Raw genomic sequence first — 59,458 nt, forward strand, 5'->3', positions numbered from 1 at the left:
TTTTGAAACGACTTCCACATACTTCAAGGTGGAGATTGTTAAATAATTGAAGTATAACGACGTCGTTTTAACCAGGAAACAAAACGCTGCCGTTTTGTCTAACATCCCAAATGAATCTCAGCATCAACAATAAAGAGAATCCAACGGCTCAAATGCGTTCAGAAGTCAACAGTATAAAAAGGGGGACTATTCACGCATTAAGGGTAATCGAGTTTTTAGGTTATTCGTTCTTCTTCTCTGAATAATTGGTGGGGGTCTGTGGTTAGGGTTTACATACTCATTCTGGTTATTCTTCTCTGTGTGAATCCTCTAGAGTTGTGTTTGAGGGCAGGGGTCTTGAAGGTTATAGGGCACTCTAGAGTTGTTAGGATTTGCGGGATACAAGAGAGTGAGTGAGTGATTGTTTCTGAGATTGTTAGTGAAGAAGATTCTTCTGTAAAGTGAATCTTTGAGGATATCAATACTAGTGCAGCGAGCTCCATATTCTGGAGTTCAACGTGGATGTAACTTTTCTATCTTGAACAAGCGAACCACGGTATATCTTGTGTTGTGTGTGTGTGCCTTGATTTTGCAGATCTTGGTTTGCTTTGTGGTTAATCTTGCAGGTTGAAGATTGTTCGTGTTTTACAACAGCCAGAATCAATCGAGATTAATCTTGTCCGTGCAGATACTTCCAACTCTATCTCTAATGACAAAGTTGATTATCTTATATCAGGAAACATCAAGCAGAAGGGAGAGAAGTTTTGTCAGTGACTTCGCCACCGCAAGATGTTACAATTTACCACAAAGATTCAAACTAACGGGGGAGAAATCCTTTGTTAAGGACTTTGAACCAAGACCTGATGTCACAATTTATCACAACGATATCAAACCAGCAGAAGAAAAATCCTTTTTTAAGGATTTTTAGCCGAGTGATGTCACAATTTATGTCAACGATATCAAATCAACCCAAGACAAATCCTTTTCTAAGGTTTTGAGCCGAGACCCTTGTCACCATTTACCAAAAAATATCAAACCAACCCAAGACAAATCCTTTTCCAAGGATTTTGAACCGAGACCCGATGTCACCATTTACCGCAACGATATAAGCCAACCCAGGAGAAAGCCAAGACCTGATATCACAATTTACACACGATATTAAACCAACCCACGACAAGTCCTTTTTAAATATTTCGAGTCGAGACCCGATGTCACCATTTACCGCAATGATATCAAGCCAACCCGAGACAAATCCTTTTTTGAGGATTTTGAGCGAGCCCTGATGTCACAATTTATCACAATGATATCAAACCTACTGAACAAAATCTCTTTTGAAGGATTTCGAACCTAGACCCGATGTTACAATTTATCATAATAATGTTAAACCGACCACAAATAAACTCTTTGTCAAGGACTTCGAACCAAGACCTGATGTTACAATTTACCTTGATGACGTTAAACCAAACAGAAAGAAATCCTTGGCTATGGATGTTTAGTCGAGTCCTAACGTTAAACCAACCAGGTCGACCGCCTTACCATATCTAATGCTCAGAATTCTAGAAGACCGATCAGTTACGTTTTCTGGCGTTTGTAATAATCGAGCATGTAGTGTGTTGTTTGTGGGAGCTAGCAGGGCTCAGCGTGTAAAATTAGCTATGTAAGAATAATGTCGCTCACTTTGCTGTATTCTATATGAAATGCAGGAAGTTACCATTGAGCATTGTAAGATATGATCATGAAATAAAGTCCTGCCAGTTAATCTTCTTGAATTCGAATCAAATTTATTAATTTCTACCTGTTAGAATGTAATGAAAGAACATAATGAAGAAGTAAAGAAGTTGAGGTAAAGAAGTGTGGACGTTTTGTTGATGAAGGGATGTTAGGAAGTAATGAAATCTGACCGTTGATTGTAGATGACGTGTCAGGGAGTTAGTTTTATTTCTGTTATAGTGCACATGCAAAATACATGCAGTGCGCATGTATATATAAAACACTTTACTCATGTATCATTAATAATCATCATCAGTAATATAGATCTGAATTTTCTCTCTTTTGCTCTGTTTTTTTCTGCGTTTTCTGTTAGTGTTCTAAGTTGATATCAAAGCCATTGACAAACGTCAAGAATGGCTGATATCTCTCAAATCCTTCACCCTTTCACAAAACAGATAATAGTTCGAGCTCCAAACACACTTTTGTTTCAAGTAATCCTGTCAATTCTGCTCAAGTGTCATCTTCAACATGCCTGTAATTTCACCGAAACTAGCGAGAGATAACCACCGCTTCTGGAAATCGTAGATTCTTTTTGCAGTAGGAGCTCACAACCTTGAAGAACATCTCATGGTTTAATATCGTGTCCAGCTCCTTTGTGAAAGCTTTATTAGACGGTACCATCAGAGGTAATAAAAAACCTAATCCAGAATTCTTACTTTGGAAGAAAACTGACAAAATGTTAGTTAGCTGGCTGTTGTCATCAATTTCAGAATCTATATTTGCCGTGATCTCTAAGTGTCATTTGCTACTGATATTTGGCTGACATTAGAAAAAGAATTCTTGACTGAGTCTAGAGCTAAGACACATCATGTTAAAACCTCTTACAAACCACAAAGAAAGATGATATGAGTATACATGATTACTTCTTAAAAATGAAGAACTATGCAGAAAACTTGTCATCGAGTAGAGTTGTTATTACTGATGAAGAGCTATTAAACTATATTCTGGATGGTTTGGATTCAGAGTATGATGTTGCCGTGGTAATATAACAACTAGACTGGAATCTAAGGTTGATCCAATATCTGTTTAGGAAGCTCAAATGTTTTTACAAAAACTTGAACTCAGGTTGGAGAAATCACATGTTGTAGAAAACAATGATTATAATGAGTTTCATAGTAGTTCAACTAATGTTGCTAGTGTTTTAGTGGTGATGAGAACAAGAAAAGTTTCGATCAATCACCACATCTTTCTGGAAATCAGTATACACAGTTACCTCAGCTATACCACAATTTACTAGATTTAATTCCTCCTATACCTACCGGTCAGAATTACTTGTCATGGTACATCTCAGCCTCAACCTTATTTTAGTAATCAATTTTCTGGAGGATGGTTGTGGCCGAGGTAGAGGTCGTACAGGAGGTAGAAACATAATTTTTTGTCAAGTTTGTGGAAAATCTGGACATCTTGCCTTTCACTGTTCATCATCGTTGATGTAAATTTTACTGGACATAATTCTTATGTCAGAGGCAACTTTAATCCACCTGGTTTTATGAGATCATCTGCATCCTTAACAGAAGGACAATACACTTCTGCTCCTTCTCCTCCTCCTCCTCATTACACACAAGGCAGTGTCTTTGGACCATTACCATCGTATCAACCTAGATATCACACTTAATTCTTGCCAAATGCTGGTCCACTTTCTACACCTACTGCAAATCAGCCAACAACTCATAATGCCAGTCAATCTAATCAAGTGTTCATGGCACAATCTCGATCTTCTAATCAAACACCTGCTGCTATCAATTATGTTGCTTCACCAACTTTTGTTCAAGATGTAGCCTGGTATATGGATTCAGGAGCCACGGATCATGTTACTTCAGATTTTTCATAGCTTACAACAAGCTCTCCCTACACCGGAAATGAACAACTCCAGGTTGGCAATGGTGAGTTGTTATCAATCTCTCATACTGGTTCTGGTACATTACTCTGCCCTGTTAAAACTTTGAACCTCAAACATATTTTATTTGTTCCTCATATCAAAAAGAAGTTACTTAGTGTATCCGAGCTCACTAGAGATAATGATGTTCTTGTGGAATTCTTTACTGATCACTGTGTGGTTAAGGACAAAATGTCTCAGGTCATTCTTCTTCATGGGGTACTTAGAGCTGGACTTTATCACATTCAAGTCCTAGTTCATTCACCGTGTTCTTCATCTAGTGCAGTTTTGGATCCCTTAATCTCCTTAAAGTCCATCAGTAGCAGTCTTGTTCCCCATGTCAGAGTCTCTAATAAGAATGTTGATATCCTGTCTACAACTCAAAAATTGTATTCCACTTTCAATAAGTGTACACCTTTGAATGTTTCTGTCAATAATCAGTCTTGTATTGGTCATGTTATTCCGTCTACTTCAACTTCAGTTGTAACTGACACCTCTATTGGCAATAAATTGAATGCTTTTCCAACCTGCAAAATTGATTTTATGCTATGGCATAAACGTCTTGGTCATCCTAATATTTCAGTACTCACAAACATTCTTAAAACTCTAAAATTACCTCATCCTGCGAAACCAGACATCAAATTTTGCCAAGCCTGTCAATATGGTGAACTACATCAGTCTACCTACCCCAAGTCTGGTTCTTATGCATCCAAGCCACTTGAACTTATTCATTCAGATCTTTGGGGACCCTCACCAATCACCTCCCTTGAAGGCTTGTTAGACCGATCGTCACAGTCTAAAAATTAAACCTAAATACCATAGTAGCGGTAAGCAGGATCGAATCCACAGGGAGCAAGACTAACAACCTAATGTATTTTAAGTAGCGGAAATGAAATTGGCAATGGATTAATGAAACTAAATAGACAAAATGCAAATAATGAAAAAGTGAAATTAAACAAATAAAACTTTATAATAAAAAATGTTGCCGTTACGGTTTTGGTTCGACACGAGACCGACTCACACAATTCTCCTTCACCCTCTACATCCCCTAAACCTACAGGCAAGGTATCAATGAAATGGTTTCTCGACACTCTAGGTATAATCTATCCTGTCTCACCCGATCACTCAGTTCGATTGGTTAAAGACTATCATTGAACGTTGATAAACGCTACAAGGCAATACCACTAGGTGGTACGCGATTAACAAATACAATTTGTCAACACTAATATCCAATCAACCAACTTCACAATAAACGCAACAATGTAGAAATAAACTAACAACACACTCAATTACAATCGATGCGAAGTAATGAAAAGCAATATTCATCATTTAATTATTTCAAACCAACGTTTACCACTCAGCAAGTTCTATGAAAACATTAAATCATAATGGACAACATATTCATCACAATTATGCTTAAATCATATTAAAGTACGAAATCAATCATGAAACGAAAACAAATATAATCCGAGCACAATACTACCAAATGTCCTATAATCGGGCTCTCCAACTAGTCGAGAGCTGTGATGAGAGTCGTGGAGTCATCCCGATCTCGCCTATGCCGTAACAGACACCGGAGCTTAGCAGCTCATGATGGTGATGATGGAGGTCGAAACGGTGGAAATGGAGCTGACCATGGCGGAGAGGAGGTAACCGACAGCGATATGATACGAAGAAGGGCCGAAATGACCACGGACAGCCCGGAATACGAACAGCCGCGGTTCGCCGGAAAACGTAATTTTTCGCGGGTCTCCGAAAAACAGTGGCGGAAATGGATCCGAAGTACCGATGAGCTATGGTGATGGGGAGTTCAGATCCCTGGGGAGTGAGAAGTCGTCGGAAATGAGCAAGATCGTGCCTGGAAGACAAGAGGAGCGACAGCAAAACCGCGAATTCCGACGGTTTTCGCGGCGGCTGAAGCTTGGAAATGCTAGATCCGGCTTGGGGAATGAAGATCTACCCTTGGGGAGCTGGAACCTCACCGGAAAACGGCCAAAAATGGCCAGGAGACGAAACGACTCGGTGGAAGACGAAGCTCGCGGCGTGGTGGTTCTCGGTGGTGGTTTGCCGTGATTGATATCTGTGGTCGAGGAAGCCGAAGAGTCGCCGGAGGTGGAAGACGAGGGGTCGCCGGAAAACTTTATGGATGGCAGCCTCCTGTTCACGCGATCTGAATTTTGTTTTATAGAACAATGTGCAAAATTTCAGTTTAGTCCCTGCACAATTGAAAAGTGACCAGAAAACAGCCCTTTAAAACATGACATTTTACCCCCTAAACAGCATAAATGAGACAAAATCACCCTTAATCCATAAACCACAACCTAATATCAACTCATATACTTTCCAAAATCATTCCAAACATGTTAAATTCATAAGAAAAATATTAGGAAACGATTTTCATGAATAAATTCATAGATTCTTTAATTGTCTCAATATACTTCAATTTAATCACAAATGGGGTATTTTTATCACCAAAATAGAGTCACTTTCATGACACTAACAAGGCTTCAGATACTACATACAATTTTTGGATGACCACACTAGATTTACTTGGATCTTTCCCCTAAAGAACAAATCTGACACTTACACCATTTTTACTCAGTTCCATAAACTAGTAGAAAAAAAATTTAATGCCTCTGTCAAATGTGTCCAAACTGATTGGGAAGGGGAGTATAGGAGTTTGGTCTCTCATGTTAAGGATCATGGCATACTCTTTAGGCATCCTTGTCCTTTACCCATCAATAAAATGGGAGAGTAGAGAGGAAACATTGTCAGATTGTGGAACAAGGTTTAACTCTTCTTGCACAAGCTGGTATGCCACTGAAGTATTGGTGGTTTGCGTTTCAAACCTCAGTTTATCTTACAAATAGACTTCCGTCCCCTGTCCTTGATAATCTCTGTTCTTTCCGGAAACTCTTTTATAGTATTCCAAACTATTCTGCTCTCAAGATTTTTCGTTGTGCAGTCTATCCATTTCTTCGACCCTATAGTGCTTATAAGTTTAATTTCCATACTGTTAAATGTACGTTTGTTGGGTATAGTCTTCAACATAAAGGTTATTTGTGTTTAGATCCTTCTGGTCGAGTTTATACATGTCAGAGTGTTCATTTTGATGAGTCTGACTTCCCATTTCATACTTCCTCCAACTAGGCTTCAACATCTACAACCGCGTCGTCTGAATCTTTGCCATCTGAGTCCTTGCCAGTTGTTCCTATCTCTTTTTCTTGGTCTATTCCCACTTTAGTACCTTTAACCAATGTGTCTAGTAATGTTAGTCCTACTACATGTGATCAGTCAGAATTTCTAGCAAACTCTCATGTTTGTCCCACTACACATGCTCATTCCAACTCTCCAAGCTTATCTCCAAGTAACCTGTTTTTGTCATCGTCACAACTGTCTCCTACTCTAACTTCTTTCAAACAAATTAGTACTTCCTCTACAAATCCTTTTCTTCATTCAGACTCTATTCTATCTCCTATAACACTTTCTTCTAATGAGTCATATGATACCTTTCCTCTGGAAGTCAGCTTACCTATACCTGCTACTACAGCTCATCATGCACAAGATAAGCCCTTAAACACTCATCCCATGCAAACCAGATCCAAGACAAAATCTCTCCAAACTGCTCTTGTGTCCACTTCATCTTGTAATGTTACAGAAGCAATTGCTAATGTTACAGAACCAGTTATTGTATCCGAGGCTCTCTCTCATCCTTCATAGAAGGCAGCCATGCAGGTTGAATTTGATGCACTGCAGTCTAATCACACTTGGGAGTTAGTTCCCGTTACTTCTGATATGCATCCAGTGGGTTGTAAGTGGGTGTTCAAAGTTAAAACCAATCCTGATGGTTCCATTCAACGGCTTAAAGCAAGGTTAGTGGCGAAAGGATTTCAGTAGACTCCTGGGATTGATTATCTAGAGACTTTTAGTCCTATGGTAAAATCTCCAACAATTAGAGTTATCTTGAGCCTTGCAGTTAGCTACGGGTGGGACATCCAACAAGTGGATATTAATAATGTATTTTTGAATGGGGAGCTCACTGAGACAGTTCACATGGTGCAACCGGAAGGTTTTGTCAGTCCACAATATCCTCATCATGTTTGCAAATTAACCAAAGCACTTTATGGTCTCAAGCAGGCACCAAGGGCCTAGTTTAATAAGCTCAAGAAGGCCTTTCTATCATGGGGTTTCTCACATTCTTTAGCTGATCCTAGCCTCTTTATCTATCAACACCAAGAAGTGCAAGTCTATATTCTGGTTTATGTTGATGATATTCTCCTCAATGGCAATGATTCAAGTCTGGTTCATAAGATTGTTGCTAACCTTAACACTCAGTTTGCTCTGAAAACTCTAGGTTCACTACACTACTTTCTCGGGTTTGAAATTACAAGAGATAAGTCTCATCTGCACATAAACCAGGCAAAGTACAGGAAAGACTTACGGGTTAAAACCAAAATGCTGGATTGTAATCCCTGCATTACTCCCATGGCTGTTGGCACTAAATTAGCTCTTGAAGACAGTTAACCATTTGACAATCCAACTCTGTATCGGAGTACCGTTGGTGCACTTCAGTATCTCATGTTGTCCAGGCCTGATATCTCCTTCTCAGTTAACAAATTGAGTCAGTTTTTGAAGGCTCCAACACAGTTGCAATGGCAAGCCTGTAAAAGGCTTCTTTGGTATATCAAAGGAACCTTAAACTATGGAGTATTATACGGTCCTAGATTTAATCTAATCTGTAATACAGATGCTAACTAGGCTTGCAATCCTTCAGACAGACGTTCTACCAGTGGGTGCTATGTGTATCTTAGATCTAATCTGATTCAATGGAATTCCAAGAAGCAAAAGGTAGTAGCGTTATCCTCCACTAAAGCAGAATATAGAGCCTTAGCTCAAGGTTCCACTGAGTTAGCATGGTTTTGTAGTCTATTTTCTGAAATTGGGCTGCCACTACCAGAGGTTCCTATCATCTGGTGTGATAATCAAAGTGCCGAATCGTTGGCTTCAAAACCTATCTTTCACGGTAGAACAAAACATATTGAGCTGGATGCTCATTATATCCGGGAGCAAGTTACCTCCAGCAAGCTCAAAGTGCAGTTTGTTCCTATGGAACATCAAATTGCTGATATATTTACTAAAGCCCTATCAGCTTCCAGATTTGAACTACTTCGTGAAAAGCTCAATGTTAAACCACCTCTTGCTATGCATGGAACTTATTGCTCAGTGACTTTTATGTCTGATGCTTAATTGAATTATCCAATTATCTTGAGCAGTTTGTGAAGTGCAGTGAACAGTGTGTTCGTGAAGTGCAGCGAACAGCAAGCAATAAGTGTTCGTGTGTTGTGTTCGTAGCGAGCAGCGAGTTTTAGTGTGTTCATGAAATGGAGTGAGTTTTCATGTGTTCGTGAAGTGTAGCGACTAGTGTGTTTGTGAAGTACAGCGAACAGCGAGCAATAAGTGTTCGTGTGTTTGTAGCGAGCAGCGTGTTTTTCATGTGTTCGTGAAGTGCAGTGAACAGCGAGCAATAAGTGTGTTCGTGTGTTTGTTAATCAGTTGAGAAGGTTTTGTTGAAGAAGGGATGTTAGAATGTAATGAACGAACATAATGAAGAAGTAAAGAAGTGTAAGGTAAAGAAGTGTGGATGTTTTGTTGATGAAGGGATGTTAGGAAGTAATGAAATCTGACCGTTGATTGTAGATGATGTGTCAGGGAGTTAGTTTTATTTCTGTTACAGTGCACATGCAAAATACATGCGGTGTGCATGTATATATAAAACACTTTACGCATATATCATTAATAATCATCATCAATAATACAGATCTGAATTTTCTCTCTCTTTTGCTCTGTTTTTTTTCTGCGTTTTCTATTAGTATTTTTTATATTAAATTAGGCTTGAATTAATCTTGTTTTGACATTTCTAATGGCTTCTAATAAAATTAATCTAATTTTATAATTATAATTAAATAGTTGTGATAATTTCTAAAGAAATTATATGAATCGTGGGATCCATTATTCTTCAAACACATTCTCGAGTGTTCCAATTTTTTTCAACAATTTTTATTTTTAGTCGACTGACTTATTAAGTTTATCATCTCATTTTCTACAAGAACGTATCGTATTAAAAATAGATTATAATAATAAATTAATGACCAAATAATAAATATGAATATGAATCTGAGTTGATATAGTCCAACCTCCTCTTTCCATGGTTTAAGAAAAGAGTAAACAAACTTTTTTCCACCCAAATAATGGTTTAATGACACGTTTTCACCTACAAAATTTTAGAATATCATTTTATTACCTAAATTCATATTCTGTTTTCGATTCCGATATCGTTGCGACCTCACACCACCACCATTCTCTTCCTTGATTATCATTCATAAAAACCCCTCAAACTATATTTCCATCAACCTTGTCAATTGCTGGTAATCTAGCGATTATGGTTCACGCAACCACCACTCTTAAGTCAAATTCTGATCAATCTTCTGCCACCAAAATCCAATCTTCCGCCACCAAAAAGATTTATCGGTTTCCCCTCTTTAAAAGTCCAAACAGCTTAAATCGAGTTTATTTTTTGTTTACTGTCAGAATATAAATTTAGATAATAAAGTAGTATTTTAAAAGTCTCTGGATAGGAAAGTGTCATTAAGCCATTATTTGGGTGGGAAAAAGTCGTTAACTCTTAAAAGTAATAAAAAACACATTCTATTTCTCTTCACATTTTATAAAATCATCGTTTGCCTTATCTGATCATGTTAATTATGATAATTTTATTTGAACCTAGGAAAAGATTATAATCAAAAGTTAACCAATTAATGACGTAATTAATAATTAATTAATTACCTAATACACAAGCATCGCATGATTGGCACTGCCAACCAAGCACGGGTCTCCACAAAGGTTATTAGGTGAAAGCTTAATAAATCTCCAGGCAATTGATTCTTGCCAAAAACATTTCGTTGGAGTTCTTTCTTGCTTTTGCATTTTTCGGATTTTAAGTTTAGCATATATAGATTCTCTGGGATCTATTAACCATATTACTAATGGATTGATGTGAAAGTTGTAAGATACAATTATACGACTATGGAAGCTGAGTTTGTGGCTTGCTTTGAGGCCACAATTCAAGGGAATTGGTTGCGGAACTTTATTTCAGGACTTAGAACAGTCGACAGTATATGGAACTTATTGAATAACATTCATATCCAGTAATAACATTAATTACCATTAAAACAAGTACACAAGAACAGTAGCTTTAGGACTTGAAACATCACTATAATTACAAAGACATTACTAGTTTACAAGGTGGATTTTTGAACGAATACTAGATTATCCGTTGGGAAGAAATGACAGACGTGGGAATCAAATCCTGGCTTAGTCCCAAGCAAACGAAATGATATATGATCAGGACTCCAATGAGAAGTATCCATGTGGCAAACTGCAACAGCTTCAACTCTATCTCCATTTTCAGCACCCAGTTAAACTTTGAATAATTTGTTATCAGTTCGGCCATGGCAGTAGAAAATTGCATAAGGGTAAGGCATGGTATGTCAGGCCACCATTTTGGGAGAAGATATCTGTTGTAAAGTGAATGCTGAAACGGCGTCGTATTATGTTAAATGGAACGGCGTCGTTTTTGGGACAGCCCATGAGTGATCCTGACCGCAAATTCAGAAGGGGAGCCAACGGCTGAGATCTTGCCTGAAGTCAACACTATAAAAGGTTTAGGGTTTCATATGGTAACAGTAGATCGAATAACGATTTTGTGAGAGCAGTCTTCGTTTTCTTGTAAAACCTAGGGTTCGTTCTTTGGGTCTGATTCTTCTGTGTAATCTGTGGGTTCTTGAGTGATTTGGGGTTAATCAGTCAAAGGAAAGAACTGCTGTGTTCTTGGTATAGGATTTCCAGGTTAGAGGAGTCCTAGGGCAGATTACGGGTTCAGAAAGTGTTATTCGATCAGGGTTTCTTGGAGTGTCTTTCTCTTGTAATTGAGACTGTAAATCTGGTGTTCTTTAATCATAGTGCAGCGAACTCTATTTCCAGAGTTCAACGTGGATGTAGCTTGCTCTAATCGGGCAAGTGAACCACGGTAAAAGTTTCTGTGTTGTTGATTGTTGTTTTCTTCTTGATTTCTTGTTTGGTTTAGTTTGCTTTATAAGTTGTTTGCATAACAATATCTCTTTAGGCTCTTCCAGGATAGTATAATTTTGGAAAGTGGCAGCTGATTTTATGAGGTGGGTAGTGCTTAAAACTTCAAAATCTGTCTTCAAACCGAAGACACTGCGTGCAAAATCAAGCATGGATTCTAAAGAGGTTGCACAAAATTTGAGCTCTTCATTCAAGTGATCATTAGTTTCACACATTCTAAGTGCATCTTCCATGGCCTTGGCTTGGGGTGAATCATGTGTGTAAGAGAACGAGTCAAGAAGATAAGGGAGATCTTTCAATGAAAATGGAATTGTATCAGCTTCTTCTCTGGAGAACAAGTGAGGAGAATTTGAAGGATCTGTCTCGGGAAGATAGGTGGGAATGATATTTGCTAGTTTTAGATCATTCATCTTGAAGAACAGTCTCACTGAAGGGTCTATGTGATCCGTGTGGGATGATGGATCAATGGCTTCCTTTGGATGAATCTTGTGATGATCAACCACTGGATAATCTGATTCATCAGGCACCTTTCTGTTCTGTTGATGATTATCACCTAACTCTTTCCAGGATTCTTCTTTCATTTTCCTGGCACCACTTCTGCAAACGCACTGTAAAACAATTAACCAATTCAGCAGGTTTAAAATTGGTCATTAAGATCATAACTGAGCCAATTAAAGTTTAAAGAAGATTACCACAAGGAGTAGAAGTAGGACTTTCCAAGAAGCCGAACATAAGCCCATCTTCATTCTGTTATTAAAAGTCTTTTCTGTTTCGGTTTTATATTTATGCTTTGAGAAAGAGCGAACAGAGATCAAAAGCTAACTTTCACAAGCATAAACTGATCTGCATAACTATTAACAAGCAGGGACTAGTCTTTCTCAAGACAATGAAATTGTTTCTGCTAGTCAACTTATAACCTACCCGCTAATACTTATTCCATTGTTAATCAATGGAAATCCCTGTCACTTTATCAATTTAATATTCGATCTATTAGTTAACCCTCACAGTGCTTTTCTGATCCCTCTGAAAACTGATATTAATAAAAAAATTCATTGCCCCTCAACTGTAAAATGATTCCAATTAGTGGGGGTGAAATGAGCAAAAGATAACATTTCTTTTGACAAGTACACCTAGAACGATGCTCGTTTCAAGTTGACTTCTGCAAATAGAGCCAAAAGTTGTCTGTTGTGGCCCTCCCCTCCATATTCTAATCCAGTCCTGGAAATTATTTGGCCCCTTCATGATTTTGACTCTCAGCAACTCCACTGATGATTTCAATTTTTGCTGGTGTTTACTTTATAAGTCAGCTGATAATTGCTAGAATTGTCGACCACTTCAATAATAATGGGCCACGCAAACGCATTCAAGGGTCACTGGTGAGCGGATGGGGGTCGCAGGGGCAATGCCCCTGAGTCCGTAGGTGATTTTGGGCTTTTTTCATGTATAACCGCTGAATGATTTCTGTAAGTTATTAATTCCTTATTGGGGTTGGGTTTAGGAGTAAGAATCCTTGTAATATTAGGTTTAGTCTTTTAAATTTAATATATAAACACGCTTTTCTCTTGTAATGCATGATAGCAATCACATGACAAATTATTTTATTATAAACGAGAGAAGTGAGACAGCATTGAAATAATATTGACTCGACTAGATATAGTTTATTAATTGGTGACCAGGATAAATCACACATTTTCTTCTTTCTTTTTACTGTTTGTATTTGCGTGTTTTCTGTTTACTTTGTTTTCGTATTACTCTCAATTTCATTCAATATTCAACAGGGAAATCATGCATGTCTATTTGTCTTCGACAGTAGACCCATCTATAAAATTTAAATAGCAAATTCATTAAAGTCTTCTCAAGCTCTGAGTTTGACTAATGAGCTTGCTTTTTCTTCATGGAGATATTGCGATAGAAGTATTTTAATCTTCGCATTATTGAAGTTTCTGGGTAGTGCATGCATTACTCACTAGTGGTAGCTGAGCAGCTTGGCCCTCTAGGTTCAATTGGATTATTTCTTTCTTTCTTCTGGCATCTTCTCCTACTCATAGTCAACTTTCCAGCTAACTTTTTTTTTTTTTTTTTTTTTTCCTCTTGTATTTTGATGCAGAGTTTGGTAATGGCGTCAGCTGATAAGTACTCCTTATCATCAATATCAATCTTCTATAATTTGAACAAAGCTTTTAATTTCTCAAGCATAAGTCAATGGCATTTACCTCTGAATTTTTTTAATTAAAATTTTAGTTTAGTATGAGTTGTACGTTAGTTAGATGTGTCTCTCTATCCATAATAGAACTCAGTGGTACTAATTAATTTGTTGGTGTTGCTAGAGGCCTAGAGCTTCATTTATTATTATTTTTTTTAATGAGCAAACAACTTTTTCCCACCTAAAAATGGCTTAATGACATATTCCACCTACGGACTTTTAAAATATCACTTTACTACTTAAATTTGTATTTCGACGATGAACAGAGAGCAAACTTGCTTCAGACTGTTGGGGCTTTTGAAGAGGGGAGACCCATAAGTCTTTTGGTAGTGAAAGGTTGGGTTTTGGTGGTTGAGATTGATCAAAGTTTGACTTGAAAGGGGCGATTTCACAAACCCTAATCACTCAATTATCGGTGATTTGTAGGGTCGACAAGAATAGAGTTTGAGGGGTTTTTGTGAGTGATGATCGGAGAAGAGAATAGTGGTAGTGTGGGATTGCATTGATGCCAAAATCGGAAACGTAATATAAATTTGGATAATAAAATATTATTTTAAAAATCTATGGATAAAAAAGTGCCATTAAACCATTATTTGGGTGGGAAAAAAGTGGTTTACCCTTTTTTTAATTAATAAGTGGCCTCAATTGTGCAAGAAAGGAGCCGAAAGCAATTAATAGTTCACAGCCATTCTGAGCCCAAGAGAGAAGCAAGAAGAGATCAGAAAACCCAAATCCTTGTTAAACAAGCAAAAGCAGCTGGGCTGGGTCTGGAAAGCAGCAAGGAGCAACGGATGAACCGTAGAACTCATCTTGTACAATTTATCAAGTAGTCTGTTCATTGTATTAATATGGGTGTAAACTGTAAAGTATTGTTTTATGTTTATGCTGTTGGAAGCTTTCATTTGATCTTTATATTATTTTTTCAGATTTTCTTGTGGTCTGTTCATGGTACAATTAGTATAGTGTAAGCTAACAAAACTAGAAATCAATATGCAGCAATGTTTTCACTGAGAAGCAGAACAACTCTGTTACTGAAAACATTGCGCCATGATCGTTGTGGGAAACTGTTTTGGCCTAAAATTATAAGAGTTCAACAGCTTTGAACGGACATTTAGAAACTGGGAAATTGGGGGCCAAAGCAAATCTAATTTTGAACCTAAATATATAGTAACTGGTGAATATTGGTTCTTTTTGTGAATTTGAGCCCCTGTCGGTAGAATTTATGAAACCATAGTTTTAAAAAAGTACTAGCATTGTTATTGTAGAATGATGTCTCGTACTAAAAGAAAGATCGATTTTTTGGGATCCTTCTTTTCTTCAAACGGAATAAATAGAGAGTGAATCAGACCAATTTCCTAAATGCCTTTCTAGATATTCCTCAATGTCTCGACTATTCACAGAATGTGAAAGATAGATGAATAAGCATTTGCTTTTGGAATTAAGATTAATGGAAGGTTCCATTCACAATATTATTTCCTCCCATCGCACACTACATGATACACAACATATTGAACAACTTTCAGAACATCAAGTAACATTAATTAATTACCAGCAAACCAAGCACCCCAGGATCAGCAACATAAAGAGTAATTGAATAATCCTGGTCTAGTGGGTAGATTTTGGAACGAATACTAAATTATCTGTTGCAAATAAATGGCACACATGGGAACTTCCTGGTTTGATTCCAAGCATACGAAATGAAATATGATCAGGACTCCAGTGAGAAGTATCCATGTGGCAAGCTGCAACAGCTTCCACTCTATCTCCATCTTCAGCTCCTAGGGGAACACTGAAAATCTTGGTCTCAGTCTCTTGGCTATGGCAGTAGAAAATTGCATAAGGATAAGGCACAGTATGGCAAGCTACCATCTTAGGAGAATATATCTCTTTAGGCACTTTTAGGATAGTATAATTTTGGTAAGTGGCAATTGATTTTGTGAGGTGGGTTGTGCTTAAAACTTGAAAATCCATCTCCAACCCGAAGATACTGCGGACAAAATCAAACATGGATTGTAAAGATGTAGCACAAAATTTGGTTTCTCCTTTGATGGGATTGGTTTCACACCTTTTAACTGCATCTTCAATGGCCTTGGCTTGGGTTGAGTCATGTGAGAAGGAGAAGTAGTCAAGAATTTGAGGAAGTTCTTGGGATGAAAATGGGATTAAATCAGCTTCTTCTCTGGGCAACAAAGGAGGAGAAGTTGAAGGATCGTTCATAGGAAGAGAGGTGGGAAAAAATTTCCCTGCCTTCAATTCATTCATGGTGAAGAAGATCTTCAAAGAGTGGTTCATTTGATCCTTGTGGGATGCTGAATGAGCTGCTAGTTCAGTCATCTCCCTGGCATTGACACCACTTCCATAAGCGCCCTGTTAGATATTCAAGAATTCAGTAGCTTAAACTTCAAATGAGCATATCAAAACCTTCATCTAAATTACAGGGTGAACCAACCAGAGTTTGAAGATTAATTACCACAAGGAGGAATAGCAGTTGGAGGAAGTTCAAGGAAGCCAACCCTGAGACCATCATTATATAAGGCCTTGTTTCAGTTTTATATCTCATCTTTCAGAAAGGGGGACTCAGATAATAATAGCAGAGATATTCCAGAGACGGTGTAAAACCATGAAAAATTGAAGCAAAATTTCACAAACTAAATCTGCATGACCATTAACAAGACAGGGAAAAATCTCTCAGAATGACATGATTTCTGCTACCTGAACATGATTTATAACCTGCCGCTACTCTTACTCAATAGTTAATTAATTTCCAATCAATGGTTCTGTCAATTATGAATTAATCTAATGCCCGTTTGATAGCCGCATATGATATTTTTAAAACCATGAAAGTTTGTAGCATAGACAATAGTTAAGGTTTAAAATTTGTTGTTGATTAAGAGCATTGTTTTAAAACTTGGACCGGACCACTGGTTCGACTAGGAACTAGACCCTTTTCTGATCCGGGTACATTCTAAACTTGGTTATAGCAACTGGACTAGATTGATCTAGAGTTGAACCAACGGAATAGTGTTGAATCGCCAGTTTACCTACCTGGTTAGAGAACCAGACCGATGACATCAACATGTCATAATTAAAATTTTAAATTCTAATAAATTTCCAAAATAATTCCATCCAATTCCAAAATCCAAATAACAATATAACATAAACAAAATAAACCGAAAATCCAAATCTAAAGATGAAATGATAAATAAAATAAATTCAAAATCTAAATCCAAATAACAATATGTCATGCTAACGTCACCGGTTCGACCGATCCAACCAGTTGGACCAACCAACCCGGGAACTGGCCCCTTGACTAGGTCAAGGCCCGGTCTAGGTTTTACAACATTGATTAAGAGTGTGCTTAGAATATGAATATATATGTAAAGTAAATTATTAGGTGCATATAACTTCATCCTATTAGTTGTCTAATCTTTTAATTTGTTTGTTTTTGGGTTCAAGCTTGCGTAAACCCTAGCTCCCTTACAAAGTGATTAGATATTTTTTGTGATGATACCCTTTTTAATTTCATCTCTATGCCTTAGAATTTATTGTCTAATTTGGAGCATTGGTTAATACAACAAATAAAACATTATCCACATTCCTTGACATATATACATGAAAGCTATCTCTTTGAAATCTTCCCAACTTCTAATAAACCTATTGTTGATCAATGGCTTAAGCCATACAAGCACAAACTGTTGAATCTCACAACCAACCATCGTCAAACATTGCATGAATTCTTGAAAAATCAAAATGGTTTAGAGCAACTTGAGAATATTTTTCATAAATATTAATATAAGTAGTCCCCATTGGATCTAGTAAAACAGAAGGGAAAAAACCTGAAAAAATAAATAAATAAATAAATAAAGCAATATAACAAACAACTTGATGTTAGTTAATTTTTTGAGATTCTCCATGGATAAACTGGATTAGCTTGCTGCCATTGTGTCAACATTCTTATAACAATACAAAAAAAAAAGAAAGAATCTATCTCATGCATTGATTACTACGTCGTAGCTACCACATCCCTTTCAATCTTTTTCACAAATTCTTTTATCTTCTAACTTACTATTTAGAGGATAATTGCAGTAATTAAGTAACACTGTAATGCAAAATTAGTGCTAATCTTTTATATGTGAAAGAGACCAATAAGAGAGTAGGAGAGTTTCTTTGATAAATATATATATAATTTTAATTTGTTTCCATTTATAAACCTTTGAATGGTGATCAATTTTTTTTTTTTTTAATGACCGGGATGTTTGGGTCAGTTTCTGCGCACCTCAACTAATCCTCAGAGTCTATTACACATGCTACAAGCCCAATGTTCTAAGGTAAGCCATAGATAGGTGGCCCCAAGGTAGTTCGAACCCAAAAAATCAATAAAAAGAGTAAACATTTTTTACCGTCAGGCCAACCCCTTAGGGTTAACTGATGATCATTATTAACTCAAGAAATTACTCAATTTCACGAGCTAGCCTTTGAAATTCGAGTACTGATTATCAGAAACTACTTATGATTGAATATATAGCTGATGATCATGAGGTGACGAAGAGTATTTTTGAAATTAACATCCAACAAGCACGAAATTAAAATCTTCCCAACCTGTCGAAGAAGCTCACAACCAACCCAAGCAACGCCAAACATGAATTAAGTCCTGAAAAATCAAGATGGTTTAGAGCAACTTGAGAATAGTTTTCATAAATGTTTTTGTTAGCTTCCATTCGGATCTAGCAGAGCAGAACGAATAAACTGAAACAATTATATAAAATAAAGCAATACATTAACATGCAACTTGATGTTAGTTTATTTCTTGATTCTCCATGGATAACTTGATTAGCTTGCTGTCAAACTGTCAACATTTTAATAACATTTGAAAAACAGAAAGAATATATCTTACAGTAAATAAGAACAAAAGTATAATGCATATTGTACATATTACTTAGTAGAAGAAAGTAAATTTAATTATATGCTCTACATCTAGCTCTACACAAAAACAATCATAAAAGATGATGTATATTACCTATCTCCTTGATTACTACCTCGTAGCTACCACATCCCTTTCAATCTATTTTCACAAATTCTTTATCTTCAGAAACCTATAATTTATAGGATAATAGCAGTAAGTAACATTTGTAGATTCAAAATTAGCAAATCTGCCTATATATGAAAGAGATATCAGTAAGAGATCATGACATATTTCTTTGATAAATATATAATTAACAAAATCAATGTACTTAATTAATGAGATAATTAGTTTTAAATTGTTTCCATTTGTAAACCTTGGAATGGTGATCACTAACTAGCGTTTGAAATTTGAGTACCGTAACCAACCTCTGAGTGGTTGAGTGGTTAAGTGTTTTTTATGAGTGAAAACTTAATTGAGAGAAATATTCCATAGTTCAAAGCAAAAGATTAAGTGTTTGATTTTGAATTTGGTGTGATGTCAATCTCGTAAAACAACTCAAAAATACAAAAAAACAAAGAGAAAAATAAGTTTAAGAAGACATCTAGTATATATAGTGAAATTAATATTACCAGAGGAATCCTTCATATAGAACAAGACATTATATATGATACATAAGAACCGACCGCTTTCATCACCAATATTCTATGTTCTTTTTGAAATTCTTGTATAATATAATTGTAATAAGAATATAGCCCCCGGTTAACTACCCCTAGATAGTCGGGTGGTACATACGATAGAGACTCTTAAATGTATTATTCAAGAGATTTTAGTTTGATTTCTCTTAGTTGTTAATAGAAGTGACCACTAGAGGGTTTACCTACTTATAACTTCAGACCTGGAGATTAGTTGAGAGCATGTAGACTAGCCTGACACTATGATCACCAAAAAATAATGAGCCTGGTTTTATAATTATAATGTCTTGACAGCTTCCACCCCTTACCCAAAAAAAAAAAAAAAAAAAAAAATTTAAAAAGACTTCAGTACACACCACGAGGTTGAAATGTTGAATCGATCCTCTTGTATTTTTATCTATATATAGTAAGAAGAATTTGGCCTTCAATGCAAAACTTAGAGGTGATATCTTGGACTCTTGGTATCATTTGAATTTAAAAAAAAAACATGAAAACTTTCTTCACTCTCTTTACACTCTCATTTCTCTTGGTACGTTTTCTTGAACTGGACTGAAAATGAAAAAGTTAATAATGGGGACTGAGTTCAAAGTTTATACAGTATCTAGAAATTCAAAGAGTTAGAAATAAATATATATGTGACGATTAGTATATTGATTTCTTTCTAATCTTAAGATTAATTTTTTTTCCCTTCTTGTGCAGTTTGCTAGCTCTGCAGAGGCAAGGAAAGACCTGGGGGAGTATTGGAAAGATGTCATGAAAGATAAACCCATGCCACAATCAATCCAAAACCTTGTTCATGTGCATTCTGCAATGTCTGCAGCCTCTAATCAGAAGGCTAATATAGTGGGTCAGGAAGAAGGGAAGCCTTTGGTTAAGGATTTAAACCACCAGCCTGAGTCAACAGATGATCAGAAATCCTTTGTTAAAAACTTTAAGGCTAATCCCATATTCTACCCTGCCTATTCTAATGCCAAACCAACTGATAAAGAATCCTTTGTTAAGAACTTCAAGCCCAATCCCATATTTTACCCTGCGTATGCTAAAGCAGCTGCAGATAAGAAATCTTTTGCTAAGAACTTTGAGGCTAGTCCAATATTTTACCCTGTGTATGCTAAACCAGCTGCAGATAAGAAATCTTTTGCTAAGAACTTTGAGGCTAGTCCAATATTTTACCCTGTGTATGCTAAACCAGCTGTAGATAAGAAATCTTTTGCTAAGAACTTTGTGGCTAGTCCCGTATTTTACCCTGCTTATGCTGCCTATTCTAAATCCACCAATGACAATTCCTTTGTTAAGGATTCCGAACTGAAGCCCACTACTAAAAATACTAAAGAGAAACCCTTTGTTAAGGACTCCGAGACACAAACTTGATGTCCCGGGGTTGATCATCAGCAATGAAACTCCTGCAAGATAGAGAGCCCTTTATTATTTAGTTTACTGTTGTATTATAGAAGACTCAGTTTGGTTCTCTCTTATCCAATAAACATTTGTGTAATTAATGTGTCTGTTCGATTATGTCATGGGGGACTCAATGTGCAAGCTATGTAAGAAGTGTGTGCCTCACCTTAATGTGCTGTATGTATCATGCTGTGGGTAAGAAATTTAAAGTTTATCAGGATCAATATTTTAAAAAAGAAAAGGAAAATAAACCATTTATTTCCGAACTTGGGCGAATAACATTTATTAGCTCCAAAGCCAGCACACAGGAACAGCAACGTTAAGACTTCAATAATCACATAACAATTACTTCTCTAGTACATAGATTTTGGAACAAAAACTAGATTATCTGTTGGGAAGAAGTGACACACATCGGAACCTGGCCTCGTTGCAATGAAAACGAAATGCGAAATTCTGGAAATATTGTTAAAAATGGGAGGAGTAAAAACATAAATAAAGAACATCAATAACAACACACAAAGACACACGATATTTTATATAGTTCGATATAACTTGTTTACATTTACAGATGAAAGAAATTCACTATAATTCTATGAGTACGATACAACTGTTCATCACACCGTCAACCTAGTACCTTTATATAGGCGGACATCTTATTCCTATGATGTTTAATACCCTGTGGTATTTTCTCGATACCCATGATACTCTACATCAAAACCCCTTGTATCCTACATTCTTTTTTTTTTCTTATTCCCTCTTTCATAACCTTGAATTAATTCCAACCCCTCTATATATAAATAAAATAGGACATTCTTCTTATACTAGGATTCATATTTCAAATCCTAATAGGACTTTTCTAATAACTCTAAATACAATCTTAAATCAATTCTTCTTTTCTAATACAACTCAAAGTAAAGGAAAACAAATATTCTCAATTACAAATTCGTAAAATAAAAATTTGCCTAAAATTAATTTTTTTTTTTTTCTTGCTTGTCTTTTCTTCATCGATTACTAAAAAGTGTTCCCATTCCACAAATATAGAGAGAAAATGATTGTTTTTTATTAACCAAATCGGATTACAAGTGATGTTTATATATATACACTGGATGATTGATGTTTTGTTTTTTGTTTTTTGTTTTTTTTTTTAATCAAGTCACGGGGGGTTCAGTTTGTTTCAGCAATGTCAGAATTGTGTGGCTCGATCTTACAGTATGAGCTTGAACATGATTTCTGTAAGGAGGTATGATTGAAATATAAAAGGCTTAATTTGCTTCCATTCAAAAGCCATTTTAATTGCACAAGCATACACATATCCCTGGGATCCTCATTTTATATGATAGTTCTTATCAAGTTAATTTGTATGCACATGCTTTCAATACAATGGCATATAACATAGGTGCCCTTCATTCTAAAGGACATAGCATATAATTATTATAAGGTAGAATACACATCAATAAAATTAATGTAGAGTAAGAGGTAGATTGCTTCCTCGCAAAACAGAGGTGGATATGTAGGACTCTTTAGTGCACTTGAATCTGCATGAAAGCTCTCTCTGCTATCGATTTCTGGACTCTCCTTTAATTAGTATCTTTCAGTCATTTGTGGCAACTAATTTGTCTAAGTTGTTCTTTTTAATTTCTTGAGCTGAATCATGAAAGAGCATTCCATTTACAACACATCTTAAAAAATTAATTTTGAGCAAAAGCAAAAGATCTGCCATCCTTTTGTTAGTGTCTTGGAGTTTATCTAGGAATAAAAAGGAAGATGGACAATAATTAATGTAAAGACAAGGCAACATAATTAATATCGCTGGCAACGTCTTTTGGCCAAAAATCTTTCGACGAAATCTTTTAATTTATATATTGTATTGGAGAGTGGTAGTTGTTAGGTGTTCTTTACGATCATCTTTAGCATGCATGGATGTCTGCCACTCACAGTAGTGTAATTTTCAATAATGAAGAGATCCTCCATTAAAACTACAGATGTATTATGCTTTATGCATGAGTTATACTGGTCCAATTTGAATCCATTAACTATTAAAGGTAAGACCTTCTATGCAAATTCGATCTTCAGGTAGACTGTCTATAATTTTCTTTTATTCACTGAATGCAAACTCGAACGCACGTTTTATTAAATTTCAAACATTAAAAGTGTTTTTTATCCAAATATGATATTCCTGAAATTCGTTAATTATGCAAGTTGTATTGAATTTCAACCATTAAAGCTGTTTTGATCCAATGTCTTACAAATCATGTATCTCGTTTATTATTAACAAAAATGTTTATCTCTTCTATTATTGAACAAAATAAATTATCACTAGATAGGCTAGTTTACCATTCTCTTTTCTCAATCTGTCGTTTCATGTCAGTTTATCGTTCTTGTCACAAATTTCCGACCAGGCCAGTTTACCATTCTCTATCAAAGTTTTCCGGTTGCTGTCTATTTGTTAGTTTCTTCAACCATTTGTTTTATGGCTAGATCTATATTAGGATTTTTAAACGCATGAAACTAAACCCTTTGTTTTTATTTTGACCGGAGGTGTTCGAACTAGTTTACGTGTATCTCAACTAATTTTTTAGGATCTTAAAACTATCAACTGTTAGCATCTAGGAGGGATTCATACTCCCAAGAATCCTTATGAAACTACTCCACCACCTAGAGATAGTTCATGAAACTAAACTCAATACTCACAACACTTAATCAATTCCAACATAAGGCTGCGAAAATTGACTGATGACGGAGAATTGTCAGACAACGGTGACTTAGATGGAAAACGGTGAATTGGGCAATATGAAATAGATGACAGAGAGGAATTAGGAAGAAAACGGAGATAGATGATTGGAAAACTGTTTGATTGATTAAAAAGTAGAGTTTAATTCTGCTTTCACCATCACTAACGAACCTTAACCTTTTCTAACAAAATCTTGAATAAAAGATATTTAAGTGGCACCTCGAGTTTCATATGCATCCACCAACCCTGAATAAATTATTAAAGGTTCAGAAATGGCAAGTTGTATAAAACTCATCAGCAAACAACTCAACCAATAATCTTCTTACAATGCATGGTACTGGAATCATGGTCAAATTTTTGGCTTAATTTTACAAATCTTGATCATGGCCTACATGAAGGTATGGAATTTGAAATTCTTCCCATTTTTTCCCCTATATATAGGGAGATATGTATAAGGCTTCCAAGCAAATCATAACAGTTGAACTATCTTTTCTCACAGCAGAGATGAAAGCTTTATTTCTTTCTTTCTCTACACTCTCCTTACTTCTCTTGGTAATGCAATTCTGTTTGAAACTTTAAAGTTCAAGTAAAACATTTTGTTATTCTCGATTATTGATCTTTCTTTTATCAAGTTTCAATGATTTGCCAGGTCTAAATTTTGTGTTTATTTTGTGCAGTTGGCTAACACTATAGATGGAAGGAAAGACATGGGAGAATACTGGAGAGATGCCGTAAAAGATCAGTCGATAGAAGAATCAATCCGAATTAGCCTTGGTCGTGCTGATCCTACCAGGTCCCTCTCTAATGAGAAAGCTGATTGTCATGAAGAAGAGAAGTCTTTTGTTAAAGACTTTGAACCGAGACCTGATATCTCCATCTATGGTAATGACGTCAATCCAACAGAAAAGAAATCTTTTGTGAAGGATTTTGAGTCGAGGCCTGATATCTCCATTTATATTAACGATCTTAAACCTGCACAAGAGAAATCCTTTGTTAAGGATTTTGAGCCTAGGCCGGATATCTCCATTTACAGTAATGATTTTAACCCAACACAAGAGAAATCCTTCGTTAAGGATTTTGAGCCTAGGCCTGATATCTCCATTTACGATAACGATCTCAAACCAACCGAAGACAAATCCTTTCTCAAGGATTTTGAGCCTAGACCTGATCTCACAATTTACCACAATGATATCAAGCCAACCCAAGACAAATCCTTCTTAAAAGATTTCGAGTCGAGACCCGATATCAGCATTTACCACAATGATATCAAACCTACTGAAAAGAAATCTCTTTTAAAGGATTTCGAACCTAGACCCGATCTTACAATTTATCATAATGATGTTAAACCAACCCCGAATAAACTCTTTGTCAAGGACTTAGAACCAAGACCCAGGGCCGTCTCTAGAACATTTATGACCCTAGACATGAGTTATTTTGGGGTCCTCTAATAATATAAGCATATATTAATATTATTATTATTATTATTATTTTTCCTTTTGAGATGAAAAATCACTAGGAGAGGTGGACAACAATCGACAGGCTAACAAGGTTAGGTTGGTGGGGGGGTTTTGGAGAGTAGATGTTGGAGAAGTGATGGGTAATTTCTAATGCCAAGATTGATAAGAAAAGACTTGAGAAGTCATAGCCCAAAAGGTATTAATGGCCAGCGATTGGCAGAGTAAACGGATAAGGTATGATAGGGGTTTTGGTGAGAGGGCTGAGGGGAGGAAGATGGTGGTGTTGGAGAAGGCCAACAATGCTAGGTACATGCCAAAAAGGCTGGAAATGGCTGTCGTGAGGTGGAGTTGGGTTGCGAGATTCATCAAAAATTAGTCAAATCGAGGGCTATCAAGGTTGGGAAATGATAAAATGATGATTTCGGTCGATTTTGGTAAGAAAATCAACCGAAACCAAAATTGACCGAAATCAACTGCAACCACTAGTTGCAGAAGAGGGTTGGAGATGATTTATGTGAATGTCAAATTTTGGGATTAAATTAGGGTGAGTAATTTGAGATATGTAAATGACTATTTTAATCTCCATTGTTAAAGAGATTCAATGTGTTAATTTAAGGGTATAAACTAGAATTATAAAACTAGAGGTATAAACTTGCTATTTTGTTAAACTTTGGGTGGAGATATATGTAAAAAGTTTATGATAAATTTGGGCTTTTTTAGTTTTTTTTTTGGGGCCCCTTGGCTTAGATAAGAAAATATAAGCCATTTTCATTTTTGTAAGATATTCAAAAAAAAAAAAAAAAAAATTTAAAAATTTGGGCCCCCATTTTTTTGGGGCCTAGGCAGGTGCCTCACCTGCCTACCCTTAAGCCGGCCCTGCTCACAAGGCATAGAAATCTTATTCATCCTTCATACATGCATATTACATGACATCACATACATACATCAAGTCTATCAAAACCCTAATCAAGAAATTTCATAAATCTCAACTTGGGTGGGTTTTATACCCTGTTATGGAGAGACTTCACAACTTTTCCTTTCACTTGTTTAGCTTGACTTTCCTCATAATACCAAAAGAATGAAACCTCAAATACCAAAGAACTAAAACTCACATCAACACAACTTAAGGAGAAATCCTTACCTTAGGAAGCCTTAGGTTATTTTCCACCCCAAATCACTTCAAAACCCCTTGGAAAACCTTGATCAAAAGAAGAGAGAAGTTGAGAGGAGTAAGGAGGGAAGTTGCGTTTGAGAAGAGAAAAATGAGGGGTTTCTTGATTCTAATTCCTTTTAATGAAATTAAACACACTCATTCCCATTTTGCCTTATTCTTCTTTGGGAATTCCATCATATCCTTTGATTCATTACAAACTCACCCCTAAATCAACATATTCTCCATGAAAATTCCTTACAATTAACCCCCACTTTTCCTGCTAATTAGGGGTTAAAGGTCAAATTGTTAGGGAGAAAATATTTAAAATTCAACAAACAAAAATTTTAAACGGCCTGTCGCCGCGGCGAAGAAACTTCTGTCGCTGCGGCGAAACTGTCCAGCAGCTTCCCCGTGGCTTCAACACCTCTTCGCCGCGGCGAAGATTCTTCTTCGCCCCGGCGAAGACTGAAATACTAAACTTCTTCTATTTTCAACCAATTTCAGGGCAAACATTCAACACAACACTAAATCAAACGATAACAAAAACCAACTCGATTAAGGGTGAAAGAGGAAACAATAACAACGTACCTCAAGTGGGGCGTTACACTCCAGAAAGCAACTACATGCAAAACCTAGGGCTGTAAGCGAGCCAGGTTCAGCTCGACTTTTGTCGAGTCGAGCTTGAGTCGAACCACTCACTACTCGGTTTGATAGGCTCGTGAATGGCTCGAAAGGGTATAAGTGCTATTTTTTAAGTATCAGGGGGTTATATGTAATTTACTCTATCCAATATAAATCATCCCACTTCCTAAACCCTATCTTCTTTCTCCAGCACCAACACTTTCTCCTTCCCTTTTCTTCATCTTTTTTCTCCTTCGTCTTTCTTCTCCTCATTTTTCCTTCTTCTTCACCTTTCTTCTTACTTCTCCTTTGCTCTTCCATCTCTTTCCTTCTCCCTCTTTGCTTTTCTTTTCTCTCATCTTCTTTTTTCTTCTATCTCTCATAGTCGATGGAATTTTGAGTCATATATTTGTGGCATTTGGCTTTGGATCTGTTGATGGTTGGTGATGATTAGTGGGTTAGCTTTGGATTGGGGCTATTTTGAAGGATTATTGGTGGATTGCTTTGGATTGAGGACTCATAAACGAGCGGTTCGCGAGCTGAATTCGAGCTCAAAATATTTAACGAACTCAAGCTTCAAGCCTGGTTTTCAAAGCTCGTCGAACCCAAGCTCGAGCTCGAGCTTGTTAAATTTTCACAAGCCAAGCTTCGAACACCGTAGTGTTCGGCTCGGCTCGGATAGTATACAGCACTAGTGCCAAAACCGGTTTGACCGAAAACAGAAACAGCACGAGGGTAGTCAGATTATTACTTGCATGGGTGCATTAGCTTGTGGTAGTGGTACTTCCAAAATATAATACTAGAGTTTGATAGGTGGCTATTTGACTTGATTTTTGCAATGGCATCAATTTGAAATTTCAAACCAAAAAAGAGTTCATCACAGTCCACTAGAAGACCTGAATAGAAAATACAAAACAAAAAAAATCAAAATGTAGCATGTACCACCCACATCAAGGTACGTAATTTTACTTATGCCCTAATCCCTTAGTTGGATTTCTTTGAAGTTATCTTAGACAAATGTGAAGAAAATTCCTTAAAACTTCATTAGGGGTAAAATAGTCTTTTCACTCCTAATTAGTTGAAAAAGTGGGAAGTGAAAGGAAGCAAAATAATGTGAAGAAGATAATAAAAATAAGAGTATTTAGTAATTGATTAAAGGACATAAATAGAATTTCATAGAAAGTTGATACAACACGCGAAGTGCTGGTGTATAACAGGAAGCGTGGGAAGAAGCACCAGGGGATCAACCGCGATAAAGGAAGCAACTAAAGTGTGAAGAGTGTGAAGTGAAGAAAAAGGTAGAGTGGATAGGTGTCAAAAGATAAGTGGTGGAGGTTAAATTCTGTTAAGGGAAGAAATGAATAAAAGGAGCAGCAGAGGATGAAAAAGGGAATCGAGAAAGAAGTTAGTAAAAGGGGAGGTAATTGGCCCTCGAAGTCCAGCATATCAGTTTCCATTGTTTCCATTGTTTTGTTATTTGAATTCTTGTAGATCTGAGGTTGAGATATAGTCCATAGTTGAGTGTAATTCTGAACTTCTCAATACAATACATACTCTGTGATTCTGAATGTTACTGGGTGATTATATTGAACTGTGGAATACATCTAGTGTTAGTGTTTGTGTGTGTGATTGAGTAAGAAATCTGGGTAGGTTTGCAACAAATTGGTATCAAAGCAGGTGTGTGGGTTATGATAGCAACGAGAATGGAATCTAGACTTGATAATGTGGAACGGGAGGTGACGAAATTAGGTGTGGATATGGGGACTGTTCGCGAATGCATGGTAGAGATATAGAGTTGGATTAGGAGAAAGGATGAAGAAGAAGCTGGACGTGGGGAATAGAATTCATCCAGAAACTTGAGAAATCAGGAGGGGGAAAATCAAAACAGAGCAAGTGGATCAAGGAGTTTGGGACAAAGTCAGAGTGACTTGGGAGGAAGGAAACTGGAATTACCCATTTTCGTGGGTGAGGATCCTTACGGGTGGATCTTTAAAATTGAAAGGTATTTCACTCTGAATGAAATTCCTGATGAAGGTAAGCTAACAGTTGCGGCAGTGTGTATGGAAGGGGAAGCCATTAACTGGTATCAATGGATGGAAGTCAGGGCCCCGGTAACGTCGTGGCCATCGTTCAAACTTGCTCTAATTCAGAGATTTAGCGGATCTCAAGAGAGTAACCCTTATGAAACTCTCATGGCCATGAAACAAAATAGTACAGTTGCGGATTACAGACGAAGATTCAAAGCTGTAGCTGCTTTGCTGGTGAAAGAGAAAGAAGAGATCCTAAACGCTGCGTTTTTTAATGGTCTGAAGGCAGAAATTCGGGCTGAATTGAGGTTGATCCAGCCCACTTCTCTTCTCCAAACAATAGAGAGAGCCCACAGAGTAGAGGAACGTAATTGGGCCTTAGAGGAGATTAAGGCTGGTCCAGCAAAAACCAATAGGTGAATGGCCTGGATTAAATGTCGGGTCAAGCAATTTTGGACCCAAGAGCTTTAACCCAATATCAACCCGACCCGGAGATTCACTAAAAGCCCCAATTTCGACTGAATCCCTAAAATCAAATTCCTTCTCAAACTCATTCTCACATTCGGGGCGACGAAACGCAGAGGGTGCTGCCGTGGGTTCATCGGTGAATTCCTCTCCTTGTGATTACACATCTACAACCTTCAGATCCTTCGATAGAACTCACCCACCGCGACGCGAATATCCTTTTCGAAAAATGACAGAGGTCGAAATACAACGAAAAAGAGAAAAAGGGTTATGCTTCAAGTGTGATGGGAAGTATTTCTTTGGCCATAAGTGTGGTGAGAAGCAGTTTCAAGTAATCCTAGTTAATGAAGAAGAAGAAGATTTGGATCCAGGTGACGTGGAAATCAGTTAAAGAGCGACGAAAGAACAAAGCCAAGGTAATGTTGAACTTTCCCTTAGCTCGGTTATGGGAATCAATGGCCCAAAAACGATGAAGTTGAAGGGAAGTATTATGGGTCAAGAGGTTATTATCTTGATTGACAGTGGGGCTTCCCACAATTTCATTAACAGAGAGATTGTAGAGAAGTTGGGTATTGCTGTAGAGCGAACATAGGCGTTTGGGGTGAGAGTTGGAGATGGGTATAAAGTACGGAGTGAGGGAGAGTGTAAGGCAGTGTGTTTGGAAGTCTAGAGTGTGCGAATAATTCAAGATTTTTTTCCTTTTGACATGAGTAGTGCAGATGTGGTGCTAGGCATGACATGGTTAGAAACATTAGGGGAGACTACGATGAATTGGAGTAAGCAGGTGATAAAGTTTAAATTAGGTGAGGAAAAGGTGACACTTATAGAGGACCCCGCACTTAGTAAAACAATGGTCTCCTTGAAAGCCATGATCATAACGTTGAGGAGTGAAGGCACTGGATACATGGTGGAATTTGGGCAATTGCAAAAACAGTCAGATGAGGAGGCCAATGTCAGTAGTAGGCTGATTCTAATGTTAGAAAAATTCCGATCTGTATTTGAGCCTCTGCCAGAATTGCCCCTAGTAGACCCCAGGATCATGCCATTCGTTTAATACCCAATGCCCAACCCCCAAACCTTAGGCCTTATAGATATCCGTATTACCAAAAAAAAAAAACAAAATTGAGACGATCATTGGGGAGATGTTAGCTTCGGGGATTATTAAGCCTAGTATCAGCCCTTTCTCCAGTCCTGTGTTGTTGGTTAAGAAAAAGGATGGTGGCTGGCGGTTTTGTGTAGATTATAAGGCACTCAACAAACTGACCATTCCTGACAGATTTCCCATTCTAGCCATTGATGAATTGTTCGACGAACTCGGGGGAGCTGAGGTATTCTCCAAGCTGGACTTAAGCAACCTCAGATCTATAAGAATACAAATAACAAAACAATGGAAACTAATATGCTGGACTTCGAGGGCCAGCTACCTCCCCTTTTACTAACTTCTTTCTCAATTCCCTTTTTCATCCTCTACTGCTCCTTTTATTCATTTCTTCCCTTAACAGAATTTAATCCTCCACCACTTATCTTTTGCCACCTGTCCACTTAACCTTTTTCTTCACTTCACACTCTTCACATTTTAGTTGCTTCCTTTATCACGGTTGATTCCTTGGTGCTTCTTCCCACGCTTCCTGTTATACACCAGCACTTCGCGTGTTGTATCAATACCCTCCCGAAGGAGAGCCACCTTATCCTCAAGGTGGAATGAAGGGAATTGCAGATTCAGGGTGTCATATTCTTCCCAAGTATTCTCATGGTGGGATAACCCCTTCCACTTAACAAGAACTTCCCTTTGACCGTTGAGTAACCTGCGAAGTTTAAGCAATTCCTCCGGTTCAACAACCAAGACCAGGTCCTTATTCAGTGAATCCGAGAGGGGCTGAATATGTGGTGATGGAAAATTGGCCTTCTTGAGTTGAGACACATGAAATACATTATGGATACGGGCAGTTTCTAGTAGATCTAACTTGTAAGCGGCTAATCCAATTTTCTCAAGGACTTGGAAATGACCATAAAACCTGGGACTTAGCTTTTCATTGCAGCATGCAGCTAGAGATTTCAGACGGTAGGGTTGTAGCTTCAGGTAGGCAGATTCTCCCACTTCAAACTGGACATCCCTTCTCTTCTCATTGGCAAAACTTTTCATGCGGTTTTGAGCTTTGTGCAAATTCTCCTTAAGCTCAAGTAAAATGTTGTTGCGGGTCTGTATTTGTTAATTAACTTCATCCACCGAGGAACTGTGGTCTGTGTATTTCAGTAATGCTGGAGGGTCTCTTCCGTATAAAGCTTTGAAGGGACTCATACCCGTGGAACTGCTATATGTAGTGTTGAACCAGAATTCAGCCCACGGAATCTAGTGAGGCCACTGCCAAGGCTGATTTCCCACAAAACAGCGGAGGTAAGTTTCCAAACACCTGTTAACAACCTCCGCTTATCCATCCATCTGCGGATGATAAGCCGAGCTCATATGAAGCTTAGTTCCAGCCTGCTTGAACAATTCGTCCCAAAAATGGCTCATGAACACACAATCGCGATCCAACACAATCGTTCTTGGAAACCCGTGGAGCTTTACTACATCTTTAATGAATGTTGTTGCTTCCTCCTTTGCTATAAAAGGGTGCTTGAGTGTGAGGAAATGGCTATATTTAGTGAGTCTGTCAACTACCACCAGGATAGTATCCACATTATGTACTTTTGGGAGTCCCACTATAAAATCCATAGAAATGTCTTCTCAAACCTGAATTGGAATCGGGGGAGGCTGTAATAATCCAGCTGGTCGTAATGTTTCATATTTATTCTGTTGACACACACTGCAAGAGTTCACATATGTCTGGATGTCCCTCTTCATTCCATCCCAATAAAACACATTCATCAGCCTTTTGTAAGTTTTGAAAAATCCAGAGTGACCTCCAATCGGGGATGAGTGGAAGTCATGCAAGAGTGTTTGAATATGTAAAAAGGGAGGTAGCTGGCCCTCGAAGTCCAGCATATCAGTTTCCATTGCTTCCATTGTTTTGTTATTTGAATTCTTGTAGATCTGAGGTTGAGATATAGTCCATAGTTGAGTGTAATTTTGAACTTCTCAATACAATACATACTCTGTGATTCTGAATGTTACTGGGTGATTATATTGAACTGTGGAATACATCTAGTGTTAATGTTTGTGTGTGTGATTGAGTAAGAAATCTGGGTAGGTTCGCAACAAATGTGTAAGGGCAAAATGGGAATACATGCTTATATTATTTGATATAAGGTTTAATTTGAAGAAACCCTAACCAAATGCAGCCCTTGTTCACTCCATGTTCTCCTCCTCATTTTCTCTCAATTTTTTTCACTAAATTTCAAAGGGAAATCATAGGATTTGGCTTGAATTTTTATAGATTTTCAATCCTAAAGCATCCTAAGATAAGATTCTAGCAAAAGGAGTGTGATTAAACTTTAAAGTTTTAAATTCTTATGGTTTTTATATGATCTAAGTCCTAGAGGAAGAGATTTAGAGCAAAAGGGAAGTGATCTCATATATTCAAGGTAAGTAAACCTAATTTTGAACTTGATTTGAACAAGACTTGTGTTGAATGAATTTTTGCATGTTTCGATATGATGCTATGTGAGAGTTATTGGCTGTTTTTTATGTTTAATGATGTGTAATTTCCAGCCATGAGAAATAGTGTATGGTTATGTGATGATTTAGTAAAGTTATGAAAAAATTAGTGTTGAAATTTTTGAAGTGTAGAGAATTGTTGAAAATGGACAGGTTTGATACTAAATTTAGTGAGTTTTTGGCTCACAATTTGGTTGAATTAGAGAGTTTTGGAAGTGTAGCCAATATGGTAGTTTCATTTGTATATGAAGTGTTTGATGAAAATCCAAAGAGAAATTGCATGCATGAGTTGGCTAAACCCTAATGAAGAAAGAGTTAGAGAAAGGCAATAATTGAAGTTTGATGATAATCAATGGAATTAGTTGTGTCATGGATTTTTAACATATTATATGTTTTCACAGGGGAGAATGATTAGGAATTAGTAAGTGGAGGTAAATAAGTATGGAAAAACCTTAAAGTAGGCATGTTAACATGGTTACTCTGTCAAATTTGTGGCCTTCCAAGTGATTTTTGGGTATCTTACCTATCGAACTAAGTTGAGAACTAAACATAAAAGTTGTAACGCTTTCTCTAAGCTTTAAAATGAGACCAAGACCATAGCAATCCGATGTGTATAACTCAAGATATGCCTTCTTGAATATGATGTGTGCAGAATGACTACATCAAAAGTGCTTCTACTTTATTAGTTTATTTTTAGTCTAATAATCTATGATTAATTCCAAGTATAAAAATGATGCTTAAAGGGTTAGGAAGCATATTTGAATGAGTGGTTTTTGTGATTATTTAATGATTGTATGAACATATATATTTGATGTGATGAATGACCATTAAGGCTATGTGTAATATGTTATATATTACCTAAGTATGAGCTTGTGTATGTATAAACAAGCCTAAGGATGATATGTTTCTATGAATTTGTTATGCATCACCGAAATGGTCATGATGAAATAATATGTTCATATATGGAAAGTGTATGTTTTTAAAGAATGCAAGTGCAGAATTTCCATAGCTTGGAAATTCATGTTAAAATGTGTATAGTATCTCTTTCTATTCTCTTTCTATAGCATGCTATAATATAAGGTTTTTGCCATGCGAAACCCATGAGTGACAGAGATGCCCACATACACGCCACCACGAGCGAGCTGCATCAGCAGAGAGATATAGTATTTGTACAGTCTGTGAGTAATGTATGTAGATGAGGACTGTACCCAACAGAGCATACCTACATGCACGCCGCCACGAGCAAGCGGCCACAGCAGAGAGTTACCGTACTTGTACAGTCCGTGAGTAGTGTATGTAGATAAGGACTGCACCCACTCACATGGCCAGAGTTCCAAATCCATGCATCAACCCAGTCCGATCGGCAAATCAGAAAGAAGAAAGAAAAGAAAGAGATACAACATAAGAGATAGAGAAATAGAAAAGAAAAGAAAAGAAATTTCTTTTCTCAGGAAAGTTTATTATTCTGCATATGTATTGTGCTACTTACATGATTCTGTATTTTTATGTGCTCGACAATGTATAGTTTTATTCATTGTCTTTGCACGTTAGTAAGTAGCAAATCAGAGTATCAAAAAAGAACGCAGAATATCAGAAAAGAACGCAGAATACCAGAAAGAAATGAAGAATATTAGCAAAGAATAAATTGAGAAAAGGAAAATCAGAACATGAGTAACGGAGGAAGAACAGTCATGCAGTTTGGTTTACTTACTGAGCAATTAGTGCTCACTCCTTTATTTTACTATTTTGCAGGTACTAGATGATTTACGACCAGGTGGGACGTCAAGAAGCGGAGGAGTTTGGCGACACTTAGAAGCACTTTTGAGGAGTCATTCTGCACACATCATATTCAAGAAGGCATTTCTCAAGTTATACAGATCGGATTGCTATGGTCTTGGTCTCATTTTAAAGCTTAGAGAAAGCGCTACAACTTTTATGTTTAGTTCCCAACCCAGTTTGATAGGTAAGATGCCAAAAAACCACTCAGAAGGCCACGGATTTGACAGGGCAACCATGGTAACATGCCTACTTTAAGGCTTTTCCATACCTATTTACCTCCACTTACTCCCTAACCTTTCTTAATCATTCTCCCCTGTGAAAACATGTAATATGTTAAAAACCCATGACACAACTAATTCCATTGATTATCATCAAACTTCAATTCTTGCCTTTCTCTAACCATTTCTTCATTAGGATTTAACTAACTCATGCATGCAATTTCTCTTTGGATTTTCATCAAACATTTCATATGCACATACAACTACCATGTTGGCTATACTTCCACAACTCTCTAATTCAACCAAATTGTGAGCCAAAAACTCACTAAATTTAGTATCAAACCTATCCATTTTCAACAATTCTCTATACTTCAAAAATTTCAACACTAATTCTTCAATAACTTCACTAAATCATCACATAACCATACACTACTTCTCATGGCTGGAAATTACACATCATTAAACATCAAAAACAGCCAATAACTCTCTCATACCATCATATCCAAATATGCAAAAATTCATTCAACACAAGTCTTACTCAAATCAAGTTCAAAATTAGGTTTACTTACCTTGAATATATGAGATCACTTCCCTTTTGCTCTAAATCTTTTCCTCTTGGACCTAGATCATATAAAAACCATAAGAATTTAAAACTTTAAAGTTTAATCACACTCTTTTTGTTAGAATCTTACCTTAGGATACTTTAGGATTGAAAATCTATAAAAATCCAAGCCAAATCCTATGATTTCCCTTTGAAATTTAGTGAAGAAAATTGAGAGAAAATGAGGAGAAGATGGCGTGAACAAGGGCTGCACTTTAGTTAAGGTCTCTTCAAATTAAACCTTCTATCAAATAATATAAGCATGTATTCCCATTTTGCCCTTACACTTTCTATGAAATTTCATCTATGTCCTTTAGTCAATTACTAAAATACCCTCATTTTTATTATCTTCTGCACATTATTTTGCTTCCTTTCACTTCTCACTTTTTCAACTAATTAGGAGTGAAAATACCATTTTACCTCTAATGAAGTTTTAAGGAATTTTCTTCACATTTGTGTAAAGCAACTTCAAAGAAATCCAGCTAAGGGTATTAAGGCATAAGTAAAATTATGTACCTTGATGTGGGTGTTACAAGTCTCCCCCCTTTAAAAGAATTTCGTCCTCGAAATTCAAATGAACAACTCAGGATAGCGGTTACGTACATCTTGCTCCACTTCCCATGTAGCTTCTTCCACTGTATGATTCCTTCATAGAACTTTTACTAAGGGAATACTCTTATTTCGGAGCTCTTTAACTTTTCTGTCTAGTATCTGAACTAGGCGCTCCTCGTAAACAAGATTCTCCTCTAATTCCACTTTTTCTGCTTTCAATATATGGAAGGGATCACTGACATATCTTCAAAGCATTGATACATGAAAAACATTGTGCACTCTATCCATATTTGGTGGTAGCGCTAATTTGTAAGCTACCTTTCCCACTCGTTTTAACACTTCAAAGGGGCCAATGTATCTAGGGGCAAGTTTTCCTTTACCACCAAACCACATTACCCGCTTGTAGGGGGAAATCTTAATAAACACTCTTATCACCCACTTCAAATTCTACATTCTTTCTTTTTAAATCCGCATAACTCTTTTGTCTGTCTTGAGCTTGCTTCATTCTGTTCTTGATCACCTTAATATCTTCCATCATTTTCTGAGTTATCTCCAGTCCAAGAGTTGCATTCAAAACTTCTTTCTCTCCCACTTCGTCCTAGTATACTGGAGATCTACATTGTCTACCATATAGAGCTTCATAAGGAGTCATCCTAATTGTAGATTGATAACTGTTATTATAAGCAAACTCTATCAATGATAGCATCTCATGCCAGATCGTTTTACAATCCATACAACACACTCTTAGCATGTCCTCAAACACCTGATTGGTCTCTCAGTTTGGCCATCTGTCTGTGGGTGGTAAGTTGTACTAAATGCTAACCTGGTACCCAAGTTTCTCTGTAGATTAGTCTAGAAAGCTAAAATAAATCTGAAATCTCTATCTGATACTATTGTCTTAGGCACCCCATGCAATCTAACTATCTCTCTGATGTAGATCTGAGCCAACTGATCTAAGGTGGTACTGTCTTTTACTGGAAGAAAATGCACTGATTTGGTTAATCTGTCTACTATCACCACTCGTCGATAGCTTGCTTTTCTTTAATCTCTTCCAATATAGTAGATTGAATTTCTAACCTGACAATTCTTCTTGGTACCACCTCTATCTGTTCCTTGAGAAATTCTTTCAGTAGTTCTTTCTGCACTGTGAGCTGAGACAAAAAGGCTTTTCTACTCAAGGCATCAGCTATCACATTGGCTTTTCCAAACTGATACTTAATTTCACAATCATAATCTTTTACTAGCTTCAACCATCTCCTTTGTCTCATATTCAACTCCTTTTGGGTGAAGAAATACTTTAAACTTTTATGATCAGTATAAATATTACTCTTTGCCCCATACAAGTAATGTCTCCATATCTTTAATGCAAAGACTAAGACTGCTAATTCTAAATCATATGTAGGGTATCTTGTCTCATACTCTTTCAACTGTTGGGAAGCATAAGCTATTACCCTACCCAACTGCATTAACATAGCACCAAGTCCCTAAAATGAGGCATTTGTATAAATATCATAGTCTATACCCCCCTATGGTAATGTTAGAATAGGAGCTGTGGTGAGTCTTTCTTTTAACTCTTGAAATCTCTCTTCACACACATCTAACCATATGAAAGGAGTTATCTATTTGGTAAGAGCTGTAAGCGGCTTAGCCAATTGGGCAAATCCTGCTACAAACCGCTTGTAATAACCTGCAAGCCCTAAGAAACTTCTAACCTCTTTCACTGTCTTCGGCCTTTGCCACTTTAAGATTGCCTTTATCTTGCTGAGATCTACTAACACACCTTCTTTTGAGACAATGTAGCCCAAAAAGATAACTTGATCCAACCATGACTCACATTTAGAAAATTTGGCAAACAACTTCTTATCTCTCAATCGCTACAGCATAAATCTCAGATGCTCTTCATGCTCTTCTCTTGTCTTAGAATAAACCAGGATGTCATCAATAAACACCACTATAAATCGATCAAGACAGTCATGAAACACCCGGTTCATCAAGTCCATAAAGACTATTAGGGCATTGGTTAACCCAAAAGGCATCACCACAAACTCATAATGCCCATATCTGGTCCGAAATGCAGTCTTGGCGGTATCTTGTTGTGCAACTCTTGATGATGACCCGACCTCAGATCAATCTTTGAAAACACTACGACTCCTTTAAGCTGATCAAATAAATCATCTATGTGAGGTAACATGTATTTATTCTTCACTGTCATTTTATTCAACTCTCTGTAATCTATACATATTCGTAGCGACCCATCTTTCTTCTTTACAAATAGAATCGGAGCACCCTAGGGAGAATGGCTAGGTCAAATAAAACTCTTGTCTAGGAGTTCTTGGACTTGCTTTTTCAAATCCTGGAGTTCGGCTACGGCCATACGATAAGGGGCTTTAGAAATTGGTGCTATCCCTAGTGCCAACTCAATGCTAAACTTCGTTTCTCTTTCTGGAGGTAAACCTGACAAATCATCCGAAAATACATCTGGGAACTCCCGGACTACTGGCACATTCTGGATCTTTGATCGAGGGAACTCACTACTTTGCACCACCTGGGCAATATACCCGGAGCACACTTTTCTTAAAATCTTTCTGGCTTTTACACTACTAATTAACATACTAAGTTAATGGCTCTCTCTGAAACTAAACTTATCGCCGTCATCAAGATCAAATCTTGCTTTCTTCTTTCGACAATCAATTTCTACTTTATATCTCCCTAGGAAATCCATGCCCAAAATAACATCAAAGTCGAGCATGTCAAACACAATAAAATATACTGGCAACATTCTTCCATGGATCACTATAGACTCCCCTAGAAGCATCTCCCGAGTTACCACACTATCACCATCTAGCAATTCTATCTTAATGGGTTGATCTACTGTAATAGGTTTCAAACTCAAATCTCTCTACAATCCCATGTGTAATAAATGAGTGTGTTTTTCTAAAATTGGGGAAACTCAATAGTCCTTGGCCGTTTATTCTTCCTGTCCCTCATGTTTCTCTTTGACTAAAATCTTTTCTTATTCTTCCCTTCTCTATTGCTGAAGGTATCAAACCTGTCTCTTTGTGGAGCAAGAGGTGGACTACTAGGCATTGCTGCTAATGGAGTCAATGGAGTTAACTTATTCACAAATACTTTCGCTCGTAAAGCTCGTTCCAAAGCCTCACTATAAGTTTGAGGAGGCTGGGCACCTACCATCACATCTCGAGCTATTTCTGGATTCAGCCCATGCACAAACTTGTTCATCCTCAATTCTGGAGTGCTCACTATACCTGGTGCAAACCTTGCCAAGGAATTAAATCTAATAGAGTATTCTTTCACTAAACTGATTCCCTGACGTAGGCTAATAAATTCCTGTATCTTTTCATGCATTCTGTCAGTTGTCCTATATTTTGCCTCAAAAAGTCGTCTGAAATCTCCCCAAGTCACAGTGGGTACATCATAAGTCTCCTTCATCAGCTTCCACCATATTCGGGCATCACTCTTAAACAAGAAACTCGCATACCGGATCTTCTCCCAATCTGTCATAGGAAAAAGTGTTATCATATGCTCCACAGATCTAATCCATTCTTCTGCCATTATTGGGTCAGTCGTACCTCTAAATTCTGACGGCTGATGTTGACTAGGTAACCCATAAATGGGCTCAAGACGACTCTGTACTATCAGAGGTACCGACCTTTCTCTCTCCCCTCTAGTGATCAGTACAACAACTAAGGTCTCAACTCTCTCCGATATAGGTCTCCCTTGGCTCTCTGCCAATACCTGCTGAATAATGGTACGAATCCTCGCCTTATCGAGGATAGGGGAGTAGATTCGAACGGGTTGGATGGCTCACCCATACTCGATGCATTCTTCTTACCGGATCGAGTCGTCCGTCTCATCTTAAAACACATATCACCAATACTATTAGTCAGCTGATAAACATATATATTTGATGTAATGAATGACTGTGGAGGCTATGTGTAATATGTTATATATTACCTAAGTATGAGCTTGTGTATGTATAAATAAGCCTAAAGATGATATGTTTCTATGAATTTGTTATGCATCCGCAAAATGGTCATAATGAAATGATATGTTCATATATGGAAAGTGTATGTTTTTAAAGAATGCAAGTGTAGAATTTCCATAGCTTAGAAATTCATGTTAAAATGTGTATAGTACAGTATCTCTTTCTATTCTCTTTCTATAGCATGCTATGATATAAGGTTTTTGCGATGCGGAACCCATGAGTGACAGAGATGCCCACATACACGCCACCACGAGCAAGCGGCACAAGCATAGAGATATTGTATTTGTACAGTCTATGAATAGTGTATGTGGATGAAGACTGTACCCAGCAGAGCATACCTACATGCACGCCGCCACGAGCGAGCGGCCACAACAGAGAGATACCGTACTTGTATAGTCCGTGAGTAATGCATGTAGATGAAGACTATACTCACTCACATGACCAGGGTTCTAAATCCATGCATCAACTTAGTCCGATCGGCAAATCAGAAAGAAGAAAGAAAAGAAAGAGATACAACATAAGAGAAACATAAACAGAAAAGAAAAGAAAGTTCTTTTCTTAGGAAAGTTTATTATTCTGTATATGTATTATGCTACTTACATGATTCAGTATTTTTATGTGCTCGACGATATACAGTTTTATTCATTGTCTTTGCACATTGGTAAGTAGCAAATCAAAGTATTAAAAAAGAATGTAGAATATCATAAAAGAACGCAGAATACCAGAAAGGAATGAAGAATATTAGCAAAGCATAAAGTGAGAAAAATAAAATAAGAATATGAGTAACGGAGGAAGAACAGTCATACAGTTTGGTTTACTTACTGAGCAATTAGTGCTCACTCCGTTATTTTACTGTTTTGCAGGTACTAGATGATTTACGACTAGGTGGGGCGTCAAGAAGCGGAGGAGTTTAACGGCATTGTTCAAGATTACCTTATACTTACTAAAGTATATTAGTATTTTGTATATATATTTATATGAATTAAAAATTAGAATTTTCGGATTTTGCATTATTTATATATGTTTATAAAAGTTATTTAATGGATTTTATCTTATATTTCTCAAAGAATTACTAGTTATACAGTATATTACATAGCATAAGTGATTGCATATCAACTAGCAGTCCTACCATCAGTATTTCATAATTTCAGCCAAACAATGAGATTCCCAACAAAGTTGTAGCATGTGTCCATGAAAGATCCAATAGTAAAACATCAACTATAATACATTGAAGTGCAAATTGCAGAACAAATATAAGCCAAATATGGTGCATAACATGCAATCAATTAAAACAAATTCAAATTAACCAATTTCCTTCTTGAAAAATGGTCTTGTTACAAGCAGCTCTGAATGCAGAAATTTTTTACTGTCAAAGGAAGAATAATCCGATTCAAAAACGTGATTTTTCATTTTTATTTTTTTGTAGCTTTTGAGATTTAATTTAATATGATATTTGTCCACTTCAATCCCATATAACTTTAGTTCTTTACAAAGGGCATTCAACCGTGATATGATTAGATCTTTTCATCTTTTTTTCAAATGCGCTTTCCATTAATACACTAATAAAAGAATAAGACCAAGGATATAACTATTACAAGTTCATATTAATTCTAGCCTAAAATTTTAATACAATACTATTCAGCTCCATCCAACAAAGGTATCAGAGAAGCAAATTATGATATTTTTAATATGGCCATAACTTCATGCTTGAATGATTGTTCAACTTCAAGATCAAAACGAATCAGAGTTCAATTTTGTCCCCCAACAAATACGAGAAAAAGAAATTGGACGACAAACAAAAAACACAAGAATTAAAAAAGAGAGAAAGAGAGAGAGAGAGAAGGGTCTTACTTACCTAAGCAGGCGGCGGCGACGAAGAATAAGGAGCTTTTTTAAACGAACAGAGGACAGATGCAGAATTGCAGATGGAGAGAGAGAGATGTTAGGAAGGGTCGAAGTGGAACGTCGAACGGTCGAAGGTGGATTAGGTTTAGGGCTTCAGGCTTGTGCATTTTGTTTTTGGGCAATTTTTTTTTTTTTTTAATTTCCACGGGTACCCGCAGTATACCCGGCCCTGCAAAAATATGGGTCAGACCGGGTTCGGTGAATAAAAAAGGGTCCAAAATGATGGATCCATACTCTGTATTATTATTTTGACGGATACGGATACCGCGGGTATAGACCCGTTTTACCAGACCTGACTCAGAAGGGATTTGTTCCTTTAGTAACATAAATCGATACATAAACGAAACCCTTGTTTAGGATCACTGTCTTCTTCTATCTCTAAAATATGCGGTCACCGTCAAGAACATCAGGTATAAGCGATTAATGAGTGATTAACTATTCTTGTGACTTTTTATGTCATGAGTTTAGACTATTTACTTAATGGTTCTTAAGGGTTTTAGATAACAATGCTTATGATACTTGTTTTCTGTAATTGCTTATGCATCGATGGTTACACAAGTTAGTTTTCAGAGGTACCAAAAATCTAGGGCTAATGTCTCTTTTGTTTTTGATTAAATGGATCTTAATTTGATCATCTTTTTATATTAATTTTACGAAATTTCAACGTGTTTCTTTTTGATGGTTGATTCTGCAAGAACAATTTTGGGTAGAATATTGGATAATGGTTTTGAGCTTAGTAATTGAATAAGACAATAGGTTTGGGTTTTAATAAATGAATAATATTTTCAGCTGATTATGTTATAACTCTACAACTATGAAAAATATTGCAGGCACATTGGTGGAAATAGAGAATAATAGAAGATCCAATCAGGCAAGAAGGCTCCACTTTAAGAGATCATCATCATGGGCTGATCTTCCGCAAGAACTTCTTGAGATTATTTCTAGAAGTCTGAATATAGTAGACTATCAAAACCTTGGTCAAGTTTGCAGAAGCTGGAGATTGTTTTATTCAGAATTTAAGCAGAGTTTTTTGACATCTCATTCACCACTTATTGTTTATTCATCAGCACGAGCTAAGAAGTATTGCCATTTCTTTGACATAGCTACTCGAATGAAATACAAGACTAAGCTGCCTCGATATCTTTGCAACTTCAAGTTCTGTCTTGGTGTTTCAAGTGGATACTTAATCATGCTCTCTCTCAAGAAAAAAGATGTTTCAAGGGCTTTATGGGTTATAAATCCTTGTACAGGACATCAAATCCAATTCCCTTGCATGCCTCGGCCTCCTCATATTAATGATTGTCGTGACTCTGGCATCTTCCGTAGCATCTTTGCTTCCTTCGGATCTCAAGGTCAAGAATTTCTTATTATGATTCTTTATAAGCATGGCTCAAGCTTGCAGTTCTGTACTTCTAGAGATAACAAGTGGAAAGAATGCCATTATATTAACAAGGGTTGGAGTCTATTGGATATAGTTGTTTTTGATGGTAGGATATATGCTCTAGACAGTAACTTTCAGATTGGGATATTCAACCTGAGATCTTGTGATCTAAGGTTTTTGGAACTGAAATTTGCAGCTCGTTTGTGCAGTTATTATGATAAGTGGATTAGGTTGGTGACTTCAAATGATCAGCTATTTGTAGTTGATCCTCCTGTAGTTTACAGAATTGACTTGTCAAGGATGGAATGGGTGAAGGTGTATAATTTAGGTGATCAAGCTTTGTTTCATGGCTACGATGACATGATGTGTTCCAAGGTAATTAACCCATCAAAGTGGGGAGGACAAACCAATTACACATATGGTCTCTTTTTCGACTCCAAAAGATGTAGTTTATACTCATTTAATCGTGAGGAGCCACAAAATGCTATTGCTATTGATGTGTTACGGAATGGGGATTATAGTTGTTTTGCTTCTCCCAAAATATATTCTTGGTATTTTCTACACCAATCAAACGTTATTGATAATGTCAGGGATGATTAGTGGGGTGGTATGTGGAAGATTTTTAACTCAGACGAGGTAAGTGTGTGAACTTCTTTTTGAGTTATATGTTGTTTCTTCTTACTTTTATATGAATGTTTGCTGACTCTTTTGTATTTCCATTATCAGGTTTTTGTTGTTTCTCTGAATCTAGAAATCACAATATAATTTAGAGTATAGCTCTACTATTTTGCTTTGTTATCGATCATGAAACCTTGTTAAAATATTTAATAGGGAATCCAAAGAGGGAGACATTTACAATACTGGAAAAGAAGATTTCAGGGCAGTACACTTATCAGCAATATTCTTAATTCTTGCTGAGGTCAGTTTCCTGGAAATTCCGTTTTGGGCAATTAGATGTGTCAAAGTCAAACTGCCTCTATCTTATATATGCGTTGTAGGATAAAATCTTGCTATATCGTGCATTAATTCTCCTTGGTTGTAAACTTGGGAAACAGTCTCAGTGTCCAGAGACTTTGTTAATTATGTTATTTTTCTATTTGTTTTACTTCGTTGTGACTAATCATATTAGCATGATAGCTAGCCAGATCATGAAATTCTTTTTCATTTGTTAGTCTTCAGGTCTGTGTGCAACACTGCAACTTACATGCACAAAAGATAATCTAAAACTAATTACTTCACTGAGAGTCAGTATCTCTGAGGCCGTTCTTTCCAGAAAGTTTATGATGCATAAGATGAAGCTTATCATAACCTCATGTGGTACCTCTGTGGTCAACTATTTTGATATATGACATCAGATAGATAAAAGAAGTAAAAACCATTCTGTGCCTTGTGTTCAGATTGACACAAAGTTAATAAAGGCTAATACTAATAACTAAATTAGGATTAAGATATATTAGTCATACCTGATGGACAATGTAAGGTAGATATCCTTTATGTGCAAAGATAATTTTTAGTCATACGTGTGCTCGTTATATGAGCAGAGCAATAATTATAATTGGTTGGTTATACATACAGTACAAAATGAAATTGGCCCAGTTATGTTAGCTTTACTCCCTTTTTCACGAATAATGTTAGTCTTACTCTCTTTTCTTACTCTCTTACCTAGTTAGTAAATACGCGTTTTATACGCGAATTATACGGTCATCCATATAATTCACGTATAAAACGCATATTTACGCACTTTTTAAATGACTATCGAATTATTCGCGACTTATTGGAACATCCGTATAATTCCTGTATAATTCGCGAATTATTGCAAAAGAAAAAAACCCTGATTGAAACGACGTAGTTTTGGTGGGGGAAGAAGAAATCAGTGGGTAAGGGAAGAGATTATTCACGAATTAACCACCATCTCACACCTCCGGCCTCCCCACTTCCAGCGTAGCCCCTCACCGAGTACAGCCCCCAATGATTAACATCCCCGCTATTGAATTTCAGGATTTCTTTCATACTTTTTTCATTTGTTGGTTCTGATTTCGGTGGCTGATGATTCATGATTTTAGTTTAAAGTGTTATTTTGGAAAGGAGGGTAGGCTGGGTGGCCATTGGGGATTCGCTGGAAGGTGGAGGTGCTGGGAAGGAAGGGGTGAGGGTCCATGAGGTGGTTGGGCTTTGCGGAACTAGGAAGGGTTGATGACGGTTTGCTGCTCTGCGGCAGCTGTGTGGTGTGACTTGTGAGACAGTGAGAGTGAGTTGGTGGGTCATGGGTGCTGGTGAAGAATAAGCATTAAGCGGTGGCGTTTTATGTAGAAAAAGATTAATAAATCCTTTTATTGAATTATTTTATTTATTGAATAATCTTATATTTCGGGTTGCATTGTAACACTAATCTTTTATATAAATTTGTGAGGCAAAATTTTAGTTCTTGATTTAATATAATTTAATGGATTAATGGGAAGTTAAAATTGGTTACATTTAATATCAAACTTATCAAGCTTTAAATTAGTAAAGAATCATGGCTAAATATTGTGTTTGAGTTTGGAGACTATAATTTGAATATCAGTTATATATTGTCTATTTGTGTTATTGGTTAATTGAATACTTTGCATTTGAAATTTTATATTGATTTTAACTAGATAATCCATAAAACTGTTAAAACTAAGATTGATATTGTCGTATTTTTTAAAACGTATTATTGACAAGGCACCGTATTAAACTCGTATATACTTATATTGTATTTTTCTCGTATCCGAATTTTATGGCCAAATTTTTATAAACGTATTTTTCACCATTTGTCGTATTATACCTGTAAAATTTCCGTACCTTTTTTTTGTCGTACTCGTATTTACTAACTAGGCTCTCTTATATGGCAATTGAGGTGACAAATGTCATCTCATATGTCACATCACCTAATTGTCATGTAGGATCTCTAAAAATTTTAAAAATAAAATTTCTGCTTCTCTAAATTTGCAATTCCTAATTTTCTAAAAAATAAAAGTTTATTCCAATTTAAAAAAAAAAAAAAAAATCTGCTTCTTGAATTTGCAATTCTCTAATTTTTAAATCCAAAATCATTAGAAGAATCCTAAAATTCGAAATCTCTCCTTCTCCAAAATCATTTGAACACTAAAATTGAAATTGGGTTTGGAAAATGATTTTGGGGGAAGGAGAGATTTCACGTTTTAGGGTTTTTCACCACTACTAATGTACCCAACTGTAAAATCATATCGTTTCCCAAGTCAGTCTTCTTCCAACTTTCGCTGAACTACCAAAGGAGTATCATCTCTGAACTGGTGCTAACCTGAGTGAAAGAGATGGGAAGCTTTGCGATGTGAGGCTACCAAAAGGAGCAGATAGAGGAGCTGCTATATGGATTCCCATCTCTCCACAACACTGTTAATTCCCTCACTTTCTTCCCCACCGAGGCATTTTCATCTCCGACTCCAACTGCATTTAGCAACAATCAGCGTTCTACTTCTTTGATTCTAGCTCTTCCTTTCACGTTTTCCTCTTTACTTTCAGCATTCTAGAACTTAAAATTATATATCAATTACTCAATCAGAAACCATAGGGGTACCTGACAGGAAGAGAAACAAAATAAATTTGTTTTCCTAACATCAATTCTGATTATTTTTCCAGCAAATAGAACATAATTCAGAGGTTGTCTTTTTCCCAATTCCGCTCAGTTTCAATTACAATGCACAGTATAATAACAAACACAGCAATTATTGTGACTAAAATTGAAATTGGGTTTGGAAAAATTCTGGGTTCAAATGATTTTGGGGAAGGGGAGATTTCGAATTTTAGGGTTCTTCAAATGATTTTGGGGAAGATGAGATATTGATTTTTAGGGTTCATCAAATGATTTTGTGTTAAAAAATTTGGGAATTGCAAATTCAGGAAGCAGAAATTTTATTTTTTTTTAAATTGGGATAAACTTTTATTTAAAAAAAAAAATTGGGAATTACAAATTTAGGAAAGCAGAAATTTTATTTTTAAAATTTTTGGGATCCTACGTGGCAGTTAAGGGAGTAAGAGAAATGAGTAAAAAAATGGGAAGTAAGGCTAGCATTACTCCCTCTTTTTACTCCCCCTTTTTACTCCCTTACGTGGCAGCTAACATGGCAGATATCACCTCATATGCCATCTCATTTAACTACCACATAAAAATAATTTTTTTGAATAATGAACTATTTACTTGTAACTGAACAAAATAATGAACTGTTGCTAAGAAACCACCAGACTCACCCCACTGGTTCCCAATTGTTCGCCAAAGTGAACACAATAACTAGCAATAATAATCGTGGGCGTGGACAGGGTCCAGGTCGAGGTTATGGGCGAAACAATTAGCGACCTAGAGGTGGTCATAACAAGAAATTTCAATCGCACCACCCGAAGTGGAGCAAGACTGAATCAAAAAATGAAAGAAACCACTCACAGAATGAGGATAATGAAAACAAGTGCTATATATGTGGAGGAAATGGCCATTGGTCACGTACCTGTCGTATGCCCAAGCACTTGTTGGAATTGTATCAAGCATCGATTAAGAACTAAAAGATAGAAACAAATCTCACTAATGCCCCTGAGTCAAATCATATTAATAATTCAAATCCGACTGGCCTTAATGTCTTAGATTTCTTTGGAGATGTCGATATGGAATATTAGAGTAGTTATGAAAATGCCTGTGATTTCTAAGATTTATGTAACTTTTGTTATGTTTTGAAATGATGTATTTTTTATGAATATTTTTGTCTTGTTTATACCTCTTTAAGTTATGTAAACATCTTCACTAATGTAAAAAAAAAAATCTTTAAAGGATGAATTTAAAAAATGAAACATCGATTTACAGTAATGATGGAGACATTTGTATAGTAAACAGTGCAACGACGCACACCATCCTTCAAGATAGAAAATATTATTCAAATTTGACATTTACTGAAGCTAAAGTAAATACCATATCAGGGTCTATAAACATAATTGAAGGCTTTGGAAGAGCAACACTCTTGTTACCAAGCAGAACTAAATTAAGTATTCATGATTCTTTATATTCTAGTAAATCCAGAAGAAAATTATTTAGTTTCAAAGATATACAACTCAATAGATACCACATTGAAACTTCAAGTGAAAATGATGGAGAGTTTCTATGCATCATTGCTAATATTTCATGTCAGAAACATGTAGTGGAGAAACTCTTTGCTTTCTCATCAGGGTTTTATTACACATTCCTGAAGAATGTCGAAGTCTATGCAGTTATGAACCAAAAGTTCACTGATTCATAACTTTTTAAGATTTGGCATGACCGTCTTGGTCAACCAAGATCTACTATGATGCGTAGAATCATAGATAAGGCACCCATTAAAGAACTTGAAGATTCTATCACCTAATTAGAGCACTTGCATTGCTTGCTCACAAGGCAAATTGGCACTTAAGCCATCTATCATAAAAGTTGGTCTAGAACCCCCATCATTTTTACAAAGAATTCATGGGGACATTTGTGGACCTATTCATCCACCAAGTGGACATTTTCGTTACTTTATGGTACTGATTGACGCGTCTGCACTATGGTCACATGTTTGTCTACTATCAACCCGTAATATTGCAGATTACCCAATTAAAGCAATACGTTTGGACAATGCTAGTGAGTTTACCTCAAAGGCATTTAATGACTATTGTACAATTATGGGAATTGATGTTAAGCATCCACTATCACATGTACATACCTAGAATGGTATGACAAAGTCATTTATAAAGCGTATTCAATTAATTGCAGGAATTTTGCTACTACATACGCAATTATCGATTTCTGTTTAGGCTCATGCTGTTTTACATGCTGCAGTGTTAATTCGCCTAAGACCCACTGCATATCATCAATACTCTCCAATACAACTTGTATTTGGACACCAACCTAATATATTTCATTTAAGAACTTTTGGTTGTGTTGTGCAAGTTCCAATTGCACCCCCTCAATGCACCAAAGTGGGACCCCAACGTCGTTTGGGAATATATGTTGATTATGACTCACCATTCATCATCAGATATCTTGAGCCCCTGACAGGTGATCTGTTTACCACACGTTTTGCAGATTTCCATTTTGATGGAACAATATTTCCTCCTTTAGGGGGAAAGGTAAAGCCCACTGAAATTTCTTGGAAAGTAAATTATATGTCTTATTTAGATCCTTGCACATTTCAATCTAAAATTGAAGTGCAAAAAATAACACACTTGCAAAATATTGTCAACCAAATGCCTGATGCATTTACAGATACAGCAAAAATAACGAGATCATACATTCTTATTGTCAATACACCAGCAAGGATTGATGTTACCAATGAACAATCCATACAAGCAGCGATCGATTCATCTATTACACGACGAAGCGTGGCAGGCCGGTTGGAGCCAAGGATATTGTTCCTAGGAAATGAAAGGCACAAAATCCAATAGGTGCCAATATTGACAATACTGGAACAATTGACGATTCCACACCTTTTAAACCAACTCCAGAAGAGTTAACAATCTCTAAACGGATACAAACCCCTGAAGAGGAACAAATCCTTGAAGGAATGCAAGAACATAGAAATGAATAAATTTCTATAAACTATGCTCATAGTAAAGAAATGTCGAATCGTGAAACATTTATTGTTGATAACATATTTTCATACGGAGTAACTACTAAAATTATGAATGATGAGTTTGAGCCACGTTCTGTTGATGAATGTCGAATGAAACATGATTGGCCAAAATGGGAAGAAGCAATTCAAGTAGAATTAACCTCCTTAGCAAAACATAATATATTTAGACCTATAGTCCAAAGCCTGAAAACGTGAAACCCGTAAGATACAAGTGGGTATTCATAAGGAAACGAAATGAGAAAAATGATATTGCTAGGTATAAGGCCAGACTAGTGGCTCAAGGTTTCCTATAGAGACCCGGAATTAACTTTGATGAGACGTATTCACCAGTGATAGATGCTATCACATTTCAATACTTGATTAGTTTATCAGTCTCAGAAGGACTCGATATGCGTCTCATGGATGTTGTCACAGCGTATTTGTATAGTACTAGATCCTAATAGGGGTGAGCGGTTTCGGGTACCCTCCATTTTCTGGGGGAACCAGAACCGGAATTGCATAGTACAGGTTCCCAAAAAAAGGAACTGAAACCGAAACCGCACAGTGCAGGTTCTTCAATTCAAGGAACCGGAACCTAAAATGCAGGTTCCGGGGTACCCTATAAAAAATCAATTACCCCCTATTAGTTTAAAAAATGACAAAAGTACCTTAAAAGTTTACAAATACACCCCTAACAAATATACTATTTGGGTTTCGGGTTTAATTATAATGTAATATTATAATTAATTAAATTGTTAATCATTTAATTAAGTATTATAATATTATTTATAATAGAATGTTATAATTAATTAAGTAATCATACCATAAATTTATAATGTAATGTTATAATTAATAAAATTCTAATCATTTAATTAAGTATTGTGTAAATTAGTAAATTAATTACTAATGTTTATAATATAATGTCATAATCAATTAAGTAATCATTTAATTATGTAATGTTATATTAATTATATGATCATACTATAATAGTATAATGTAATGTTATAATGAATTAAGTAATCATACTATAAATCTATAATTTAATATTATAATTAATTAAATTTCAAATCATTTAATTAATATACTAATGTTTATAATGGAATGTTATAATTGATTAAGTAATCATATTATAAATATATAAGGTAATGTTATAATTAATTAAATTTTTAATCGTTTAATTAAGTAATGTAATAATATAGTAAATTAGTAAATTACTAATGTTTATAATGTAATGTTATAAATTCATAACTAATTATGTAATTATGTAATCATTTAACTATATAATGCTATAATTAAGTAAGTGATCATAATATATAATGTAATATAATAATATTATAATTTAATTGAGTAATTATTTAACTATAATGTAATGCTTAATTAATGTTTATAATGAAATGTTTATAAGGTAATGTTATAATTAATTAAATTTCTTATCATTTAATTAAGTATTATGCTAATGTTTATGTAGTAAATTAGTAATTACTAATATTTATAATATAATGACATAATTAATTAAGTAATTATTTAATTATGTAATGTTATAATTAATTATATAATCATACTATAATATAATGTTATAGTGAATTAACTATTAAGTAATCATACTATAAATTTTTAATGTAATATTATAATTAATTAAATTTTTAATCATTTAATTAAGTTTGTATTAATGTTTATAATAAAATGTTATAATTGATTAAGTAATTATACTATAAATCTATAACGTAATGCTATAATTAATTAAATTTCTAATTATAAGTCAATTAATTAACTATTTAATTATGTTATAACTTATAAGTCAATTAATTAAGTAGTAATCAATTAATGTAATGCTATAATTAATTATACTATAAATCAATTAAGTAATGTTATAAAATTATAATTAATTAAGTAATCATTTAACTATAATGTAATGTTATAATTGATTAAGTATGATATTTAACTAGTAATTAAATTTATTAATGTTTATCAATTTATCATATATAATTAATTAATTACTAATTTATTATAGATATACTTAGAACTTGATAATTGAAGTAAATAACTAAATATATTATTACTCAATCAAATATACTATTTTATTCAAAAATAATTCTTTTAATAACATTAAAAATGTAAAACACTTTTAATTGGATCATAATTCCAATTATTCACTTAATTAATCAAAACTTTAATATTAATGTATTATAATATATTAAAGCTTTTAATATGGTGTAATTTATATGTAAAAGTATAATTGTATTCTTATATTTATTTAATTAGGTTATTCTAAAAATTTAACTTTTTCTATTTTAAATTTTTTTATATGTAAAATAATAGAAACCCTCAATTATTCACATTTCACAAATATTTCATTGTAGTCCAGGTTCCAAAACAGGTTCCAAACAGGTTCCAAAACAAGTTCTAAAACAGATTCCAATTCCAAACAGGTTCCAAAACAGGTTCCAAACAGGTTCCAAAAATCGGTTCTAAACCGGGTAGCCCTTACAGGTTCCAAACAGGGTACTCTTTTTACAGGTTCCGGTTCCGGTTCCGATTCCTCCACACACAAGAACCGGAACCGCATAGTATCGGTTCCAAAAAATCGAAACCGTAACCTACCCGCACAGTACCGATTCCGGGTAGGTTTAGGTTCAGGTTCCGGTTCTACCCCCCGGTTCCGGTTCTACCCGCTACCCATGCTCACCCCTAGATCCTGATATCTATATGAAAATCCCTGAAGGATTCAAGGTGCCAAAAGCAAATAAAAGAAACAAGGTATTAAATAAAATTGCAAAGATCGTTATATGGGTTGAGATAATCAGGACGAATGTGGTATAATCGTCTTAGTGAGTATCTGATGAAGGAAGATACATCAATGATCCTGTATGTCTGTATATCTTTATGAAAAGATCAAAATCAGGATTTGCAATTGTGGTAGTATATGTCGATGACATGAACTTAATAAAGACTCCTAAAGAGGATACAAAAGTTGCTTAGTACTTAAAAAGAGAATTGGAAATTAAGGATCTAAGGAAAATAAAGTATTGTCTCGACCTGTAGATCGAGCATTGTTCAGATGGAATTTTGCTCCATCAATCAAATTATATTGCAAAGATCCTTAAGCGATTTAATATGGATAAATCTCACCCCTTAAGTACCCCAATGGTAGTTTGGTCTCTTGATCCTAAAAAAGGATTTATTTCGTACTAAAGAATATGACAAAAACATACTTAGTCCTGATGTACTGTATCTCAATGCAATAGGCACATTATTATGTTTGGCACAATGTATGAGACCAGACATAGCATTTGCAGTGAATCTGTTGGCAAGATTTAGCTTGCACCAACTCACCAACATTGGAATTAGATTAAACATGCCTTTCGTTACCTCAGTGGAACAAAAAACTTGGGATTATTTTACCCAAGGAAATTTGTTAATGATCCTAAATTAGTTGGCTATACAGATGCTTCGTACCTTTATGATCCTCACAAAGTCCACTTGCAAACGGGATATGTTTTCACTTACAATGGTACTGCAATATCATGGCATTCTACAAAACAAACATTGGTTGCCACTTCCTCCAACCACTTCGAAATTCTTGCGTTTCATGAAACCAGCCGAGAATGCGTATGGTTAAGATCTGACATCCATCATATTGAAAGTACATGCAAATTGCCACATACCTCAGATGCTCCCACAATTATAAATGAAGACAATGCAACATGTATTTCTTAAGTCAGGGGAGGATATATCAAAGGAGACAGAACCAAGCATATTTCAAGCAAAGTTCTTTTGCACTCACGAACTCTATTAAAATTGGAGATTGATGTGAAACAAATACGTTCTAGAGATAATCTTGCAGATTCATTCACTAAGGCCTTACTGACATCAACAATTGAAAATTTACTGTATAACATCGGTAAGCGGTGGCTCAATAAGTCACTAAATTGATTCTACCATTATGAGGGGAGCATTGATCAAGAGGAGCACCGATTAGGGGGAGTTTTTAGAAAAGTTTATTGTACTGGACATATGTGCATTGTACTCTTTTATCCTGGATCAAGTTTTGTCCCACTGGGTTTTCTTGATAAAGTTTTTAATGAAGCAGTATAAAGTACGTCCAATTTCACGTTACAGCAGAGTTGTATTTCTTTACTTAAGTTTTTTTTTTCCCACTGGGTTTTTCTTCAGTAAGGTTAAATACAATTATCTGTAAGCGGTGGATGTCTAAGGGGGAGTGTTGTAATTGACTATCCACCGCCTTAACTTTGAGGCGGTGAATGGGGGGAGGGGGCGTTGTCTATAAAAGCCCCCCTCCCCTTCATTTTTACTACAATATTCAAGTGAAAAGATAAGAAGTTTTACAACACCCTTTAGACTTTACTTTCTTAACATTTTGTCTTCCTTAATTTATTACACTTATACCACTAAGATTATAACATTATCAATTTAATAAAATAATTATATTAATTAATGTTCATGACATTAAGTTAGTGGATATGCGGGTCACCCAAACCCACTCCATACCAATTATAAACCTAATGAGTTTACTCAAACTTAACCCAATTCTTAATGGGGTGGGGTGAACCCAACCTAAATGTTACCTGCCCTAACGATTTTTGTTGCCATCCCTAAAAAATTCCCCTGTCATTAAGTGTTAAGATAAACGACAAGAGGATAATTAGCAAAAAATAATCATTTAACATATATAATGTTAGACTGTAAAATCTAGCGGTTCACTAATGATATATGAATTTTTGTTATTTACCTTAGAGGATTTATATTATTAAATTAAGCCTTATGGTTAACTTTAACTCTAATTTAATTTTTTTTTTTTTTTTTAAATAATGACACTTTAAAAAAGAATATAAATTTCATAGGTTTGGTATAAATAACCTTTCATCCAATATAATTTTTTAGTAATATTTTAGTCTTTGTTTGCAACATTTTGTTCAGGGATGTAAGAAAAGCCCAACTTAGGCCAAGTCAGGCCCAAGGTGACCTAGCCCAGGCATATATAACACCCCGGCTAGGGTATATCTCGAGCGGGACTTGGGTATACCCTAGAAGTTTTGAAAAATTATAGATAACCTCGGCATAAGATTACAAAAAGCCCCTAACATATTACATAAAATGCCCTAAAAGGCTTTATAAAGCTGTGTAATTTAATCCAACTCCCCTTTACAATGTAAAATTACTAATAACTCTCTAATAAATTACTCCAAGCCTCACCTATAAAGTAAAATTTTAAATACCCCCTAATCGTGTCAACTAAACGCAAGCTTGAAACCCGGGTAGGCTAAAAACTCAGGCCTTTTCCCGTGTCAAGGCACAAGATTTTTACATTCCAAATTTTAGTCCATGAGATTTGCTAATTACACTTATAGGGGCTAAAAGGAAAATGTTACTCATACTTATAAGGACTCAAACATTACTATGAAATTTTAGTGGACTAAATAATACTTAAGCTAAAGCTTAGGGATGAAATTTTATCCCCACATAAAAAGAACTAAGAATAAAGATATGTTGACAAAGAATCTCATAACCCTGACTTGTCAGTTAAATTGGCAGCTCCACCACACCCAAGGCACAAAATAATTTTGACTAGACCCAAGAAACAATTGTTCATAAAAGGAATGGTTATTCCTCACGAAAGGAATAACACTCCTCTCTAAGGAACAGTCGTTCCTTCTTTATGGAATGGTCGTTCCTCCCATTCTCATTCCTTGAAGGAACAGCCATATATGAAAAAAAGATCGTTCCTTGTGAAGGAATGGTCGTTCCTTCATAAGGAATGGTTGTTTCTTATGAATGAACAATACAGAATGGTCATTCCGTATGAAGGAACGATCTTTTGTTATCAAGGAATAATCATTCGTCCCTAAGGAACAACTGTTCATGTTTAGTCAAAGTCATCAGTTGACGTGTTAATGCCAACTTCGGTGCAACATCAGTTTGTAAAAGAAAGTCTCTGGGATTCATTTACCAGAGTAGTATTACCCAAAGAACTAAACATTTTGGTCAAACATTCAGTCAAATGTCATTGATCATTGATCATTTATCATTTATAAATTTATTTTGGATGTGAACAATCAACAACGATCTATTAGGGCATTTTATTAAAAGGCCAAATCAGGTTCAATTTTAATTAAAAGATCATGTAGTTTGAAAGTGTTAAGTAAATAATCTTATTATTGATTAAGGTTAATTAAACGTGATTAATGGTTAATTAGGATTAATGAAGTATTGTATAATCTTTTAGAAATTATAATATGTCCCCAAAGAGCCGAAATTCTTGCAAACAAACCCAAACACCTTCTTCTTCTTCCTCCCGCCATTAACGCATCCCTCCTCTGGTTGTTGTTTCTTCTAAGCTTTGTCTACATCTTCTTCTTCCTCTGTCATTAACACTTTCTTCTTCCTCTGCCATTAACATCTTCTTCACCATAGATCCGCCTCTTCCTCCTCCTCCTCCTGACATCTCATCTTGGTATGTGTATCCCCTCTTTGTATTTTATATTTCAATTTACAAAGATTTAATGATGGATTGGGTTTGGGTTATGATTTTGATTTAACTGTTTAAGTTATTGGGTTGTGTTTGAAGAAATGCAAGTTGAAAAGAGTAAAATTTATTGAATATTTTCTTGCATTGTGGGTAGCTGGGGGTGGTAGCACCGATTGTAGATGGAGATGACTAAAAATGTGTTCTGGATATGATGGATTGCTTAAGTGATCTGGTATGTCTAGTATAATGCAGCAGATCATAGATCGTTTAAGTGATCAGGTATATGGCAGAAGATCGCTTAAGCAATCTGCTATAAGTCTGGTATATGGTAGCAGATCGCTTAAGCGATCAGGTAAAAGGTAGAAGATCGCTTAAGCGATCTGCTATAAGTCTGGTGTACGACAGCAGCTTATTTATACCAGATCGCTTAAGCGATATACCAGATCGCTCAAGCAACTCTACAAATGCTTTTTAAAATCTTTCAACCCTTAATACATCAGTTAATAATATTTTTTTCTTGCATTATAGGTACTTTGCTATTATTAGACATGGGACAAGTTGTTTTGGGTGTTAAATATTTTGGTGAGTGGGTGGAGGAACAAAGTTGTTAAAAGTAGATTGGGAAGAGCAAAGAAGTTATACCAATTGCTGTGAGCACAAAGGTTAGTTTTGATTAGTTAATTGATGAAATAATTAGAAGAGGTAATTTGAGTTGCTTACGTAGTGGTATAGTTGTGAAATATGTTTTAAGCAAAATTCCTGAACATTATAAGGTACCTCCTACTATATTAAAGTCAGATGAAGGTTTGAAATTATATATGATTGATGTGGCGATAATGGTTCGAGGCCGATTTTAAAGGTTTCTTTTGTAGATAAACCGTTGGAAGTTGGTTCAAAAGAAGGGGATAACGAGAAAGTTGGTGAAGAGAATGTTGGTTTTAATTTGAACTACGAGGGCATTGATTTCTTAGTTGAAAAATCAAAAGTAGGCGGTGATTTGGGTGGTGAGGAGGACACTGTAGAAGAGGTTGGTCATGTGCGACAAAATGAAAATGCTGAGGAGAAGGACCCCATACATGTTCCCATAGATGTAGAGATTCCTTTAAATACAGATTATCCAGAAGGTGTAGTTTGTGAGGAAGAGAACACTATGGTCATTTTATGCAAGTTCAGAGGTGACAATTGCAGGTAGTAGTGAATTAGCTCATGTTTTTACTAATTGATCGGACTTGCGCATAGGGTATTTATTTAACAACAAAGAGGAAGCGGTGAGGAAGCTAAAACTTGTTGCCGTGAGAGATAATTTTGAGTTCATCACCAAAAAGTCTAATTCATCGGTAGTGACAGTTGCATGTCGTGACCAAAAGTGCAAGTGGCAGGTTTATTGTAGAAGGTTGGTGGAGTCCAAAAAATTTATTATTAGCACATATACCCGTGAGTACACATGTGGTTTGGAACATATTTCAAGTAAGCATTGACAAGCATCTGCTAATGTTATTGGACAATTTGTCAAAAGTTAGTTCGTTGAAGGAAATGTCCATCTCCTAAGGACATTCAGAGACTTGTACGCACAGAGTTGGGATGCGCTGTTAGTTACTGAAAATGCTGGAAAGGGAGACAACATGCATAAGATTTTGTGAGGGGCACGTCGGAGTATGGATACGTAGTATTAGAAGCGTACCGTTAGATGCTTAAGTTGACAAACCAAGGTAGCAAGATGGCTTTGAAGTAGGACAAGAATATGAGGTTTAAATATTTTTCTGTTGCTTACAGTGCTGTTATAAGGGGTTTTGTAAACATAAGAAAGGTGTTGGTTGTTGATGGTTGCTTTTTGATGGGAAAGTGTGGAGGTACATTGTTGGTGGTCACTACACAGGATAGCGAGAATCACACATATCCCGTTGCATGGTGTGTGGTTAACTCTTAGAACGTCAAGTTATGGACTTGGTTTTTTCAGCAATTACGTATGATAGTGTCTGACAGTGATGAGTTGTGCATAAGATCTGGTAGGCACAACTCTATAAAGAAGGGGATCGCCACTATTTACCCTCAAGCACATCACAGATTCTGTATGAGCCACCTTGTGAAAACATAAAACAAAAGTTTAAGTGTGCTGGCCTCCTTTAGATATATACTACATGGCAGCAAAAGCTTATCGAGTTGATGAGTTCGATGAGCATTTCCTGCAAATTTGAATCAAGGATGATAGAATTGCTAAGTATCTTGAGCATGATGTTGGTTTCGAGCGATAAAGTAGAGCTTACTTTTCTAGAAGAAAGTTTGATGTCATGACCACGAACATAGCCGAGTCCATAAATTCGAAGTTGTTAATAGAAAAAGAGTCTCCAATTGGTGTGATGTCGCAGGCAACCAAAATTAAAATCTAAGAATACATGTAGTAGTGCAAGTAAGGATCGTTTCCACGGAGTGTGTCTAGCCTAGTTTTATGCTACGTGAACAAGGATGGGGGGGGTTTGAGTATAACGAAAACAATTTCAGGAAAAAAAAAACAACTAAGGGAAAATTCAAATCAAATTATCGAAATCAATCAAAAGAACAAACCTTGGTCTAAGTCAACATCTACCATCGGAATTTTACAAATGATCATCGATGCAAGTGTATATCAATTCATACTTTGAATATTCATCGTTAGAACTATTTTCCTATCTCTCCTTAGTTGCAGTTAATTAGGAAACAAGCGATCTAATTAATCTTACTACTAAACAAATCAAGACAAGCGCTAAAGGTTTAATCTAGTAGCAGCCTTAAGAACTAGAGAGATCGATGAAGCTAAACAACACAAACACAAGCGGTTATATTTAATTTAGTTGAGTGTTCTTCTTAAGATTTAATAATTCTTGACGTAGCAAATTCTTAAATCTTAGTTACTCACAAATTAGAGG

The 59,458-nt window shown here is 35.9% G+C and overlaps 5 protein-coding genes across 5 annotated transcripts; 3 read left to right on the forward strand and 2 right to left on the reverse strand.

The window, feature by feature from the left end:
- Nucleotides 1-10,807: 10,807 nt before the first annotated feature.
- Nucleotides 10,808-12,761, reverse strand: LOC116143777 (BURP domain-containing protein BNM2A-like). The gene is made up of 3 exons (XM_031429232.1): nucleotides 12,463-12,761; nucleotides 11,800-12,378; nucleotides 10,808-11,199 (listed from the first exon to the last, which is right to left on the reverse strand). Exons 1-3 carry the CDS (start codon nucleotides 12,514-12,516, stop codon nucleotides 11,173-11,175), a joined length of 660 nt encoding a protein of 219 aa, XP_031285092.1. The 5' UTR covers nucleotides 12,517-12,761; the 3' UTR covers nucleotides 10,808-11,172.
- Nucleotides 12,762-15,390: 2,629 nt separating this feature from the next.
- Nucleotides 15,391-16,654, reverse strand: LOC116143814 (BURP domain protein USPL1-like). The gene is made up of 2 exons (XM_031429273.1): nucleotides 16,444-16,654; nucleotides 15,391-16,340 (listed from the first exon to the last, which is right to left on the reverse strand). The coding sequence occupies exons 1-2, from the start codon at nucleotides 16,531-16,533 to the stop codon at nucleotides 15,579-15,581; spliced, it is 852 nt and encodes a 283-aa protein (XP_031285133.1). The 5' UTR covers nucleotides 16,534-16,654; the 3' UTR covers nucleotides 15,391-15,578.
- Nucleotides 16,655-20,008: 3,354 nt separating this feature from the next.
- LOC116143675 lies at nucleotides 20,009-21,011 on the forward strand. Its single transcript, XM_031429117.1, has 2 exons — nucleotides 20,009-20,097; nucleotides 20,268-21,011. Exons 1-2 carry the CDS (start codon nucleotides 20,056-20,058, stop codon nucleotides 20,937-20,939), a joined length of 714 nt encoding a protein of 237 aa, XP_031284977.1. The 5' UTR covers nucleotides 20,009-20,055; the 3' UTR covers nucleotides 20,940-21,011.
- Nucleotides 21,012-24,080: 3,069 nt separating this feature from the next.
- LOC116143691 (organ-specific protein S2-like) lies at nucleotides 24,081-25,145 on the forward strand. The gene is made up of 2 exons (XM_031429131.1): nucleotides 24,081-24,095; nucleotides 24,375-25,145. The coding sequence occupies exons 1-2, from the start codon at nucleotides 24,081-24,083 to the stop codon at nucleotides 25,143-25,145; spliced, it is 786 nt and encodes a 261-aa protein (XP_031284991.1).
- Nucleotides 25,146-42,398: 17,253 nt separating this feature from the next.
- LOC116143692 lies at nucleotides 42,399-44,225 on the forward strand. The gene is made up of 3 exons (XM_031429132.1): nucleotides 42,399-42,489; nucleotides 42,910-43,835; nucleotides 44,187-44,225. Exons 1-3 carry the CDS (start codon nucleotides 42,465-42,467, stop codon nucleotides 44,223-44,225), a joined length of 990 nt encoding a protein of 329 aa, XP_031284992.1. The 5' UTR covers nucleotides 42,399-42,464.
- Nucleotides 44,226-59,458: the final 15,233 nt, after the last annotated feature.

Source organism: Pistacia vera, unplaced genomic scaffold (genome assembly GCF_008641045.1).
Source record: "Pistacia vera cultivar Batoury unplaced genomic scaffold, PisVer_v2 Contig432, whole genome shotgun sequence".
NCBI lineage: Eukaryota > Viridiplantae > Streptophyta > Magnoliopsida > Sapindales > Anacardiaceae > Pistacia > Pistacia vera.

Bases quoted from the DNA above. Each gene is read 5' to 3' on its own strand.
- LOC116143777 (XM_031429232.1), bottom strand. From the start codon at position 12,516: ATGAAGATGGGCTTATGTTCGGCTTCTTGGAAAGTCCTACTTCTACTC. The intron at 12,379-12,462 runs GTAATCTTCTTT...ATTGTTTTACAG, and splicing joins TCCTACTTCTACTCCTTGTG to TGCGTTTGCAGAAGTGGTGC. The intron at 11,200-11,799 runs ATATTGTTATGC...ACTTTACAACAG, and splicing joins TCCTGGAAGAGCCTAAAGAG to ATATCTTCTCCCAAAATGGT.
- LOC116143814 (XM_031429273.1), bottom strand. From the start codon at position 16,533: ATGAGATATAAAACTGAAACAAGGCCTTATATAATGATGGTCTCAGGG. The intron at 16,341-16,443 runs GTAATTAATCTT...AATATCTAACAG, and splicing joins AACTGCTATTCCTCCTTGTG to GGCGCTTATGGAAGTGGTGT.
- LOC116143675 (XM_031429117.1), top strand. From the start codon at position 20,056: ATGAAAACTTTCTTCACTCTCTTTACACTCTCATTTCTCTTG. The intron at 20,098-20,267 runs GTACGTTTTCTT...CTTCTTGTGCAG, and splicing joins TTACACTCTCATTTCTCTTG to TTTGCTAGCTCTGCAGAGGC.
- LOC116143692 (XM_031429132.1), top strand. From the start codon at position 42,465: ATGCGGTCACCGTCAAGAACATCAG. The intron at 42,490-42,909 runs GTATAAGCGATT...AAAATATTGCAG, and splicing joins GTCACCGTCAAGAACATCAG to GCACATTGGTGGAAATAGAG. The intron at 43,836-44,186 runs GTAATTAACCCA...TTCCATTATCAG, and splicing joins ATGACATGATGTGTTCCAAG to GTTTTTGTTGTTTCTCTGAA.